We start from the raw sequence: 69,711 nt of genomic DNA on the forward strand, positions 1-69,711 counted from the left end.
CCATATCAGAATAACAAAGAGGCCTGGGTTCCTTGTTTTTATAGGAGCAGAGGTAGAAAAGGTCGGTGGAAGACCAACAGAATTCCGTTACCCTTCTTATGTCCAGCACATTATGGGGTGAGATATTGTCTTATTTATTCAATATAGCATTGATCCTGCATTATAACTCTAACAGAGGCTTTAGACAGTTAAAACACTGAAAATCAAGAGTGTAAAAGTTCATTGTTGACCTTGGAAACAGTAGTTTGTCAAAATAATCAGAAGTAAAGCTTCACTTGCTAGCTTTGTCTGAGCTTTTAACCACATCTCATCAGGGGAAAATATGGCGAGAGCTAGTACAAGTGAAGCTGGAGTTAAGATTATTTTTGTAAATCTAGAAACCTGTGATCAGATCAGATCTTTTTCTTCTTGGGATGAATAGTTTGTGTTTCTCCTCTTCTGTCTTTGCCACAGCGACATCTTCTCTTTGGGCTTCGGACCGTTCCGCTGGGTGTGCACATCTGGCGACCCCCAAGATCTCGCCGTAACCGACAACATTGCTGCTACTGTCCTGGAGGATATCAGTGCCAACGTGACTGATCGCATCAGACAGCAGTACAGTGACAACATCCGCTGGATCAGAGAGGCCGGAAAACACAAAATGGTCGGTAACTTTCTGACTAAATACAAATCACACTGTTGAAGAGATGGCTGTAAATGCTCTCTTTGTTCCTCTTTGTTTAGGTTGTGGGATCCCAAGCCAGAATCCTCTACTCCGACCAGAAAGGAAGAGTCTCCATTGCTTTGGCTATCAACAAGGCTATCGCTGATGGAAGAGTTTCAGTAAGAGAATACATTTTCTGCTTTCATATACATCTTTGTATGCAAGATTTCATGTTTTCAGAGGTGTTTCAACATCTGGCCATGGGCTTTCTAAACTGACAGCATCTTACGTTGTTTCTCTTACTCAGGCTCCTGTGGTTATTAGCAGAGACCATCATGATGTTAGTGGCACAGACAGCCCCTTCAGAGAGACCTCTAATGTGTATGATGGGTCTGCCTTCTGTGCAGGTATGTGCAGTTCACTGTGGCTGTGCACAACTAAGGACTTTTCCAATTAAATCAGTTTAATATGACAATTTGTCTGTTTTAGATTGACAGAAACAAACGCCTGCTTTCAACTACATTACCAAACAACTATAACATGGTTTTGACAAAAATAAAAGAAGACACGCTGACTGTAATTGATTTCAAGCAGATTTTAATTTTTATATCATACTGAGGTAATGATTGAAATCCTAGAAAAAAAAAAAAACATTAGCTGGCAACTCCACAGTCCGCACAGCATCTGTTTCTGATTACTACTGACATGAATAGCTGTGACTGAGGCTTGTGGCTTTGGCCGCATGCTCATAACCTGGGTTGTTTTTCTTTGATTCCAGCTTTCCTGCGTCACTTTTCATTCATATAAACCAGAAATACTGCAGGAATTACTTGAATTCGAGCCACAGTGACAGCTCACCATATCTCCTCTTTACAGACATGGCAGTCCAGAACTTTGTCGGTGATGCATTCAGGGGCGCCACATGGGTCTCCTTGCATAACGGTGGCGGTGTTGGCTGGTAAGGCTGGATGGTTATCCAGTAAATAGTGGATCTGTATGAATGTTAGTTATGATTCATCAAAGCTGTTTATTAAATGAATTCTCATTGTGTTTTCACTTTATCTTATGCCTCATCTATAGGGGTGAGGTAATGAATGGAGGATTTGGTTTGCTGTTGGACGGCTCAGAGGGAGCAGCAAAGCGGGCCACTCTGATGCTCAACTGGGACGTCTCCAATGGGGTGAGAGTACAAAGAAGAACTCACTATTATTTACAGTCTGCTCAGATTACAGATAATATCTGATTTACTCTGATCTGTGTGTCTGTGTGTGCTGCAGGTGGCTCGTCGCTGCTGGTCTGGAAACTCAAATGCCTATGAGACCATTCAGCGCACCATGGAGGAGCACAGGCAGCTGCGTGTCACCATGCCTTTTCCTGTAAAGGATGAGCACGTGCTGGACCGTGCCCTGCAGGGCTAGCCAACACTGCAGCATATGTTACAGTAACAGCCAGCTACAGACACGCAGCAAAGGAAAGCCGCAGCTGCAATCACTGAATGAGGCCTTATCCAACAGCTGAAATGGCTACTAGAAATCTCCTACAAAAACAACTCAAAATACTGAAATACTGCAAAATATTTTGTCAGTACTAGTTAATCAATCAGTGCCAGTGATGTTACATACTGTATGTTATCCATAATTACACAGAATTCACACAGATGCTCTACTATTGTGCTAGGCTGTTTTAATAATTTAATTTGCAAGAATATGTTCTTTGTTTTATTGTGCTGAAAATTAAACTACAAGCATGTTTAAATTGTAAAGCCTGTATGAGTCATTTGCACTATATGTCAATAATCTACAATAATAATTTGCCCAATTATGTTAATCAAAATGTCACTGACACTGACATATAAGTGTCTGACAACATTATGGAAAGGACCATACAGAGAAATAAAACTTTTTTCTTTTCTTTTTTTCTTTCACTTGATCCAGTCTGTTTGTTATTGTGTCAAATCAAGTCTGGATCTGATCTCGCAAGAGTTAAGTTGTTGTCAAAATCAGCCCTAACCCTAACCGTCCTCCTCCTCATGCCTAAACCTAATCAAGTGGGCGTGTCATGTAGTAAAGTGTGTGTGGTGTAGATACTGCTAGTCCAGATAGACCTACTTGCAACAAACAGACCCAGAACAAGCAAAAGATAAAAGTGTTGTATTTCTCTGTGTGGTCCTTTCCATAATGTTGTCAGACACTTGTAATAACAATCTGAGCCTGTCAGTGGCTAAAACAAATACTTTTAGTGGACATACATCGATGGGCTGCTATTGCCTTGTCAGATTACACTGCAACCCATTTCATGGCCAGCTGCAGTGCTCTCGCTCAATACTGAACCAATTTCAAAAATTGTCCCCATTAGTCACTTAGACACAAAATGATAGGAAAATAGGGTCCAGGTTGAAAAATACCAAAGTTTCCCTTTAATTAATCACATGAAGTCATATTGACTTGATCATTTGTTGGAATTCATGATACATTCTGCATTAATTCATGCATGAAATCATCATTACTCATGCACCAATTAAGCATTGGAGCATAAATTAAACATGATATTATAAAGTGAACAATATGATAACATGCCATTGAAATGAACAAAACTTGGTGTACTGGCTGTGTGTTGTCTCATCCTCGCTTAAAAGTGTGATAGTAGTTCTAAACAAATACTAATGTTTAAATATATGAAATACAAATGAGCTGTGATTGTAAGCATTTCATTCGTCCTCGGTGACACATTTGAGTGGTTTCTTGGCACCCTCTGTGTACCCTGCTGCCATGGCGTCCTCTGATGAACCCTTATAGCTGCATTTCCAAGCTTTTAGTAACATCTTGATCGCTTAGTTAATGGCTTTAATTGACACTCAGCATATATGGCACAATTAACCTCTTGTCTCTGTGGCTCAGCATTAATATGGGCAGTGCTTTTAGTAGGATAACATGTGGTGAGGATGCAACAGATGGACAAACAGAGATTCCGCAGAAACTCCAGCGTCATTAAAGGTTATATGGAAACGCAGAACAATATACGTTTTGGGGGCCAAGTTTCCATTTCTACGCCTCCGGATGTAGACCGTGTACTTAGGTTTCATTTCTAGACAGAGCTTTTTGGTCTCTCTTCCCTGCCGTGGGTATTTACGCGTAGTTTCTCCTTTAAGAAAATCGTGAATGAATTTGAGCCGCTCCGCGCTGACGTAAGAGAGTTGGAGATGTTGGTGTACCCTGCAGGAAGAGGCAGATAACCGTGATGAGGACCAGGAGGGGGTACCAGATTTTTCTAGCATTGTTTTCTCCCAGTCATTAATTGTGTTTTATTATCTCTACACCCACATCCAGTGTTTAGGTGGAAGTTTTCTGTGTAAATATAACAGTGCCATTTAAGACCTCCGCCCTTTTTTTTTCTGTACACCAAGGAGGTTTTTATAGATTTTATACCTCATTTTGCTTGTACAGTGTTCAAAGTGTGTCGAGATGGAAGTACAAAACTCCTCTAGGCGGACGTGGATGAACTAGAATGATACTGGATATTTTCTGGGGCAGAGACTGATGACATTTGCTCTGCCACTGTTGGCTTTTACAGAAAAAAATGCATCATAACCAAGAGGAACAGTCGGTAAATCAAATTACTGCGCAGCACGGGACAGCGCGCCACAGCGACTCCAGCAGCCTGGGAAGCAGCTTGGGCAGCGGCCTCACTGACATCCAGCCTCCTGCTTACTCTAAGCTGGAGTTCAAGAGACATGCAGTGACAGATGACTATAAAATCACCGCTCAGGTTCTTGGCTTGGGAATAAATGGCAAAGTGCTGGAGTGTTATTGCAAGAAGACAGGAGAGAAATGTGCCCTCAAGGTGTGTGTTTGCCTGATTCTTTATCCTGTAAGATCTAAACAGTCCTCTGGAGGCTGCTGTCACTGGAAAGAAAGAGAGCACCCATCAATTATTCATCTCTGCTGTGTCTGTGGTCCACACTGTTTAATGGCGTCTTATACTGTAAATCTGTGCAGGATTTACACTGTATATAAAGCCTGATGGCCAGTAATGGTTTCAAATTTGTATTACACTGATTATGTCATGCGACTCAGATGAAATAGGAATTTCCAGCCATGGATGGATGGAGCAGTAATCTCAGAGCAAATTCAGTTACTGTGCTGCCCAGACAGTGGATGCGTCTGAGAGACAGTGATATGCTGTCTGGGATGCTTTGACACATGTTTCCACTACGCTCTGGCGATTGTTGTGTGGACAAAGATCTGCTCTGTTAGTACTTTACATAATCATCTGTGCTTCTCATCCTCTAACAGAAAGTAAAAATCTGTCTTTTTTTTTCTCAACATTAGGCTTTCGGCTCACTGCATATTTGAAATATTTAACAGTGAATCTGAACAGGAACTTGGAAAATATGAGTTGTGAAGAATTCAGAGTTGGTATGTCAGGAAACAGTCTCTGTAGGATTTGCAGAAAAGCCTTAAGAAAATAAAAACAGGAAGCGCAGCCCCATGAGTGCCTCCACATGTTTTCCTTGGTGGTAAGCCACAACCGAAAGGTATAATGAAATGTGAAGTGTTTGCTCTGTATACTGTATTTTTAAGTAACCTCATGTTCTGCGAGAGGCAACAGACTGTGCATAGAGGCTTTAGAGGAAAGTCTTCTTCCTCCTTTAGTGCTCAAAACGCATTGTCATGTCCACAAGGATTTGGGCTGCATGTCTAAGAAAATAGGATTTCCGCCGACCCCTGTCTGCAATAACAGTCACTGTGTCTTTAAAGATAAACATGTTGTTTAAGTATTCACTCTCAATGTTCTCCGTTACTGCTTGGAAAATAAATAGGCTTTATTAGTGGCTACTAATAGAGCTGTAAACATGTGATTAATGTGTTTGTAACTGTGTTTATGATTGATTTCTTGACAAAGATGTCAAACAACCTAATATAAAACTGGAACATTACACTAATATATGTTTTCATTGTGCTGCACTCTGTCTATGGAGCAGGTTCTGTATGATACCCCTAAAGCCCGGCGTGAGGTGGAGCTGCACTGGCGAGTCTCCGGTGGTCCCTATGTTGTCCGGATACTCAGCCTGTATGAGAACATGCACCAGGGGAAGAAATGTCTCCTCATCATAATGGAGTGGTGAGCATTACCAGCACTGTTGTTCATTGTCTGCTTTGTTTTAGGTCTTTAAGGGGAAATCAGTGCTAAAATAGATTTGACATGCACATGATATGATATAGTACAGCTTTGCATTAATCAGTAGACAAACATCCTAAAGCTGTTTCATTTGAGTAACTGAACAGATATTACGACGCTACAGCCCTGTTCAGAACTTGTGTCTTATGTCTATAAAAGTCTGGATTGTGTCTAGATCCAGCTGAGATTGATTTCAGATCACACCTGGCACAAGAATGCATATCAAATACGTGTTTGGTGACTACTTTGGATCGTATTAATTTATCAACCTGCATTAAATTTTGGACTTAACCAAACTTCTTTCTAAATTTATAGGCACTGATAACAAATAAACCCTTTTAGGGCATTTCTCTGTACATCTCTATACATTACTTTCCATTGTTATTTTGTCCTTAATATAACTTGACTGAAACAAGACTGAGACTTTGTAAAGCAGCAGAGGGACAAGATGGTAATAAGTTACAGTCTGCTTGGGAGTGAGAACATAATGGACTTGAGGCATTTCCATTCATACTATATGACAAACGTTGACACAAGTTGTCCACTTGTGATTGGAACACACAGAAGATATTGCAAAGCTATGATTTCAGCATTTGACATAAGACACTTTTTGGGCAAATCCTCTGATTTACAGCTACATTCAAGTAGAGCTCATCTGATTATGTAATATACTGAGCAAAAACACATTTTGAGCCCATTTATTCTGTTGCTAATTCAATATTAAGTGTCACCCGGTAACACCATTATCTCAAACACCTTAGTCAAGTAATTGTCTGTGTTTATATAAACCTTCTGGTCTTAAATCAACAGGATAGCTTGATGTTGTTTTTTCATGTGGAATTTCCCTTTAATTTCCTTACTGCTTGAGTCATCAGAGTCTGCTGTTGCTCAGAAGACTGGACTCATCTGAACAGTAAATACTGCAATGAGGCACAATGACTTGCTTTGTTATAAAACCACGATTGCAGCGGAGAACAGTGCTCGTTTGCCAAGAGTCCCCTCGCTGTCCCAGTTCTGATCTCTTTGTTAATATTGTCTCAGTATGGAGGGAGGAGAGCTGTTCAGTCGCATTCAGGCCAGAGGGGACCAGGCCTTCACAGAGAGAGGTGGGTCAGAGTTCACATCTAACAGATGAAGATTCATGAATCTCTACATTGTGTCCTGTGCCGTTACACCTGTATCATGTCTGTCCATCAGAGGCGTCAGAGATCATGCATGACATCGGCACGGCCATAGAGTACCTCCACCACATGGACATCGCTCATAGGGATGTAAAGGTAAAGCTGCTGTCAAATATTATTCTTCCCAGAAAATGTAAGCAAAGATAAACACTTTTAGCTAAATAAATAGTATTGAAATTCTGATTTTTACATATTTTTCTGATACTCATACATACTGCAGCCTGAAAACCTGCTCTACACCACCAAGGAGAGTAACGCTATACTAAAACTGACTGACTTTGGCTTTGCGAAGGAGACGACACTGCACAATTCCCTCCAAACTCCCTGTTACACTCCTTACTATGTCGGTGAGTGTTTCCTGTCATGTAAGTCATGGTGTAATCAGGAGCTACTCTACATGAATGCCAGTATCTTAAATGTGCCATAGACATAGTTTATGGTTATGTTTGTTGTCATTCATGTTGTCCACATGTGTCTGCATCATGTCTTTCTATTTCTGTTTACTGTATCTATTTGTCCATTCAGCCCCAGAAGTGCTTGGGCCAGAGAAATATGACAAATCATGTGACATGTGGTCTCTGGGCGTCATCATGTACATTCTGTGAGTATCATAAGTGTCTATTTAACTTTATGAAATGCTTAGGGCTACTACACAATTCTGTGTATTGGTTAAAATAGTCTCTCGTCTTATCTTGTGTTTCTAGGCTTTGTGGATTTCCTCCGTTCTACTCAAACACAGGCCAGGCCATCTCTCCGGGCATGAAGCAGAGGATCAGATTGGGCCAATATGAGTTCCCCAACCCTGAGTGGGCTGACGTTTCTGAGGAAGGTCAGATTTCAGACATTACATTTATAAATAGCAGCAAAAAGACTTCAAAACTGTGAAAAAGTTGTGGATATTTGCATTAGACCTTAGCTTACCTCTTTGAAACCCTGTCTCCTAGAAATGACCTTCATATACAACTTAACTGCAACAGCAAATACATTTTGCTAGAAACATAATGCTGACTGAATTGTTTTTTCTCTCAACAAAATGAGAAAATATTATTAATTAACATATTTGGCAAGTTGCAAAAATGTTCAATGAATGAAAACGTGAATGAATGAAATGTTCAGAGACAATGTACCTAGTTGTTTTTTTCTCAACCAAAATATCTGATCTTGCAGCACAATATCCACTAGTAGACACCACAGCATCATTTAACGTGTTTATGGTTATATTTAGGCACAGGCAGCACTTGGTTAAAGTTAGGGAAAGATCATGGTCTTCGTTTAATACTGAAAAAAGTCTGCAGTGACTTGAAGCACAACATGTTTATTAAGATTTAAGCCACAACACGATTTCACTTTAACGATGGCATGTTGTACTGATTTAATCACATTCTTAAAACATGAAAAACAACCTGTACGAAGTCTCCATTGAATAGAAAAGAAACTGTATTATTAATTTTAGATGCTCATTAAACTACAGACATATTGTTTCATCTGTGTGTTTAATTGTATTTTATTTCTTCTGTAGCCAAACAGCTCATCATTCAGTTACTGAAGACAGACCCCAATGAGAGGATGACCATTGGACAGTTCATGAACTATCCCTGGATTAGTGTAAGTTAACACTTTGTAAGCCTTGTGGCTAAAGATCTGTATGTTTCCCCTGTATATTAACTTATATTTGTGCTTTTACACCACAGCAGTCAATGGTGGTCCCTCCAACTCCTCTCCACACCTCTCGTGTTCTGACAGAGGATAAGGAGCTTTGGGATGATGTGAAGGTGAGACTCAATATTACTTTCAGAATGAGGCCACGAGGTGGCAGTAAACTACAAGACTTACAGCAAAGAGTGTCTCTGTCTTCCAACAGGAGGAAATGACCAGTGCTCTGGCCACCATGCGTGTTGACTACGACCAGGTGAAGATTAAAGACCTGGACACGTCCAACAACCCTCTGCTCAACAAGAGGCGCAAGAGGCCCATACCTGGAGGAGCTGAAAGGGGAGGAGATGGAGATGAAGTAGTGTGTAATAGTAATAGATAAGTCACATTTTCTGGAAAACATGGGGAAATGATTATTGGACAGAAGTAGTGTAAAACTATGAAAGCCAGAGTTATTATTATTAGCAATATTTTCCCATCTACATGCCACTTGATGTATTTTACTTACTTTTTTTCTTTCTTCGTATCACTGCACTCAATAGTCTTAAGAATGTTGTGTATTTTGATTGTTACTGTTTTTTATGTTTTACAACTGTGTCGAGTCACTTTTGTATATGTAAATCTTATTTTACACTTGGAATTATAAAACCTCACCTGGCAATGAAAGAAAATTGTTCCTCCTGCTGTAAACAATGAAGGACGTTATAAAATGTATGTACTAGACAAGGTTACATTCAATTAATAATTCTTCTGTTGGGGACTTTGATGATGGTCAATAATGTAATGCACAAAGGGACATTAAAACCATGAGAGGTCAAAGTGTTAACATGCCTCTTGCACAAAGAAATCTATCAAAATAACCAGATATTTCCACACACTTGAAATGTTTTGCTTTGAAAGCCTCTTCTAAGCCATTAACACCATCTAATATAACTCAAAAAGTTTTATGCTGCAAGAGAAGTGATGTTTCAGCAATGTTTGTACATGCAAACTAACAGCTGGTACCTTTAACAACATACAGTTTGAATACATAATGTTAACAAATGTCTTTTTGCTATCTTGGGCCTTTTGACAGTGACTGTCCAGTTGGTATCTGAAAGCCACAGGCCATACAATAAATAGTGTACACCAAGTCAAATAAATTTGCATGACCCACTGCATGAAATGTTGCTGTTCAACCCAGTTGCAGTTAGGATCAGGACTGAATGTGTTCAGGCTGAGCAGGCTCTGTGGATACATCTAAAAAAGGTGAAGGGACAAGGTACAAACAGCAGCAGAGAGTAAAAAGTGAAAAAGGACGGTCTCTGCAATGGCGTCCAGTCTGATTCCTGGATGTCAGGTGATGAGTGATCTCCTGACAATTCGTGAGAAAGGTGTCATCTCGACTCTGCTCAAACCCCAGCATGAGGTCAGTTCAATTCATTACAGTCATTTTGAATTAAAATCTGTAAAAAGCAGTTCAAAAATAGCTATTTCTGTATAGTGTAACAGGTGGATGATAATCAGCTGTATGATCGGATGACAGTGTCCCTGCACTCAGTAACTTTCAATTTTTTGTTTCCTGATGTTGTTTCCATGTTATCAGCAGCATCCATCAGAGGAGGCCTGGTGGATGAATGGGCTCTCTGTGAGGCCTGTTTTGTTGTTTACAGTTACTATCTGATGTTTGTATTGCCAGGCAGTAACAAACCATGTTATAGTGCCAGAGCAGCTGCTGCAAGATGTAAAAATGTACAATAATAATCTTTTTTTTCCATGTGGTACTGTTTAAAGCACAAAAGAGAAGCAGAAAATATAAATGAGAGGTCAAACATAATCAATACAGTCTTCACATAACAAGTCCATAAAACTGAGAGGCAAGATGTTCATTTTGTATTGTAAAAGCCAATGAAGATTCAGCCAGTGATGATGTGATTTTGTTGGGTTTAAGGTCTGTGTTGTATTCCTTAAATGGTCAAAAAGAAAGTGTCCGTGTTTTGTTGGGAAACCTGGAGGTAACAGCTGTCTTTGGTAAAGGTTGGAAAAGATACAGAAAGACTGCACTGCATTGAGTTGCACTCATGTTTGAAAGGATAAAAACATCATCCCTAAAAACATAAAAAACTTAGTAATTGTGAAAATATTCCTAATTGAAAGAAGAAATTGCACAACATTTTACTTTTCAAAGCCTACACTTGCGTCAGTCTTCATGGTTAAATTAATGACAAATCAAACAATGACAGCTTCTTAGTTGGTTTTCTGCAGGTTGAATTAAATTCTGTCACATCCAACAGTGTCACTTTTAAAATAAGACTGCTTAACAATGCAGAATAGAGGAAAGATGAGACCTGAATGCTGCGTCTCTGTATGCTTTTTGCACTATGGATGGATTTACCTATGATGAGAGGGAGGAGCCATGACATCAATTGCTCAGATGGTTTGATCTACTGAAGCTCACACAAGATATAAGAGAGTTTAAATGGAGCACCCACCAGCATCATCAGCCACTAAAAAGAGGTCATTAGTCTCTCTCAGGAGCAGCTTCTCTGCAATGACGTGCTCTGAAACTAAACCAGAGTGCGTCAAAGGTTACAAAGGATATCACATTTTTCAAAGGAAAATCAGACCTCACAGGGTTGGAGATGACTAAATTTTCAGAAGAAAGGGATAAGCCTTACAGGAAAATACTTTCAGGTCAGGACAGAACTGATTGTAGACAACAGTTCATTACAGTAAAATTACACTTTCAGGATTCTTTGGTTGTGTTGTTGTTATGAATCACACAGTTTCTCAATCTTCTTCTTAAGAAAAACAGTTCTGGTAACTCCACATCATCTTTATACTTTGTTTAAACTTCCGAGTAGTCCATACTCACATAATATATTGTTATATTTACATTATATTATGTTGTATTGTTGTGATTTTTATAACTAATACTGTATTTCAGCTGATCAAAAGTACAGTAGCGCAGGTTCTAGTGGCTAAAGAGAACCAGGATGGGGGTCCAGGCTGGAGTTGTTTGGATTGCGGAGTGGTGTGTCTCATCGAAGATCAGTCTGTGCACTCTTACTTCCTGCATCTCTATTGTGTCAAGGTAAGAGGAACTACAGAACTCGTGAGAGATACTCCGCCCGCTCACACATGTATGTCACTTCCCTAAATGAAGCAACATTTAAGTTTTAGCTTCACTTTGTTATCATTTCATTGGTTTACATGTGTGCATGTAGGTGTGCGAGTACAGCTGCACGCAAGGGACAGCTTGTAGTGTTTCCTTTAAACTGCTATTTCCTTTAGTAACAATGGGGAATCTTATCTTGATGGGTGTGCCTGTACTTTACCTCATGTAACACTGTAATAGCTGTTCAGAACCAGGTTATTTATCATTCATATCATTTATCATTCCCTCATTTTTCCTTAATCACAGCGAGCCAAGTTACTGTGGGAGCAGGAGATTTACATCCCATTCGAGTACACCGCAACTAATGCGTTCTTCCACACTTTCCCTGCAGATGTAAGACAAGTAGACTGACAGTTTTTTTACATCTTTTAGTTCAATGGGAAAACTGTTTCAGTTTGAAAGTGTGCAACATGTTCATCAGACTACTAGTTTTGGGCTGGTTTAGTGTAGATTTGTTGTGTTTGCACAGAGCCACCAGGCAGGCTTCAACTTTGCAAATGAGGCAGAGGCAGAGGAATTTCATCTGGCGGTGAAGGCTGTCCAAAGAAAGCAAGGTTCGAATAACAACAAATAGATAATTCATGTGTATCAACATATTTTTTAAAAGAATTCTCATGAATCTTTCATTCACATTTACTTCCTCCATTTTGCAGAAAAGATGAAAGGGATGATTCAAATGACAAACATTGATAAAAAGGACAACTCAACATGTGACCTAGCAGCTCCAGGGTGAGAAAATGTTACCACTTTCTGGATGTAAAGTAAGCAAATGGGGGATTAAAGCAATGAGTTTACTGTTTGTCTCTTTGTAGAGTGAAACCAGCGGATGCACCATCTACAACAGTTACACCAACAGCTATTTCAGTGAGTCGAAACATACACATGAAAAGCTCATTCAGAAAGTCAAACACATGCTCAGTCACTATATAAAAAATTCACATCATGACACAAAGATATAGCATATTAAATCAGTCTCCTTACCTGCTTTATTGGTGAAATTTAAGGATCTGGACCCCACTATGAGAAAGCTGTTGATGCGAGCACAACTCACTAAAGAGGATCTGAAAGACAAAGACATCGCAGAGGCTGTTGACTGCATCATCAAAAAGTTTGGAGGACTGAAGGCAGTGCAGAGAGAGTTGAGGAGCAGAGGTACTTTATCTTGAAAGATGTTGTGCAGTTTACAAACTTTTCAGCATTTAATTCTTTGCAAAGTACATATCTGGCATATTTCACAGGCCCGGCCTCTCAGACATTACCAAAAGGTGCAAGGGTGTCCCTCTCCCTTGCTCTGAAAAAAGGGCCTATGCCACCGCCACCCATTAAGAGCAGCACCACCTTCCAGCAGACACCTCAGGGCACTGACACACAAGACCAGAGTCCTCTTGCTGCTTGGATTCCTCCTCCTAAATCTGCTCCTCCTCCAGTTCCAGAGAGGATCAGAAAGAGTGCAAGTTTCAAATATGTAAGAGGGCTTACAGTTCTGCAAACATCAAAATTGAACATATGAAGTGTGTGGACTGAGTGATGTTAACTTTTCTCGCTACAGGTGGGTTCTCCAACAGCTTCAGGTAGAAGTGAGCAGATCCTATCTGCACTGAGAGAAGTTTTCAAGCAAAAGCAGCTGCTCCAGCGAAGCTCAAGAGAAGAAGGAAATCAAATGGAGCCGGATACTAACAAAGAGGAACAACGATAAGAAGCATCAAACTGCTGGAAAACATGTTTTTAAATATGCAGCGTATGATACGCTCATTAAACATCTGTGATACATCTGAGTTGGGTTTTTTTGTTGTTGGAGATGGCTGGATTAACCTGTTATGGGGCCCTGGGGCAAAAATGTACAGTTTTGCCCCTGTTGACACCCCTGTTCACACATTTTGATGTTTCTACACTTTAATCTAAGTTTGCTGCTCCTATTGTTCTATGCTTGTTTTTATTGCTTTGTTTTAGTTTGTGTTTTTTATGTACTGCACAATGGCCCTGGGGGCATTATATTTCATTCCTGCTTTTTGCATAACCTGTGAGGAGAAGAATGACAATAAACTTGAACTTGAACACTTCACAGACTTTATGTATTCCTAGAAGAGTAATTTTATGAAGCAACTCGTCATGCATGTCAACAAAACACAATAAATAAGAGAAGAAAATAAAGAAAAAACATGCTGGTAGTAAAGCTAAAACAATAAAAGGCTATAAAATTATTACTTAAAAAAACATTAATAAGTAAATATAAATATCCAAAAATATCTAAAAACATGTTACAACAAATGGCCGATTAAAATTTGAGAAGACAGCAGAGGAGATGGATTGGTATGGATTACTTTTACAGGGAGGAGGGCAACATCTGCCAAGATGTTGTGAGGTTTGTTCAATATGCAGTTTAATTCCTCATTATTTGTTGGTCACAAAAATAATTCAAACCCCTCTGTTTCACTGCAATAATCACATCTTAGCATCATTATTCAGGCTGTTTTTGTTCTTCACTAACAGGCTGTGGAACCAGCAAATAAAAGAAAATGTCAAATGACTCTCAAGGAATTTAATAATTTAGGAATATTTGCATATTTGTGAGCACAATATGAAATAAATTGATAAATTTCCTATCACTACATTTTGACACATGATCTCCCTACAAGACAGGGACCCAAGATCAGGTAAAAACTCATGACCCACCTTAGCGGAAATTTCCAGTCTATTTTTTATTATTTTCTATTTCATCAAAGTGTAACTACTATAAGCAATACAGTCCACACATTTCATCATTCCCCCACACCAGGCCACAAACCAACAAACAAACAAAAAAACAGAAAAACAATAGCACTTTAATTATATACAATAAAACAAAATTATGTCTTTACATTAAACAAGTCCATTAAACAACGTTTTTATGCCTTTTTTTTTCTTTTTTGCATTTTCCAAATACAAGACAGAAGGTGACCAAAAATCATAGAGAGTATATGTCCACATTTTTTGTTTTCCAATGACAATTTTTCAGAGAGAAGAAAATTAGATATTTGTAGTAGTAGTTGTAGACTTTTTTTTTTTGCAAAAAAAAAAAAAAGGAAATAGTAATAAGTATTTTTATTTTCACTCTATCTAAGTTCTGATTTGGCATGGAATTTAATAAAAATTAACAAGAATTGAACTGAATTTCAGTATCAAGCATTCATTTTGTGAAGTAATATATTAATTTTCAATCAGTGCCTAGTTTCTCACACATTGCACATCCTGACTGGTGTGAGATAGTATTTATGAATGAATTTGAAATTAGCCAATTAGCTGATATATACATTTACGTTGTGCAATCAAAAATATACAAATTTGTGATTAATGAAATGACTAAAACCAACTGACAGGTGGGTAACCTGAATCATTTGGGGCACCCTGGGGTCAAGGATTAGTTGCACGCGCTGCCTGGTGCATATGTGACTGATAATGGTGCATACACAAAAAGGCTTAAAACATCTGTATTCAGGAGTACATGTATGGACGGAGGTACATGAGTCCAACAAAACAATAACAAGTAAATGTGCAAGTTCGCTCGTGCGTATGGACTAGATAATGAGCGCGCGTCTCTGCCGCTGTTCCCTCACTTCATTCATTGCTTCCTGCGCTGCTGCAGGCGCTCACACTGCTCACCACGCTGGGAAGAAGAGGCTTTAAACCTGGACCATGAGGGGCTCCTGCTGCCCGAGAAACACGCGGGACAGGGCAGGTAGGGTGCAAACTCCCGCTGACTTCTCACTTTTCTCTTTCTGCATTTTTCTTTAATGTGATTTTTTTGGACACTCAGTCGACATTGTGTGCATGCAGTGAGGGAGCCGAAGTGCCACAGAGCAGCTGGGCCAGCAGGCGGATGAAGTAAACAAGTCTGTGTCACGTAGGCATGCTCCAGAGCTGACAGGCGGGACACTCTGCGACACACCGCAGAGATATTTCTGACAAATAATGTATATTTCAGGTTTCACGTAGCAAAGGAGCAGCTCGCCACTTTGCTAAGGATGCTTGTGTAGCTAGCGTCTCCATATCTGCTGCTGCTTAGCCTGGCTGCTGTTAGCTAAGTTAGCCAGTCAGCTAGCTGGTGGACTGACTGAGTTATGAGAGTGACAGCCAGAGGATGTAAACAGAAACAAATGTTTAAAGACCCACAACAGCACATGAAGATCATGGATACTCAAGAATGTCTGAGAAATCTCTGGAGTTAGTTATGATTGTGTAAAGAGCCAATATGGGAAGGAATTCAATTAAAAAGCACAGCCTGATCATATTGTGGAGCAGATGGGAGAGGAAAACTAATAATCGACCCTGACCATGAAGCTCCACACTCATTTTACTGAAACTTTTTCCAGAGACCTCCTGGATGTCCCTCAGGGCTCACTATTGATTTAGCTCCTCTCATGGCTCACACAGTTTTGTAGTCTTGCTTGCTCTTGAATACCTTTTATCATCTGGGTCTCACATGGGGTTATAGTGATATATTCTCAGCCACAAAATATGTGTGTAAGATGCTTTTAGATAGGTTACACTCACAATAAACACTTAATGCAAAGTCATTTGTTTTTCTTGTGGCTTTTTCACAACCCGCATTGGTGGTTTGGTTTCCCAGACATGGGGCAGATGGAAGAAGAGATTGCAGTGTCTGAAATCCTGGTCTAACAGGTGCTCCGTTGTGTCAGAGCCTGATCATGACTCTGAACATTTCAGCCTGAACACCTGTCTGTGTGTTTTACTTCTGCAAGCTGTGAAGCGTAGCCCATTATATTGTTCTCGTTGAGGTTTGTCAATGAAGCTCAAAAGTGTCATGTGCATATAAATATAAACATAAATAATAATATATAAATAGCATCTGGACCTGTGCTAATACTATGTATGGCCTATATAATCTGTTGACTCAGTTATTATAAGAATAGGTTATTATGTAATTATATTAGTCATGTAGCCTGGAGGGCCTGTTTAACATTAGTTAGTGTACTGTCATGTTGACAGATGCCATGCAGACAGTCTCTGACAGATCTTCTATCCTAAGGGAGGGACTTACTGCTGTTCCTTGTACGAATATGGTCACAGCGGTTTAAATGTGTGCAGCCCAAGCTGTTGTGGCAGATGCATGAGGGATGAACAGGCTGTGCCGCTCTGTCTGTGCATACACACAAGAGAGAGGTGGGGCTAAGCAGACAAACAGGAAAAACGTGTTAGAAAGTGTTAGTCTGTGGAGCCTGGTTTGTTTATTTTAAGGGGGCTAGAGAGCCAAATATAAACATTTGTGTTGTATTTTAGCTATTCAGTAGGGTGTTAACGGTTGATGTGTATATTAAGCTGCCCCTGCTGTACACAGTAATGAAAATGTGATGCTACAAAGAGGCTGATTGTAAAAAGCGTTGAGCTAGCTTTGTCTCAAGAGTGTCCACATATTGTAGCCCATATGTGTTTATTACTGCAGAGGGAGAGGAATATGCTTGAGTGGATGCAGCAGACCCAACACAGTGGTTTTATACCCCACAGGATATTCATCTCCCGCCTGAGAGGCTGCCAGCTGCAGTAAATTTGCTTTCTCTCACCTTTTCTTTCCAGCTTTCTATTATACTGAATAGTACAATTTTTTTTTTCCGGTTTTATCTCTCGTCGAATTCCTACTCTGAATAATCACAATAAATCACTCCCTCTCATCCTTGCTCTCCCTCTCTCTCGCTGCTCCTCCTTTGCTCCCTCCCTCTCTGTGTCTGCGCTCTATCTGGGGGAAAGTTCACCCGCTCACTCAGAATCTCATTAAAGGCTCCAGGCAGAGCTGTAGTCTGTGTGTGTGTGCGTGCGTGCGCATGCGCTTGTTTTTGTTACCTTTTGGGGACTGTTTCTGGTATAAACACTGACCTTGTTGGGACCAATAGTCCCTATGGGGACGAAAGCCTGGTCCTAATGTGGCAAAACATCATTTCTGAGATCCTGGTTAGGGTTATGGTAAGGGTTTGGGTTAGGCTGTCCAAAATGAATGGAAGTCAAAGTAGTGTCCTAACAAGGATAGCTGTGCAAACCTGTGTGTGTGTATGCATGTCGGTCTGTCAAAGGCTACTTTTGGCGACAAAAAGTGATGTAGGACAACGTGCGTGTGTGTGTGTGTGTGTGTGTGTGTGTGTGTGTGTGTGTGATGCCTATGCAGTAACTGTGCACCTGCTCTGTCCGCTGATCTAGCTCATGTTTTGCATTTGGGGGCATTCAGGATGTTGGTGTGAATTTTGTGTCATTATGCTTGCAAATGTAGCAGCGTTTCTGTGCAATGGGGACATTTTCTTCCTGGACTTAGACATAGCAGCTGTTGTGTTAACCTCTGTTGCATATAGCACAATAGGAGCAAATCAACATGCTAAAACAGAGGATAGACCACTGACGGTTTTAAGTGTTTGATAGTACACTATATGGCCAAGAGTAAGTGGACACTGTCTTTTATTGCACATTTTCTTTTGTAATTTTTTGCACAGACTTTGAATTTCTGCTTAAATCCTGTCCACATACTTTTAGTCTGGGGCTGTTTTTTCATGGTTAGGGGCAAGCTCCTTAGTTCCAGTTAATGTAACTATGAATGCTACAGCATACAATGATATTTTTAAGACAATGGACAGGAGAAGGCCTTCCTTAAACTTTTTGGTGAGACAACGTCCATCTTGGGATGAATCTGATTTTCCAACATTAGCATCTAACCTCAGCGATGCTCTTGTGGCTGAATGGGAGTAAATCCCTGCAGTCAGCTTCCAAAATCTTGTGGAAAATCTTCTCAGAAGAGTGGAGCATGTTACATTTTAATGTACATATCAAATACTAATGACAGATTGTCCACATAGCAATGCAGCTTTTAGGTCAGTTAATATTGTAAACTTAGTACAGGAGCTTGACAAGATAGTATTAACACTGCATGTGTAACGGGGGACTATATTAGCCTCACAGTTTATAATGCCCCCGTTAAGTTTGTTTTATATGGCTGATAATAGTGACAGCCTACAGTCTCTGCGTTGTGTTGTGATGATGATGGTGGACTAACGGCTGACAGTTAGTAACGTCAGTTGACTCCAACGAAGACACCCAGACAGCTCCGATGTCGACTCAATGATGTCTGTTTATTGCTTACAAGCACTTTGGGATCTGGGGGATATAAGCCCGGTCTCAGTAAAACTATTTAATATAAATAAAATCATAATCAAAGGAAACTCACAATACTAATAAATGATTTCTGTGACGAAGCTTAATAACCGTTAAATAACAAATTACAGGGCCAATGGTCTAACCTTGACCAGGATCAAAAACTCACTATATTACAGATTACACAAACACACTATTGATACAGATGAATCAGTTCACATAGATAATCACTCTGAATGTCAATATAATTATAATTAGTAATAAAGTCTATCTCAGGTCAGCTATACATTATTATTTACAGGTTTCCATTTAACAGTCACACACTTTCACCTAAAAATATCAGTGTTTCTCTGACAATGTACGACGATGACCGAACGTCCGGTATGGGCTGTTAGCCGAGCTGCTGCTAACACTTGTTTGGTTTATTTCTCTTATAATTTTAGATCCAGACATTCAACCGGTTTCTCCCGGGAGCCGAATTATCCGCAGAGGTCTCCTCCTCTCCAAAAACAAATGTACACGCAGATTAAAATCGTTTAAAATACTAATTAAAGCTGTTTCACCTAAAAAATCAATATTTCTCCGACAATGTTTGGCGACCACTGGACGTCCGGTACGGGCTGTTAGCTGAGCTGCTGCTAACGTTTGCCCAGTTTATTTCTCTGATAACTTAAGATCCAGACGTCCAATGACTAAAATCCTTCTTCCAGCTAAAAGATATAGTTAAAAGCGACCTAAATTTATCATGAAAATGTGGTTTAAAACTAAATAAAAGTCAATTTATAACAGTTTCTGTGGAACAACCACAACGCTGATGTATTATCTTGTATGTTTGTAAGTTACTCTTTGGTAGACGCCATTGTAGCGGACAAACACAGTGCCGCCGTATGCATCTTGTGTGTGTTTACTCTTTGGTAGAGGAGGTATGACACCATTGACATGCGACCAAATGAAACGGTCCGTTACTTTAATTAAATTACAGATTTCTCTGGGTTTGAAAATTGTTGGAAACATTTGGGATAATGTAAGTACACAACTCAACAAAATATATAACATAGGTCTAGTTGTTTTTAGACATTTTAATGTGGAATAACAACATATTATACCTTTAATGTAACATGCAAGAGGCATATGTTATACATGTAAAATGCTGAATTAACCTGCTGGAAATCACACTTCAGGCTACTAAGGTGGATCATAATACATAACTTTAATAATTAGGTAAATGTTTTGATTTGGAAGTTGCCAAAAGCATCACAGTTGCATCGACAAACTGGACAGAGAGGAAGTGAACACAACCCGAAGCTAACCAGCAGGAATATGACAGGAGGTTGATAATTGCTGCTGTTTAACACTACATGACTCACCTAAATATTTAATTATGGCTGAAGGAATCTAGTTTGTCATGTTGGGTAGAAGCAGGATTATAAACTGTCTAATGTAGATGAGTATGTGGGACAAAAGGTCGCAACTAACGGTTATTTTCATTATCAATTAATCTGTCGATTATTTTCTTGATTAATGGATTAGTTGTTTGGTCTATAAGATGTCAGAAAATGGTGAAAAATGTTGATCACTGTCTCCCAAAGCCCAAGGTGATGTCATAGAAGACTAAAGAAACCAGGAAATATTCACGTTTGAGAACATTCAGAATACTAATTGACATATTTATTCACTACTTTATTTTCATACTCACATCTTAATCATTTCATTATCAGGTATTGTATTAAAGCAGGTTGAGATTATAGACATGTTATTATAATATTATTATTATTGTTGTTATATTAAAGACAGTCAGCCCCACTAGATTTCACACAAGCACCAGCATATCAGACCAAAACAAATGTGTGCATTGTTTAACCAATAAAGTTGGAAAAGAAAAAAAAAAAAAAGAAAGCAGTCCCTGGACAGATAGCTCACAAAACTCTGATCAAACTGTCAAACTAGGCAGATCTGATCAAATATGGATCAAGATTCTGTTACTGCATCGACTATTTCTTTCCTCAAATGCTTTCAGAAACATATTTGAGTGTACTGTTTGGCTGTAATTTCAGGAAGTTTGTGACACAGAGGGACTCACATGCACTAACATGCACGCGCAGCCAGCACTGCTATCAAAACAAAGAACAGAGAGGCTCAGATTACAAAACACACAGAGGGAGTGTGACTTTATTGTCTGCCCAGGACGCCATTACTCCACTATATCTTTACATAGCAAACTATTGTTTGTTGACATCTAGTAAGGCTGAACGTCGTTTATTGCAACTTTAATGCTTATTGCTGGATATTTTTGCATGTTTATATTTATATTTGTCATGTGGGCTTTCACTGCGACATCCTTTAACTGTGTGCCAATCAGCTGATAAATTAGTGGTTAAACAATAACGTTTATCAACTTGAAGTTCTGTATTGTACTTAAACTTGCTTTTGTTTGTGTTGAAGGTGTAGAAAATGTGTGTTAATGGGATTACTGGTGGAAGCTGTGAGGTGAGGTGTCTTGCTGATGGGATAAGTCCTGCTGACATGCTGACTGCTCTGGGACAGCCATGCCCTCTGACCTCTGATTCTGTTTACGGTCACAATAAGAGCTGCAACAATCAGTGCATTAATTGATTAGTCGATGGCAAATATTTTGATAATTGATTAGTCGTTTCAGTCACTTTTCAAGCAAACACCCAAACATTCTTTGGTTTCATCTCCTTAAATGTGAGAATCTGCTGCTTTTCTTTGTCATGTAGGATAGTAATACCACAGAGTTTAAGACTGCTGGTCAGAAAAGACATTTGGACATGTCGCCTTGGACACTGGTAAATTATAAAGGGCGTGTATTTCTATATTTTCTGACATTTTATAGACTGAACAATTAATCAATTAACAAAGAAAAGTAATCATCAGTTTAATCGGTAATGAAAGTACTTGTTAGTTGCAGCACTAGTCACAATGGATGCTGAATTGATAACAGTTATCAGACTGTATGGAGTCATTTTCCTCAGTAAGATTCATATTTTATTATAATGGTATTGTTTGTGGACTTTAAAAGTGAGTGCACAATGCCATCTGGTGTTATAACTTTGACACTACATTAATCTCAATACAATGCAGGCTTCCAGATTCAGTCATCACTTGAAAGACATTTGTGTTTGGTGAGCTTTATGTTGTGCTGTACTTCTCCTTTCTTGTCTCATGCAGGATTTTCAGTCTCCTTCATAATTTTTCATCTGTTGTTTATGTAATTGTTTAATATCTATTTTAGTCATCTGTCAAGCAATAATGCCAAACATTTACTGGTTGAAGCTTTTCAGATATGAGGTTCTGCTGCTTTTCTGTGTTTTTAATACACTGTAAATTGAATACCTTTGAGTTTTAGACTGTTGATCAGACAAAATAATCAATTTGAAAACACTGCCTTGAACTGTGAGAGCTTGCAGTGGTTATTTTCTGACACTTTTAAGGCAAATTATTTTTCATTATCAATTAATATGGGGGCTATTTTCTCAAGTTATTGTATTTTTATGTTTATAAAATGACAGGAAATTGTGAAATATGTCCATTATAATTTCTCAGCAATCAATGCGACATCTTTAAACTGTTTGTTTTGTCCTAACAGTCCTGAAGATAGTCAGTTTACAATGATTAAAAACAGATAAGCTGAAACCAGACTGTCTGAGGGGTTTGCTTGAATAATGAAAAAATCAAAATAGTAATACACATTTTATTAATTTATCTATCATATAGTCCAAACAATTAATCAATAATGAGAAAAATAACCAGCAGATTAACCAATGATTAAAAATATACATTTTTTTAACTTGTAAAATATATTTAACTTTTTTCTCATGTAACTTTTCTGTAATAATAATAATAATTAGTAATAATAATAATAATAGTTCACTATGATCATACATGTGATATATTACACAAATTTAAACCATAAAAACCTTTTTTTCAAGTGTAAAAGCTGATGGATGTCCTCTGTTGACCTCATATTTACACTCACGGGACGGGACTTTCTGCACTGTGTGTGTAAAGTGTGATATTAGAGTTGTTGATGACTTTTGCACAAGACGGATGTGTGGCCTTGACACCGTGCAGCCCGTGACTGGGTCGTGTACAGGTCATGGTTGTGTACAGTCAATGTTCCTGTAAAACGTGAAGCTCCGTTAGTTTTCACGCTGGTGTTTTTCTGAGCTCGTATCAGTCTGCACGCCCTCCTCATCCCCGGCCAGGCTCTCCCATTGGCTGCCGGGCCTCTCCGTCTGTTCTCTGATTGGCTCAGTTCATAGCTGCATTCACTGCCCATGTGTGGCGCATGTGAACAGCTGAACGCTTGTTTTTCTATTAACATATGCTTTCTACCAGCTTCTCTTGACTCACTAACGTACAGTAACTTACCGTCATTACGGTAATGTTTCAACAGCTTTTCCTGAAAATGAATTGTGAAAACATTTGAGATTTCATAAGACAAAAATACAACAAAATGTATAATAGAAAGATAATAAAAACAAACCCTCCTTCTATTACCTATATTCCAAACATATGAACACAAGTATCCTTTATTTGTGAATGGGGTGATATTTCCATCATATGTTTAAGTTCTGGGAAAAAGCTAGTAATTAGACCTTAATTTAAGATTATTTTTTCAGACATTATAAAGAGAAATTGAATAGGAAACAAGCCTGCGTTACGTGTCTGGGATAACGTAATAGTATCATGCATTTAGCAAATGTACTTCCTGTGAGACTGAGCAAGAAAGTATGACTCATCTGTTCTGCTCATATAGTATTATATACTGTGCAAAACAACACGTGTTTAATATTATCAAAATATTATCACTTATTATGAATGTAAAGATAATGTATATCTGAAGAAGTCTGTCACCATTTTTTAATCTATCGTTGTCTGGTGTGCCAATTGTTATTGTGATTGTTCCTTGGTTAAATGAACATTCTTTTCTTTGTTTGTACATTCTTAAAATAAAAGTCTTAAATTTCACAGTAAAAATGTTTTTAGCGAGTTAATGAAAATGATAAATTGATAAAATGACAGATTAGTAAAGTTACATTCTTGGTAACAGCACTGGTCTTTTTGTTTTGCTCCCTCATTCTGTGCTGCGCTCAGTCTCCAGTCGTTACGGTAATGAGAACCTGCTGTCTCTCAGTTGATATGAGACATCCCCCACCTCCCCCCCCCCCCGCAGCCTGCTGCATCACATTGCCTGGGCTTGAGCCCACCGCCACAGTTTCACGTTAGGAGGGTAACATCACGGACCGGACACCTAGGATGTTAGACAACGAGGAGTTTGTGGTGGAGACTTCCCCGCGGGAGCTTACCCAGAACCCGCTCAGGAAGATCTGGATGCCCTGCAAGAACGGGCACATAGCGCAGAGACGGGGTGAGATGCCGCTGGCCGGCAAGTGCCGCAGAGGATGCGACTGTGGGGATGTGGGGCATTTACTAATCTATCCTTTTTTCCTTTTCCTTTTTTCATCGTTTTTATTTTGCACTTTTTTTCCCGAACTTAAAACATTTTTCACTGTCTGACATTTTTACGCACTGCTGAGATATTGCGCACTGATAAAGTGCCGAATATTCGTGGTAATGTTGCATCATGTTCACCCTGTTTGGTTAATTTTTACCCTAAAATCACGTGCGTGCGGGTGAATTTGAAAAGCGCTCGGGGGAAATAATTGCAACCTCTCTTAATTAAATTTGGCCTCATGACACACACATGACCGGGATGCGCCAGTATTCCCAGTACCACCTCTAACAGCCAACATGTCTTAGCCCTGTTAGTCTGGATGTACGTGAAAGTCAGCAGTTGGTTTTTTTTTTTTTATTTCAGCCAGTTTCTTTCAGTCTGCTCACTCTCTGCAGGTCGGCTTGTTTTTGCTGAGTCAAGCTCGGCCTCCTTCAGAGCTGTTTTCCTTTTAAAACAAGCTGAAACTGGTTCAGTCCTGCATCTGGCACAAAACAATGTATCTTCTCCAACTTCATCTCAACCATTACTGTGCCTAGTATCCAGTACAATCGGTTAAGCAGCTTCTGCAGACACAATGCAGGATCAATCGTCCGTTGCATCTATATGAGTGTTAGTGAACATGAGTGTGTTGATACTCTCACTGCTGTCGTGCAGGGTTATCTGGAGAAGTGTGCATGGTTGTAACAGTGTGTTTTTCTTTTTGTACAGGAAAAAGAGTGCCGCTTGTTTCTTTAGTGAAGTCAATAGTTTTCAATATATAATAAGGAAATTATATTTATGTTGTGTTGGCTGCAAGATATAATAGTTTTTATCTGTGACAGTACATCCAGAAAGAGCTTTATGCTTGTAGAAAAATGTGATTTACTTGATCAGAAAGCTTTACTGACCTCATGTTCTGCTGTCTATAGCTACTCATCTCCATCTTTATTTTCAGTTTTCAGTTTCAGTTTGTTAATTTGCCATTTCTTCATCTGTCCTGGTTCTCCTTCTGTTTGAGTAAAAGGCTTGTCTCAAGTCCTGATAGGACACACAGTATATTTAAATTGCAAATAAGACATGTTTAAATCTTTAAAAGCATTTGGCTGTTTTTGTTCAGTCAGCACCAATGTCTCTGCTCTCTGGCAGGGATTTTCTGTGGTATTGTGTGTCACTGAACTGAAATCTCTCCAACAAGTGTTCTCACTGTCTGGTTTAATTATGGGCAACCTTCAAGACTAATTAAATTCTTGCTGAATAGAACAATGTTGACAAGCCGTGCTCTGCAAATGAACTGTGTGAGAAGTGAGTTAAATCCATTAAAAATGTGTGTTTCTTTCTCTCTCTCTGTCTCTCACAGTATGTATGACCAACTGCCCGACACTCATTGTGACTGTTGGACTTCCAGCTCGAGGGAAAACATACATTTCAAAGAAGCTGACTCGCTACTTAAACTGGATAGGTGTGCCAACCAAAGGTACCAGCTACACTCCCCTAGAATATAATCTCAGATATTTACTTTACAGTAGAAACTGGCTGTACTCCGCCTTTTAAAAATATGACATTTTCTTCCAAAACAGAGTTCAATGTTGGCCAGTACCGAAGGGAGTGTTTGAAGATATACAAGTCCTTCGAGTTTTTCCGTCCAGATAACGAAGAGGGCTTAAAAATCAGACGGTAAGTGATTTCCCCCAGCTGTCAGCCTACATCATGCAGCGTCGACAAACCATGAACAACCCGAGCCAACAGTAGTCTGCAGGTTTTCAGTCTAATGAAAGACCCCACCCGCTGATAAGTTCCCCTTCAAGTAGAGAGGAGGAGCTCATCTGAGCAAACACCCGCTGAGGTGTTAGGTCAGACTGTTGGCTCCATAGAGTGCCACGAAGACTAAATTCAATCTAGTAATTAAAATCAAATTTACAAATAATTTAAAAATGTCAAAAATGTTTAAAAATGTTTAGGTGAACATAGGCTGTAATGTTGTCCTACCACAGTATCAAATAGATCTATAGCTCTGATGACAACAGACAACGTTTCTGTAAAAGTAATTCTGTCGGCCATTACAGAAAAAATGTATTTTTAAAACATTTTTAATCTTAACTACTTATGTGGAAAAGAAAACATGAGTGAGAGAGATCAGAACTACTTTCTGGCTCAATTTATACATATTGTAAGTCCCATAGCTATGCACACACTGTTATTGATTGCAGTGGACGATCATAAAATACATTTCAGTGGCTTTTCTATTTCATTTTCATGTCCAGAAAAGAGGTTTAGATCATTTTAGCAAACTCCAGATCAGGTGAAATATGGGAATGGGGTAATAGGCCCTTCTTAAAATTGGGACAAAAATGGCAAATGTGCTTCAAATTGACTCATATAATAGGGTTTCTTTTTTTGTCAGTTGGTGTCATTGCGAATAGTTTATTATTTTAAAAGGATGATTCATTTTCTGTCATCAAAGAAAGCCTACCAGGCTTCCTCTTTTTGTCTTGAGGTTGTTGGGTGCAAGATGTCGTCATCTTTAAAAAAAGTATTATTACTCATAGTGCAGTAGTTTATGTAAACCATTAATTGTTGTCTCATTTTTCACTCTTGTGTACTTATGATGGGACAAATATCTACAACAGATGTGTCAAAACATAGGTTTGACTTTTTACAAACTGCTCAAATGAAGATGCAGCAGAAGTTGTAGCTAATTGGTAAACTGGCTGTGTGTCTGCTTTTCTTCCACAGTCAATGTGCAATGGCAGCACTCAACGATGTTCGGCAGTACCTGTGTGTTGAAGGAGGACAGGTGGCGGTGAGTTCTTTACATGGTCTCTTGAGTTCTCCATCGTAACATGAATGCATGCATATCGGGGCTTCATAAGGGGTTTCTTCATACTGTTTCAGGTCTTCGACGCCACAAATACAACAAGAGAAAGAAGAGGAACCATCGTCAAGTTCGCTGAGCAAAATGGCTTTAAGGTATGTTAACACAGGCAGGACTTTATTGAATCCAATCAGTCACATTGATTTGATGTCATTCTAAGTTTTATATACTGTTTTGTCAATATAGGTGTTTTTTGTGGAGTCTGTGTGTGAGGACCCGGATGTCATTGCACAGAACATTGTGGTAAGTTGGCTGTTCAGCATTACAAAGACTTCGATCAGAGTTAGACAGCTGTCTTCCTCTTTTTCCTGTTCACATTCGCTCATGTTTCCTGTTTGCAGCAAGTAAAGCTGGGCAGCCCTGACTACATACACTGCAACACAGAGGAGGCCATTGAGGACTTCATGAAGAGAATCAAGTGTTATGAATCCTCCTACCAGCCTCTGGATGAGGTTCTGGACAGGTTAGGATACACAGAATTACTTGGAGCAGTTTAAACCAGCAACGCAAGTTTGTACACAAGTTTATTATTCATCTGACTTTCTTGCTGCAGGGATCTGTCCTACATAAAGATCATGGATGTGGGCCGTCGTTACCTGGTGAACCGCGTCCTTGACCACATCCAAAGCCGAATCGTCTACTACCTGATGAACATCCACATCACTCCACGCTCCATCTACCTGTGTCGCCACGGTGAGAGCGACCTCAACATCAAGGGACGCATCGGAGGCGACTCTGGTTTGTCCACCAGGGGGAAAGAGGTGTGTGTTTGTGTCTGTGGTGAATCTGAACGATTAGAGAATTAGTCATCTGTAAGTTTAAATATAGCCTTCACTCTAGCTTTAAAACTCGCTACAGCTTCTGAAAGAGAGTAATGTCAGCCGAGGACACCGGCATCCTTGTGGAGTTTAAGAGGTTAAAGAGAAATCACTGTTCTCACTGCTTTTTTACCTCCTAGTTTGCCAAGAGTCTAAGGAAATTTATCCAGGACCAGAACATCAAAGATCTGAAGGTTTGGACCAGCCAGATGAAGAGAACAATCCAGACAGCGGAGTGCCTGGGAGTGCCATATGAACAGTGGAAATCGCTCAATGAAATAGATGCTGTATGTTGATTTCTGTGCATCAAATGCAAAATGCTGCAGCATTTTTAAGCATTTATGTATTGAAGCTAAACACATGACCCTCCTCTTTACAAAGGGTGTGTGTGAGGAAATGATGTATGAAGAGATCCAGGAGCATTACCCTCTGGAGTTTGCACTGAGAGACCAAGACAAGTACCGCTACCGCTACCCTAAAGGAGAGGTTAGAGACTTTTTGTTCTCTCAAAGACGTGAATGGGATTTGTTTGTGTCCCTTCAAACTGTGCGGCTGACGGGTCTGTTACTCTCTTTTCAGTCGTATGAAGACCTGGTGCAGCGATTGGAGCCTGTGATCATGGAGCTGGAGAGACAAGAGAATGTTCTGGTCATTTGTCACCAGGCCGTGATGCGTTGTCTTCTTGCATATTTCCTAGACAAGCCTGCAGGTATGAAGGTCTAACAGCAGCCAGTATGGACAAAAATGTAACTTTATTTAGGGTTGGTTTTTTTTGCCAATTTGTTACACGCATCATTGTTTTCAAAGTTTTGCTTTTCTTTGGCTGAATTGCAAGTTATTAAATGTTCTTTCTCTTCCTCCACAGATGAGTTGCCTTATCTTAAGTGTCCTTTGCACACTGCGTTGAAGTTGACCCCCCTGGCTTATGGTGAGTACTGTCATTTTTCTAGGCTTATATAAACATGTACGTATTAGCGTATGTCGACTGTTACATTTTGTTTTGGTCTTATTTGCAATGTAAATGTCTCACCTTGTAACAAATATTATAACCAAAACAAACTTGATTTACCTCCAGCGGGTCTAACTAGTGATGATTCTTGTTTGTTTGCTGTTATTCAGGATGTAAAGTGGAGTCTATCTATTTAGGCGTGGACGCTGTGAACACACACAGGGACAGACCAGAGGTAGGTATCCCAGTCAACACAAAGAAGTGGACAACTTGAATCCACTTCATGAGTGATTAACCTCACTGCTAAATCCATCCAACCTCATCTGAGACCTACGAGTCAGTCAGTAAATACTGAATGACAAAAAGCTGTGTGCGACTTTGTTTCATGATTTGCGGAGGGGGCACATTGTAGATCTCCCTCCTCAAGCAGGCCTTAGCAGTCAGCGCTGAACCCATCCTTTTCTTCTTATCGTACAGAGAATATAAAAATTCTCACACGGCAGAGGAAGCCATGTTCAGTCTCCACCGGCCATCCCTGACATCAACTGAGACATCTGTGACATCTCTTACCATAGACACTCCTACCTCCACCATGTCAGCAGCGATCCTCTCATTTCAGTTTTGTTTCTCAGTGGGAGCAGAAATGCTCTTTCTTTCATCTCAGGTCCTTCATGCAGTTTTTCTTTGTAGGAACTCCATAAACTGTGTGTGTGTGTGTGTGTGTGTGTGTGTGTGTGTGTGTGTGTGTGTGTTCTGGTATTATCATGTTGGAGTATAAAACTCATATTACATATTACGAGGACTTAATTGTTAGTTCAGGGCTATGGTTGGCGTTAGGCATGTAGGTTAGAATAAGTGTTCAGGAAATTAATGTCCTCGTAGGTGACAGAAGTATGTGTGTGTGTGCGTGTTTTGCGTATTTGAGCATTTGTATATTCTGCACTGATTCATGTATAACTGCACTAACACCTGTTGATGCATTTTTTTTTTTTTTGCACTCGCACTTCTATGATTGTATTGCCGTTGTATCAGCACATTATATCAATGTCTTCAATTAGCATAAAGACTTCAATGTGCTGCATTTTTTTAAAATAATGAATGTTACCATGATTGTGTTTTATATTACCATGAAGCCATTTATTTGTACAATATATAAACGTGTATAAGTAACGAAAACACATTTAACCTCAATATACATTTATCCCTGCATATGATACATCATTTTCATTCTAGTAGTATTTTTGTGTTGAGCTAAACTTGGTCTCTATACCAACACTTGTTTACAGTTTAAATGTGAAGGGTATTCTGCAGCGCTAATTTTTAATCACAAGAATTGAGATGCTCACTATTAAATCTATCAGTTATCTGCTGAATAACACACAGGCTTTAACTGTCTGTGAAGACTCTCAGTCATCCAGGTCATGGTATATGTGGGAGTGTTAAGGGCAAAGAAAGGTGAAACATCACCAAGAATGTAAAGCTCAGTTGCTGTTGACACTTCTAGATACAGACTTAAAGTATTATATCAAATGAACAATTTTTCATGTTTTTTGTGTTTGTCAAGATTTACTTGTAAAAGTGAAACAATAAAAATAAATCATTTTTCCCCTCCTGTTACTTTTCCTGATGAAAACATCAGTGATGTTTTTTATTGACAAAGCTTCATGCACTCATAATGACTGTGTCTATAAAGACAGTCAACTGAACACATTTACATGTCACACAGTAATCTATAGTAAAATACTTAAAGGCATTTTTTTTAAAATGTCTTTAGCAATCTGCCTTTAAAAGAGCAGTTTTATGACTAAAACTTGTTTATTAAACCCACAACCTCTATTCATATACTCCAGTTTTATTATTCTATACACACAAGTATCTGAGAGCAGGAATTCTGCTTTGATTAGACTAAATATAAATATCTCATTTTACCGTTAGTTACTGTTCATGAAAATATGAATATCAGGAGATTATTTATGAGAAATACATGTCAGATAAGTGATGTGGGAATATACTGGTTTAATACTGAGTCCTCTCCTCTCATCACTGTTTCAGAATGTGAATGTGCGGCGCACCACCGAAGACGCTCTGCAAACAGTCCCAGCTCACTTCTAATCCCCTGCACTTCCTGTTCCAGCTGAGACCTGGTCCCACTCTCTGTTTGGACCTCTGAATAGCATTATGGGTATGGTGCTGTTTCAACTGCTCACTGTGGCAGCTTCTTCACTGATGTGGAGAAACGAGTATCTTCCCAGACTCACACTGTAAAGCACTTTCACTAAATGTCATCCATTTTTATACATCTGTTATTTTTGATATGTGGATTTACTGTTACGATAAAACCATTCCATTAATGTTCAGCATCTTTCTCCCTAATTATATTTAATATCTACTGTATATTGTGCATTGTGTACACTGCCATATGCTTCCAGTGTTTCTGAAGGTGTTTTTATTGCATCATAACACAGGAGGAGAGTGCAACTACTTCTGATGTTCTTGATTAAAGTTGTAAATATGTGACTGTTTAAGAAACTCATCAGAAAACACAAATGAAGTTGTTTTTTTTAACAGGAGTTTTTTCTGTTTGTTGCATTATATACTGTATATTAAAAAAGATGACCGTTCAGTGTACTTACTCTGTGTAAACAAAGATTAAAATGAGTCTTTAACACTCCAGAGGTGAAGATCAGATTCTTACACCACAAAGGATGGAAATGACATAAATGCAATTGAACCTTTTCTTTAAAATGTAGTTTATGTTCTGAAACCCGAAACCTGGAGATGAGGCCCGTCCTCTGCGATTATTATGGTAGAACCAAAAAGGATTTTTGGTATAGAATTTGTGGTCTTTCGCTGTCATACCTGCTTCTATTTGGAGTAAAAAATAAGGTACTGTGCAAACTGTACAAGCATGTCTGTCTGATGTGAGTTTTGTGTGTAAACCAACTTGTATTATACAGTACATCATTTTTTGGGAGAAATCTGTACAATTTCTGTAATATTATACATTTGATATTGTATATAAATGTACTGAATATATAATTCAAAATGCCTTGTTCATCCTCAGCTGTACAAACCTCAATAAACCTTCAATGCTTGAGGGAAAGAGAGTTTGCTTTCTGTGATTCACAACTTAACAAAACCACAACGGATAAGAAAAACACCACTAAAATACAAAGGATAATGCTTTATTCATCTTCACTGCCAGCAAGTATATTTATTTTAATTATTTAAATCTACAATAAGGTCTACTCTGTGTACTTACGTAATAAAACAAAACATGTGCACCAATTGATTGGCCTCGTGGTTTAAGTTTGGTCGTAACAAAAGATAGCGATGAAATTTATGTGCATATAATATATATATATATATATAGATAGATATATTTAAAAAAACAATTTAAATTATCTGAAAAAAAAATCCATTTTACCCTGTGCTCATTAATATTGATTACAAATATCTTTTTTAAGGACCTGCCCTGACGTCTTTTAATGTTTTAAAGGCAGAAATTAATATCTGGTGTGAATATTCATAATGTACAAACATCAATATTTATGAGCACAGGGGCATTTGAAGAATAAAGGGTCAAACCCTGTTGGTCGGTACATCTTTACTGTACGTCTTATGTTTCTCAACTTCTTCGGCTGATGATAGTTTGACTCTCTGCCCTGTGATGTGAATGCTCCACTGTGACGGCCATGATTGCAAAAGGAATGTATTCCCCGGATATTACTTCTCAGAACTGCAAAAGTAAAACAAAAACAATGTCTGAGCTTCAATCAATCGAAAACACAAAGGCAAAATATATTACAAATGTGAATAATATTAAAAAATCTGTTTCAGCAATAAGTAGTAAAGCAGATGATTGTGGTCACTCTGGTATAAAAATAACATCACAGTAATTATGCAAATAAAGAGAATCTATAAAAACTGATGAACTCACATTTTTAAGGAACTCCTCAGCGACAATACGAGCCCTGGCGTTAACGGACAGCTTCATTTCACTTATCTCCTTGTCAATTTCCTCCATGAAATGAATGACAAAGTCCACCAGTTTATGCTTGTACATCTGCTCGGTGTGGAAGTTGGTGATGAGAAAACTGATGTCGTAGCCCTGCAAAATGAAGATGGAGTGTTAATCTTGTCATCATGTATTTGTTTCAGCTAAATATTGTAAACTCTTAATGGTAATAACTGATACTAATGTAAATCAGGGTTCTTATTGTTTCAAACAAATCACTTTACAGGACGTTTCCTGGATATTTTCTGTAACTTACAGTATGTGGATAACAGAAAAAGCAAGTTGAAATGTAAACCATCAACTGTGAGCATTCAGAGTGTTACAACTGCTGCCATCTTTACCTCATCCCTAACTAGAGTTGTAATTTAAATTATTTTGGTGTATTCTCATGTCTATGATATTTCAAAGCTTTTTCCAGGACAATTCATTGCTTATAAAGTCATTTTTGGCTTTCATAACTGAATAAATATGTGTGGAAACCCTGTAAATGTGATTGACCTAGTTTCAACTTCTGCTTACCTCCACTGGTTTCCTCCTCAGGATGAAGAAGTTCTCTGCTCTCATCATCATGAAACGCATGAATTTATGGCACAGAATCTTCTCGATCTCATCTGCCTGATTGTTTAAATTAAACAGTTGTCAAGATACAGTTATAAAAGTCATATCAATCATCCATTTACTATATTGAATCAAAGTCTAAACATGTAACTGACTGACCTGCTTGACAGCGATGCTGACTCTGACAGAGTTGATGGAGCCCTCGATCAGAACCTTCTCCTTGTCGTTGCGGCTGATGATCACAGGCTGGAGGAGCAACTCTTTACTACTCCTGAAATTGGACAGAAACACACACAATTAAATGTTGGGTCATAAAAATGTTACCCGAATCAGTCTTCTTTGTTTGCCATTCCTCTGTGATTATGGACGCCTCTGGCCAAATGCCAAAGATAATAAACTTGAAACTCACCGGACTTCCACCTCAGGCTTGTTGTGTCTCTCCACCACTTGTGAAGAGAAGTTCTCCAGACAAAGGGCGGCCTGCAGAGTGGCACGCACCGCATTGAGATAGGGACGCAAAGTTGCTGTCTGAGGGAGGAAAGTGAGGAAGAGTAGATGAGGATATTCCTAATGAAAAAGGTGCAACTGAGGCTGACTTGTGAGAAGTCCTGCAGATCAGCAAGTTTTGAATACACACTCTTGCCTAGTTTCACTTCTCCTGATAACAGTGTTTAATCAGGTCTTCAGCCGCATTGAGTCTCGACCTGGAGCAGGCAACTGGTTGTTTCTGGTGTGTCTTCATGACACAACCAGCAATAATGGCAAGAAACTGTGGTCTGAAATAATGTTTAGATTACTCGGGTCGGCATGTCCAAAACATGTCACACAGAAAACTTTGGGAATTTGGAAATGTACTAAAATGACCTTATATGTTGTAACGCTAAAAGCCAAGCAAGAAACATATCTCCAAATTATGAGAGAAGATAAAAATGGTTATCAATTATTGCTATTTGAGAGTACAGGTGGTGCCTGATTTCATTTGCTTTTATTTCCTCCATGGTTTGAGACTGGGAGACAATAATGTCACTGAGTAACATGGATGGAATTGGTATTATTAGTATATCAACACTGTGCAGGCATATAAAGTCTTGGGTTAGTTCTGGTGGAAAACACACTGATCAGGTCACATAATACCGAGTAACACCAGTTCTCATAATTACGAGAAAAGGACTCGTAAATTATGAGAAAGGAAGTCATAACCACTAGATAAGGAACCTTTTATCTTTTGTTTGTTTGGTGGATGCAATGCACTACCATAACTTTGACACTCCACTATTGCACCGGGTTGTATCACATTGGAGTCACAAAGTGAACAATGTGTGACTACACTACTTGTATTTTCTGTGTGCATTTTTATTCTTTTTTTAATTCAGCATTTTGAAAAATCTGATTTAAATTCACAACTGCTTAATCATTTCCCCAGAGCTAACACAACCTAAAGACCCAGTGTTTTCACTGACAAAACACCATGACCATGATGAAGTAGTGAGCAAAGAATAAATAATTTCCAACACAGAAATGCCCAACATATGTTTGGTGCAAATCATAAACAGTGTCTCTCCATACATTACATTATTTTTTAACTGTAAAATGTCACACTCAGTACATATCTTGGTTATAACTTTTCAATAACCAAATCAAAAATGCTTGGTTATGTGTTTATATAAACAAAAATACTACCAGACAGTATAACGTTTATGCTGTACTTTTTCTTAACCCTCAAACATAAATATTGGCTGCACCAATCCAGTATCAGTCCTGGTATACACCTGAGCTAATAAGAATACAGCCACTGGCTAATGAGAATGACAGGAAACACTGGTAGAACTGTAAAAAGCGTTGATCTATATGATTATTAATAGGTTATTATTATTGATTAAAATGATAGTTTAGCAGTGAGACGATTTTTAAGCAGAGGTGAACAAGCTGCTCCACTAACTTACATCATGCTCAGCACAGCTGGTAACAGCTGCAGCAGCCAGCAGTTAGCACACGTTACTTAGCAACAACATTAATAGCAGTAAAACGACCAACCTCACACGTCATAATAACAACATTATGTCACCATCTGTTCGTACTATTACAATTGAATTATCTCAATTGTTTTTTTCTTTAGCTAGAAAGCCGAGCAGCTAGCCTGTTAGCTAACTGCCCGTTACCTGCTTAGCTTGTTCAAATACGACCGGCGGAAAAGCCGAACTGCGCCCTCACATATGGATGCAGTGTTAGTCGAGCAGCGGTAACAACCTACTATATGCAAAGTCTAGTGTATGGAAGTGTTAAATTATGTCAGTTTATCAGCAAACTTGTATAATTTGTCTTACCATTTCTCTGTGTTAGGAGAGGCGGCTAAAGGCGGAAGTAGCTACTCTTGTCAGAGCTTTTTTCCGGGAACAGACACCGGAAGCCGCTCTGCAGCTGACAGGCAGTTGCTGTTCGCATGATGGAAGTAACACAATAACGTTAACGGTTAGCGATATTTTTCCTAGGATGGCGAAGTCGTGACCCGCCCTACTCTGCCTCCGATTGGCTTACCCTGATATTCTTACCCCAATCCTGACCAATCCCACTTCTCATACCTAAACCTGACCAACCCAACTAATGAATGCAACGAGCACAAGCCAATCAGAGGCAGAGTAGGGCGGGTCCTGATTTCTCCATCCTAGGAAAATAAAAAGTTTCCCATACAAGGTAATAAACTTGTTACACCAGTCCTGTATGCTCTTTTGCTCAAATATTAGTTCAAAGGTTATCTATTTTAAGTTTGAGTTTCTGTCTTGTCTTTGGTCAAAACTCTTATGAACAGCTGAAGAAGAAAGAAAGAAGAAGAAACAGCTTAATTGATGTTGTGATGGGAGCCAACTTTACATTAGACTAGATATATTTTAGTCTTTCTTTTTGTTTTATTCTTTATTCACTTATTTATTCTGAAGATTGTTATTCAGTCGTTCTATTTCTTGATTGCATTGAACTAATTTGTAATTACACTGTATTTTCTGTTTTTTATGTCTGTGAAGCACTTTGTAAATTTGTTTTTGAAAATTGCTATATAAATAAAGGTTATTATTATTACATTTATAATTCTGGGCTTGGTGGTGGTGTGCGTGTCCAAATGACTTTGCTGAACTGTAAACATTTTAAATCTCTGCCTAGTTGTGTGGAAAGGCCTTTTTAAAACTACATTTTGACCATAATGTAAGGAGATAAAACCCATAAGATATATAAATGAACAAAAACAGTACAGTTTTGTTGGTTCCCTGTCAGAACATCATGGGTGGGGTTATGGTGAGGGAATTTGCACTAATGACATTATTTCTAAAAAAATCTTGGCCACAGCACTTGGCTGTGTTATAATGTGTCCCAGTAAGTCATTCCAGTGAGCCAGCATGCACAATAGCAGGCCCCTGGAACTGCAGCCATTTATAATGTTATTGATTACACCTGGCTTTTTTGTCAGGAAATAAGTCTACAAATTCTCAGAACATGTCAACCAAAGACTTTTATCTTGGCTATTATCCATCGTTCCGAGTGGCCTTTCAAATATTATGTAGCAGTTAGGGATTCATGATCGTGACCTTTTGATGTCACAGACAGAAAAGCACAGGTGTAAATTAAAAAAAAAAAAAAATAGCGATGGCTGAATTTTGTTTTGCTGTTTTGGTTGCAGGGTCCTGGTGCTGTCATAGATGGTTTTCTGGGACACTTGAAAAGGACAAAGTCATCATTAATGTTATTAGTAACACCTGTGTTTTTCCTACACAATATTGACAAGCCAAAATGTCTGCTGTTAAAAAGGTCTTACAACAGGATGTTTGGCTGTTAAGATGACTGGATCTGTGACCTTCAAGCCTCTGCAAACCCACACGTTTTCATTTGTTCTGGTTGGTTCGACCTCTTTTGACGCTGAAGTTGGGAGAGAAGCACTGTTGCTGTGTCTGAAATTTAAATTTTACTATTCACAATAATAGAATGAAAAAGGTAGTGAGTTTAAACAGTCTGAGTTTGCTGAGGTCACCAAACTCCATATACCTTAAAGCAGTTGTGGGCAAATGGTGGCTCGTGAGCCAAATCTGGCCCCCCAACATGATCTGAATTTTTCCCATTTACAGATTATGTGGGATCATTTGCATGACTCCTCATAAATCTACAGTAGATAACAATGTAAACACAGGGGTAATATAAATATGACCTTTCAACATCAATAAATTTACAAGATTTATTACACAGGTACATAATATAATTTGGCTTATCAGACCAGAACAGATTTATGTCAACAGTACGTTGCTTCAACTATAAATAAGTCTGTGGATATCATAGATTTCTAGTCTCATAGTGTAACACAGTAGATATATTTATGTAGGAGTCTTTTTCTTGCCAAATAAGTATTAACATAAGCTGCTGTCACTCTGTTTACCCTCACTTACTAATGGGAATTATGACATCTGCCCTCAGATACAAGCCTAAAATTTTATAAATGTTATTCTTGAATTCAACAAAATAAATAAAATGTATTGAGAACATATTTGATGATTTTCACCACACCTGTGCAATGTCAGCCACCCAATAAGCAGTGTTGAGAAAAACTGGCGAATGGTTGAGCCTAATTGCTGACCCCTGCCTTAAAGAATCATTAAAGTGTAAACAGTCCATCACTAACTTACAGTCACTGAGCTGTCCATCAGTTCTGAGAGAGATCTAAATCAGCCAAAATAACTGAAAACACCTGTGTGGGGGCATTAATACCATCTTTCAGAGACTGCATTTCATCCAAGGCATGACATCACACAACTACAGTGTGTTTCAGGTCGCACTTAAAAGCATACAAATAAGGCAGTGTCTGGATGCTGGAATTAACCAAACAATGAAACATAACAGAAATTGAGACCAATAGTATTAAGACCACTGATATATTCAAGAGTTTTATTATTTGACGTCCCAATTTTCTTTGACATCATTGGCATTGCAGTGATTTTTCTATAAGGAGAAGGAGTAATACCAGGGCAGAAAGTTGGATCTTTTCTTTAAATGGAAAGAGAGAACATCCATTTCAGTTCAATCCATCAGCCTTTTTTTTTTTTTTTTTTTTTACCTTTACCATCTATACACCGTAATACACAATCCGTTAAAAATATTAAGTACTTAAGCCAACCTGAGCTACAAGCAGATAGAGAGAACAGCGATAACAAAGACATGACAGAAGACAGGTGTAAGCTGTGTTGGTGACACATATTGTAATTTCATAGCGTTGAAAAATGTCTGATGAAGGACATAAACACATACAGCAGTAATAGTAGCGGTACAAGTAATGTTACATAAAAAGGCAAATATTAATATGTCGAGGAATCAATGTTTTACACTGTGATTGCGTTATCAGCTTTTACTTAATGTCTACTTATTTCTTCTGAAGTGTGAGGCAGTTATAAACCCATTAACACACAACCTTGAAGGGAAAAAGTCAATACAATCAACCAAAGTGTTCAACAGATTCTCGGGGGGTGGGGGAAATTTGACAGGGAGAGCAAGTGAGGAGGTATAATTTAATGCTTACCAAAAAGGCGCATGGTAGCAGACGTTGCCCAAAATCAGTCATCCCTCTATGTTTAGAACATTTAAAGGCAAAAACATAAGAAAGTGCAAAAAAAACAAATATGTGTTTCAGATTGGCTCGAGAAATAACATCAGCCAATTAAAAAAAAATTATATATATATATATATATATATTTATATATATATATATATAGTTCACCTTGATTATTTCTTGACAGATAGGCAATAGAAAGCAAACAGAAAACAGAAGGAAAGAATAGGATACTTGGGATGCTGACCTTAGCCAACATCGTCTCACATTACAGAGCATCAACCAGTCCATCTAGAGTTCCCAATTGCACTCTTTGAACATGGCTCCATCTTGCCCCCTCACTGTGAGAGTCAGACAAATGGATGGGCAGGACAGGAGATCACTCACTATCAAGTCAGGGACTGTGAGGTCAGAAGGGGGTGTCATTCCCCTCTCGTGTGATCTTTGGGCACTGGATTTTGTCAGCGTATTTTATGAGAGTACGCTAGAGGATTAATTTGTGTGCTAAGTGAAAGGAGGGGGGATTGGGGGTGGGGGGAGGGTACATCCATGTGCAGCATACTGCGTGAGGGGGGGGGGGGTCGTGTTGATGGAATGAATGGAGGCGTGACGGAGGAAGACCGGTAGGGAAGTCCTTTCCCTGGGAGCGAGGTGTAGGTGATGTAACCGGTGACGGGGTGTTTCAGAAAGCCAAGAGAGAAGATGGTCCAAGTTGTCCCTTAGCAGCTGCAGCTTTCTGCTGATGGTTTAGCTCTGTCGTTCCTATCCAGTTTTATGGGCTCTGGGAATTCATTATACAACTCCACCTCTGTCTCCTGGCAGGCATCAAAAGAGAGCATAGTCAGTGTAGGGGAAAACTAAACAAACAGAGTAATAAAGACTAGCTTTTAAATTATTCAGCTGTCATCATTGTACAAACATTGGAGATGAGCTAATAACAAAGCACACATCTCCATTGTCATTTTTTGCTACTGTGACTCACCTGTTTGAGGGCGTTACGTGCAATTGTCTGGAATGCCTGTTCTACATTTATGGCTTCTTTGGCACTGGTCTCAAAGTACGGGATGTTGTTCTTACTCTGACACCAAGCCTGAGCCCTTTTGGTGGTTACCTGTGTGTGTGTGTGAAGAGGAAGAAAATCATCAACATGGAGGAATGGGTTCAAAGTGAAAATGTCCTTCTTATTCAAGCCAGAAATGTTTAACTAAAATAATTGTGCATATTTCTGAGGAACATGGATTAAGATTATCATAGGCCAAAAATATGCAGAAGGTCAACATAGTGCATAAAAATGGGTCACTATTAGGTGAGAAAGTATTCTTGGGCCCAGTCCCAATGTCCATACTTGAGGACTCTCAAGACTGTAATACACATTCCATATAAGTCCTCGTAGGTCAGTGTTGTCCCACTGTAACAATGCACAGAATTCATTCTATGGTTTAAAATTGGGATGATAGGAAAGTCCAAAATGATCAAAGAATATTACCCAACTAAACCTGCTGTAACTGATTTTTTTGGCCAGTTGGGGGCAGCATAAATAAGCTGTGAACACACAACATGATTATACAAGCTGACATGTTGAACTTGTTAGGGAACAGTTGCTTATTTACAGTTATGGAGCAAGATTATTCTTCATTTGGAGTCGTGCTTCTGGCCATCTGGTGAATGCAAGTCTAATGTTCATTCTTTTTCAGCTAAGTTTTGGTTCCTACCAACTCCTGAAGGAAATATCTGGTTGCTAAATACTCAACTATGTTCACAAGCTAATTGCTAACTGTCTGTTTGCCCTTAAGTGCTGAGCAGTTTGTAAACAGTGGGTTTTAAGCAGTGGCGTTTTTATGTGGAAAACATGGTGGGGCAACAACTACTTTGGACAGAGGCATGACCAGAAAATTAAATGATTTTACAATTTGACATAATAATATTTTGAGTCTTCTACAGCATAACTACAGGATTAGATAAAATATGGCAATGTGACTGTCAATACAAAAGCTGTTTGCAGGCTGAAGATTAGCAAGAGGAGGAGGAGGAGAGAGGCGTTTGCCAGGAAACGGATGTTTTAAGTAAATGCAGGAAGAAGAGCAGATGACTGGAGGAAGAGGGGAACAGGGATAGACACCCGCATGAGTAAAGGCAAATAAGTATCTCACTATTCACAGGATTAAACAGTTCAGCAGTAGTGAGTAATCACACTACAGATACCTACCGCACTTAAACAGCAGGATAAACTACAATTTTTTCACCCACCAATTCAAAGCTCAAATGAAGAGAAAAGAGGCACGGCGGTTCTTCCTCTGGGAAAACATTTCAATGACTCTGGTGTTAAAATCCTGTAGTTGTTGTTTGTATGCACTGTCAATTTGGGTAGTATTAGCTACATTTGTTTAGCCGAGCAAACCCAACTTTACTGCTCTGTCTAGATGATTTCTGCTATTTCCATGATCGGTAATCCTCTCAGAAAGATGCTTGAGACCTAAACCTAAACCTGCTCTTGACAAGGTGCCATTCCCTCCAAAAACACACACGAGAAGCAAAAACAGCACCTTCTTGGACAAGCTAGCAGTTAGCCATTTTTCCTGGAGAACCACTCCACACTAAATCTGAGATTTGTTTTGCCTGCGGTTTAGTTTATAACAATGTCCCACAGCTGGTGGGAACAGAGGCGTTTAATCTCAACACTTTTCTTCTAAAGACAGTTTCAAATTTGTGTGCTGGAAGATAATTCACTTCATACATGATGACAATTACAGCTTCTGCTAACCTATAACTACAAACGAATGACGACAATTTACTAAGCAAAGATAGTCAATCAAATAGCAGTGGGGCAACAGGCAATCAGCCCTATTTGGCATCAAGTTTATGCCACCTGCTTTTATTGCCAAAGACTTTTGGTATGTGTAATGTTATTTTCCTGTACTCAAAGCATTTGAGGTTGCGAGAGTGGGGCTATCCCCACAGAGCAGCTTCTGCAATCAAACATAGTTAAAAACACCCTTTTAAAAGCCACTGACCTCAAATTTTAGAACAACAACATATAACAGCAGCAACCAAGTATTTTATGCCATTCATTTATACAGAATAATAAGTGATTAATTTCTAAATTACTCAGTGCCACTGAAACCACTTTTTTTCTGAATCTAGCAGGTGGGGCTCTGCCCACATGACCTGTCGCCACTGGTTTTACAAGCTTTTTCACCGAAACAGCTGGCTGCTGTGACCGGAAGCGAGCGAGAGCAGAACAGAAAAGATGTGGCCCAACAGCTTAATAATGAGCTGAAACTCACTATAACGCTGCATAAGGGAGGCTGCTAATTCTTTGTAGGTTCATCACAACAGTGACACACCTCACATTACACGTTTGATACATTATCATTATAAAATTATCGATTATAGGCGCTTTAAAGTCACTCCGGTGTTTTGACCAAGTGCTCTGCGATTCCACCACTTTGTGTTGAAGATGCAGCTGATGTCAATTTAAGTCTTCAATCCTTGTGTAAACTGACCAACTGGCACAACGGCAGCAGCCATAGTGCTGCTGTACACTCAAGTGTTTCAACACCACTCGAATGCCAGCACCCATCAATGTAGTTACCAACACATCCCAAAAGTAAAAAACGCTGCTGAAACACATCTGGTGCAGAAAGACCCTTAGGGAGGACATTGGAACTGGGCCTTGGTGTCAAAGGGATCTGACATTTCAGTGATCTACAATTCAGGATGAGTAATGATGTAAAATGATAGTATTGGTAATGGAGGCATCAACCATTGATACCGACCTGTCTATTCTCCAAGTCAATCTTGTTGCCTAGCACGACAAAGGGGAAGTTCTCAGGATCTCGAGGGCTGGCCTGGATCAGAAACTCATCCCTCCAGCTGTCCAGTGTCTTGAAGGTATTGGGTGCAGTCACGTCAAACACCAGCACACAGCAGTCTGCTCCACGGTAGAACGCAACACCCAAGGACTGGAACCTCTCCTGGCCAGCTGTGTCCCAGATCTAACCGACCACAACGACACAAAAAGTTTAACAAATGGACAGGATTACAGAAAAGAGGAGAAGACGGCTACAAATATGAACAACTGTGGGTATGATGCAAAACACTGATAACCGGGTAGGGATCTAGAAAAATGAAATTACATTATGCTTTCCACGCTTTAACGTTTCATTCCTCCTCATAAGATATAACATTTCCAGTTGTAAATGTGATGCACCTGCATTGTAACAAGACGGTCGTCCACCATCACCTCCTTGGTCAGGAAGTCTGCTCCTATTGTAGCTTTGTACTGGTTACTAAACTTCTTGTTCACATACTGGTTCATTAGGGAGGTCTTTCCAACACTGAGGTAGAAGAGAACAGACAGCAGAATAACAGACATATTAGATGGTTTATTGAAGAGCAAAAACAAAAGGTGGTTGACAGGTTGACTGATATCTCATATGAAATATACAGTAATTAAATTACCTAGATTCATTTAGAGCTGGGAGATAAACAGATGTAATCAAGACCCCATTTACACTTTATGCCACTTACATACGTTACATACTTGTGCAAAGTTTTGTCTTGTTAGTTAATGGATAGTGATTAGCTACCAAGCTAAACTGATATTGTTGTAACTAAACTGCTCAAGAGCATAAATTATTTTTCTTTTTTGGCAATTAACAAACTGCATCAAGTAGGCTGACATAGCGTTGACTTTTATTTGCATCTACCTAGAGCAGCAAGGATTAATCAATTAGCTGATCAACAGAAAACTAAATTGGCAACTATTTGAATAATTGATTCACCGTTTTAGTCATTTTTTTAAGCAAAAATGCCCAATATTTTGTTTCAAGCTTCCAAATTGTATGGTTGTCTGTTTTTCTCTGTTTTATAGTTATATGTTGGTTGGACAAAGTAAGATATTTGAGGATGTCAACTTGAATGTAATGATCATTTTTTACTATTAACTGACATTTTATAGGCCAAATGACTAATTCATTAATTGAGAAAATTATTTGGCCGATTAATCGATGATGAAAATAATCATTAGTTGCAGTCCTATATCTTCCAAACCAAGACAGATGCAAACAGATGTGATCTGGCTGAATGAGACACACATGTGCCCCAAGTGTAAATAGGCCCAAATACTGTGAGAAATGACCAGATACTGTCTGTGATCTTGGATAATGTAGTTGTCATACAGTTGCTTAATGTTCCCTAACTGATGCATTTCTCCAACAAACAACCCAATGCAGTACTGAGCATGAAAATTAATAGCAAATTAATAGCAGTGATTAGGGTCTGATTAGGTTTGTGGATAAGATTTGGAGAACAGTAGGGCTGTATTTCTACAGAGCAGCTTTTTAACTCTGCCCGGAGACAGATTATGGCACAATAACAACTCCTCCCAACAAGGAAGTAACACCAAAAAAAAAGCAATGTCAGGACCTTCAACTGAAAAGAAAAATAATACCTTGACATGCAGGTTTTTTCCCACCAAACAATTTTAAAAGATTAACTGATTGCTGTTGCCTGAGTCAAGATCTTTGAATCTGCCCACTCCACCAAGTCGAGTTGACTGATGGAGTGTAACGAGATGACTATTCTGTCTTATATAAGATGATTTTCAAACCTGATTGCTGGGTTTGACATATAAGGGTGGAATATGCCATGTTTTGACTCACCCAGAATCCCCCAGGATGATGACTTTCAAGAGCACTTTCTTCCTGGATGTCATTTTTCCACAGCTGCAGAAAGACAAACAGCAAAAAGTTGAGCATACAGAGCGTACTTACTTACGCAAGCTACTTCATAACTCGTTCATTGCTTGTCACAACAGTTTTGTATTGTTCAGGGGCAATAAAATCAACAAATCGACAATCCCCATTGCAAAACACCACTCTACAAATGTGTGTGTAGAGTTTCATGGCCCTGGACCAATCAGGTTTGAATACCATTCATTCCAGTCATGTGCTTTCTAAGCTGTCGGGCGAATCACGAGGAACACATCATTCTTTCTCTTTCTCTCTCATAAACCACAGGAAGTTACCTCCCAGAGAACGGACTTCTTCTCCATACTAAAGTCCAAACCCAGTGACACATCTGACATTTTCCCTGATATCACACTGTTACCAGGCAGACTACCTACTACTGCGTGTGATGATCCAAGTCCAGGAATTTCTCATTTTAGTGTGCAAATCTTGCCTGAAATTGTGTTGCAAACAAAGCAAACATGTGTATATGTTCTCTCTGGTTTGGGTCAATCAGTTAGATACATATCATATTACTTTGTGCAAGAACTGTAGCTCAGCATTAAGCAATCTGTGTGATGTCTGGATGTTTAAATACAGCGGTGAGAAGTGGAGAGAACCGTTTCCTACAAGTCAAAATGAAGAAGGCAAGATCTAAGATATTGCTCAACACAATGAGTGAGCAAATTATGTACTGTCCCCCAAAATGAAACTGGGAGATGCTACAGTTACACAAAATTGATGAAGCTGAAAGGGCAATTTAAAAATGTTCAGAAAGAAACAATGAGAAACATCACATCATTACGTCTGTTGAAACAAAATTACAGGTGCCCAAGATATCATAAATGATTTTATGTCAATCAGCGTGTCTGATAATTGGTGTTCAATCTTTAATCCCTCCTACTATCATTCATCCCGCCTTCTATCCCACCATCCATGTCATTCATCTTTCCCAGATTTCCTAAAGGCAGACAAAAACATACTTCATGGAGGAAACTTACAAAGTGAAATTCAGGACAGTAAAACAAACAAAAAGTGGCTATGTGCCAGTCTTCAGGGCTTATCTATAAACCGTATCCACACACAAAGAGGCTAACCAGACTAAAATACACCATGATTTCATAAGAGGCTATTTTATCTTTTTTCACACATGCAGACTTCGCCGTATCTGTGCCAAAGTAAAAAGTCTGGCACAATGCTATTTACGAGAAGAAAATCTCAGAAAGTCTACAGTGAGTGTGCGTACTGTTTGTGAAGCAGCAGTATCGGTAGTCTGATGGTCGGTGTTTCCTCATTACAATGAAGATTACCTGAACTGCAACTGCAAATGGATATATGGGTATAACATAACAGAGTGTGTTATAAAGAAAAGAATGAATTGGTTACTGTTATATTATAATTTGTGAACAAAAATGTCCATAAATAAATGTTCCATAAATCAATCATGTCCCTAGTTTTAGGAAACATAACGCCCACCTTACTTTTTTATGCAGCACAACCTGTTAGACAACATTAAAAAAAAACTTGATCACTTCCCATCAGCTATCACATGAAGTCAACATACTGAACATCATGCACAGAGTACATTGTAGACATGCCAGTCTATTAGCACAAACAGGTTTTTAGCACAGCCCACTGATAGAATAAAACTACACAAACATGAATACTTCCAACTTTAAGTCAAGCTACAGACTGATTCATGTGTTCTTTAAATAAATCCGAAACTCCACATCTAAGCCTTTAAAACACAAATACTTCAGTTACCAACAGGAGCTGTTAAGTACACTTGTGTTCTTTCTGATTAGAACAAGCACAGCCCTTCAGTAACTATCATACTGTGAAGCACAGATTAGCTGACAGAAGCACAAACAACAGCACATCACCAAAGTCTAGGCATGCTCAGACCACAGTCACATGATTACTGAAGGAACTCTACTCAGATCTTCGACAAACAGCAGTGCGTACCGACTATGATCTCTGACAGGAGGCACAGTGCAGAATCAGGTGGCTGTCTCTCACCAAAACTGACAGCCAGTCAATTTATTATACACAATATTAAAACATCAACACTAAATGGCAGGTTTCATCAATACCAATATTGGCATTGTGTGTCAAACTGAATAAATCTTGACACAGATCGACTGTAAAGTGCTTTAGAAATATCTGCAGATTAGGAGAAATCTGTGAGGATTTGGCACTTGAGAAAAATACATTTTACTGTTTAATGTTTTACATGGAAAATATCTGATGGGTCTGAATGTTTGTGTTTCATTATTAATATGTTATAAAACTAATGCTGCTGCCAGTGTGTCATGGATGGCTTCGTCAATTTTCTCAGTTTATAATAGCTCATAAAATGACGTCCTCTAGATAATAATTGATCAGGTTTCACACTTTGGCCTATATCAATATAGAATTTGAGAATCTTCCTCATGGGAAACAAAATTAGTGGTGACATGATATTCACATCTACAGATGATGTGAAACAACATGGGCCCACTTATTCCAACACTTGATCTGTTGTTAAGTTTTATAATACGCATACAGGAACACAACGATTCTTAGAGTAATTATGGCAACAAATCAAAGCTTACAGTCCACAACAACTACTTTTATAGGATCCGGGTAATGTTTTTATTACTTCAATCTGTATTAAAATATTCAAAAAGTGAGATTGTTTAAATTGTTCACAGTTATAGAAGATTATGATTGCACAGAATACTGGTATTTTTTTGCTATGTTATTGTCTGTCTGGTTGTGATCAATGTGTCATTCATCGTTATGAACTGGATGAAAAACTGCCCCATCTGACCTATAAAAGTGACATAAAATATAAATTATTGTACTATCAAATATTTTAATGCAGAATAGGGAACAATGGTTTAATTCTTACTTCACCCTCTTCAAAAAACTACTATAAATCTATTTATGAAGTGTGTTAGTATAGTACAATTTTAAGCTCTTTTACTTTGGATGTTTTTATCCATTCAATTATCAATGTACCACCATTTACACAATTAGATAATTAATAAGTATCTGGTCAGAAGGTCAGAAGCATGATGAAAATACTAATAATTAAATCTTTATAGTGGCAACTGCACATCACTCAGCTACCTAACAATAGGAGCTGACTGTTCATGGATTGAATATGTGTGAAATATGTGCTAAAAAGTCATGTGTTGGAGTCCCGACACATTTTCCTTTCTGTCCATAAGTCACCAGCACGAGCAGCTGGAATTCACAGATCACCTCTGACATGGAGTACGCATGCACACTGACAGACACAAACAAACTCTAGACTAAATATAGATTTGGATGGCAGAGTTTCTGTTGTTGTTTATGTTTCTCAATGCTCAACCCATCTCGACACGTCACAGAGTTAGACCATCTTCATGTTTCCAGCTATGTCATTTGCATCTTGTTGTTGAGTGCCCATGTGATTAACAGGTGGACAGCGTCAGTGCATTGTAACAATCAAACATGTCAATGCAATGGAAAACATGTAAAAAAATAATATTGAATCAAAGCACAATACTACGGCAATCGACGATGTTATAAAGCATGACACGCAGTGAAAGATTTCTATTAAAAATGCTGTCAAAGAACTATTTTTCTCTCTACAATTACACAGTGCAACACTTTGTAACAGCTGGATGTTGGATTCCATGACGTCTCAAATCAAAAAACAAATGTTTTGAACCAAAAGTTTGCTTTCCACATGACCCTACGACAAACCTGCACTGAATGATCAAGCCTCTCGTACAGCAGAAAAAACTGGAAGGTCCACGCTGCAATGTAAAATGAAACACAGCTGTGTGTGCTATAAAATGTACTGTGAAATGTTTTCCAGCATGTTAACTGCAACCAGCTCTTGCCAACTCATGGGATATTAGTAAATCCCAATTTAGAGTTGATCCAAACTCAGGCCAGTCAGGCCAGTATTTTTAAGTCAAACTAGAGTATCAAGTAACCAGACATGAGCTGTTTGCTCTGTAAGGACAGTTGCCAACAACTGCAAGTCAACTCAATAACACCATAATCACAGACATTATACTCTTTGTAAGAAGTGTGATTAAAAAAACAAAGACACAAAAGAAAAGGAAAAGTAGTATGACTTGAAAAAGAAAGAAAAATATGACTCTAATCTTTAGATGGCAATATATTTCAGTTCGCACTTCAACCAGATAAGCTTGTTGGCACAAGTAATAGGCGTTATAGCCTCATCGGATCATTACATGAATTACGACCCGAGGTCGACCCGACAAACTGAACGACGTGTACCTGCGTGACCTGTCTGAGTCACAGCCGAAACCGAAAAGCTATTAAACAGAAAAAACTCGGGACAGGAGAGTCTGCTTGCAGCACAACGCCCGACCGACACGACACAACACAACACAGACTGTGTACTAAGTGTGTAAGTCGATACTTGCCAGTATCAAGACGTGTTAACCAAAATCCAGCAATGGGTAGTTTTGACACTGAAGCTCCAAGTGTGTGCCCCCACCCCCTCATTATCTGTATGCACGTATGGGAAATTTAATTTGCATTGAAGCAATTCATAGTAAAAGAAAAATTGAAAAAGGAGACGAGGGCATATTTCTGAGCTGCTTTGTTCGACGGACCGGATTCGTCTTCCCGGTTCTCCTTCGCTGTTGGATTCGGCCCAGAAGAGCTACAGGACGGCCTTGTTTTTGCCAACCAGCTTCTTTACAGACATTGCACCACAATTAGCTGTTATCGCATTTGCATTAATAGGACCCCGGATGAATTTATAGCAGACCAAATATGCAATATATGACCAGACTGTTGTCGTCTGAAGAACTTACTTTCAGCTCGTAACACACCGGAGAGAAGACTTCTTGACGGGATCAGACCTGGCTGCGAAGCTAACTAGCTGTTATTGTTCAGAGCAGCTTTCGTCGGAGGCTAACTAGGCGTTACGTTAGCCGTTATCTGACTAGCTAGCGTTAATTTGGCAATGCCTGGTTACAAACTCTTAGAAAAATGTGTTGCCCTTTACATTAACCCTAACAAAAAAACGACGAGGCAGATAATCTACAACTGGTGACTAAATTTGGCACTTTGCGTGAAGGATTGCCTGCCAGCGAGCTAACTATCTGCTACCCTCCTCAGCTTCTCTCTTCCCCTTTCACTTCCTCCTCCAAAACAACGCCTGCGTCTTACGTCAGACGCAACTCTCTAATAATCACCGCCCACTTTTGACATTCTTCACTAATATTTATCATAAACTAAATGGTCAAATTCCGCATTATTTCTGCAAAATGTTAATTGGATTTCTGCTCTTGCATGGATAAAGCAACTTCAGCTATTGAAAACAGTAGTAAGTTCAGTTCTCAGGTTTTTGTCATCAATGTCAACAGTTAAAGATCCCCTTCAGTATGGGATTAAATTTGTGTCATAATAATTTAACAAAATCTCCAAAGAATCAAAAAGACAAAAACAAAATTGAAACCAAAAAGTACCTCAGAAGCAAAACTTGCAATAAAACTATACAACGGTGCTACATTTGATTAAAATACTCTCTCTTTTCTGTCATTGTGAAAGTAAGTTTTGCGTTTTTCAGTTTCAGTTCTGACACAAAGCTCTCGTGTGTGCTGTTGGTATAGTTGCGTAATTGACTGTATGCAAATATACAGTCAATGGTTGTAACATACGAGGTGTTACGTTGCCTTTGAGGTCAATTTTGTTCAAATTTACTTTTATTCACTTTCAATTACGTTTTTTTGTTTGTTTGTTTGATTCTTGGGAGATTTTGCTAAATTATTATGACACAAATTTAATCCAATACTCCAGACCTGTTTTAAGATGTGTAAAATACCCTACTTATAAGAATTCATGTTTGATATGGTTTTTCCACAAAAAAGTGACATTATCTTGTTAAAATCCTTAAAATTATAACTACTCCTTGTCCCTCATTAAAAATTCCAGAAACTATAAATATGCAAATATTTTTTTCATTTCAAAAGTTTTCCTGCTGGACACAAGATGCCTCCTACACTGTAAAGTCCATTCTCAGTGTTTGTGCACTGGAAGCTTCAAGTTTCCACATCACACTTGAGTATGTTGTATATTGGACCACGATTGACTTCAAACTATTTGTCACTATTTGTCATCACAAATTATGCCTTTGGCATTGGCATGAAAATCCAATGTTGAATCATGCCATCAGATTTTCAATGAGCACAGAGAAACTTTGCACTTTCAGCAGATGAATGTGAAAACAGCCTTCTAGTATCAACCTCTGCACATACATCATTCTGCACCATGAAGCTCAAACATTCAACTGTACGAACAAGAAGAAAAACATATTTTTGAGTGGAGGGGGACTAAAGTTTAATATTAGAGATATATACATATTTATAGATACATATCATCCTCTTAAGATGAGTAAATTCAGTTTTGTTGTGTTGCTGCTCATATGCATGTTAAAGCAGTATTCCAATGATTTAGTATTGCATTTCCGTAATTTTTGGGGGACTCTCTGGATCCTAGTTTCCATAATGCAACTCAACGGTGTCTTTCAGATCCTGCCTGCCTCCTAAATGCCCACTTCTTTCACACCACACACCCAAAGTTTGTAATGCAGGCTTTCTGTTCAAAATTTTAGGCCTCAATCTCAAGCTGATATAACCCTGACAACATCATCAGGGTCGTTTTCTCAGACTTTGGAAAGCCCTCTCCAGCGCCACAGAAGACACTGTACAACTGTTTTCACAGAGCAGAACTCCCTTTGACAAGTAAACTTAATTTCATGTGCAAAATCAAAAAGTCAAATGAGCTTCATTCAACAAGACATAAGTTAGGGTAATTAATGTAACATAGTTTTACAAAACATCTAGTATGCGCCTGGAGTGAGGAACTTATATCCTCAGATATTATAGTTCATCAGAGATATAGATAAACCCAGTGGATCATGCATTCTGGGATCTTTACTATACCTCCCTGCTCTGAGGGGTCCATCGTTTAAGCTCACTCCCCTCGACCAATGATGATCCACCACTAGAGGACAGTGTCAACTCATTTTGCCTGGATGAACCAAGTGAACTGGTGGTCCCAGACATTAGCCCACATTTATGTTATGGACCTCTGCAGAGCGACATATAGCACTCTGTGGTGTTGACGTGCTGAGCAAGTGTAAAGGTCAAAGATAGGTGAGCGATCTGCTTGTATGATACTTGAAAGACTGTCTTTGTCCCAAAAACACAGTGTTGCTGAAACATGCTAAGATGGGAATGCAGGTCAACTTTTACAGCCTGTCTGCAGGCAACTGGACCGTGAGAGAAAATATATTTCTGTGTGTGTGTGTGTGTGTGTGTGTGTGTGTGTGTGTGTGTGTGTGTGTGTTTGTGTGTGTGTGTGTGTGTATGAGAAAAAGAGAGAGAAAGGGGTCGGGGAAGGGGGAAGTGTGTGTGGTTGGTGGGAGCTGGATGGGCAGGTACTTCTTGTTCATGGGATATCATGAAATATAGACAGGCCTCCTAACCAAAGAGAACTTTTACAATAAAACAAAACATTTTAGGATACCATCAAAATAGTACAGAAACACACATACATAAAAAGAAAATTTGAGTTATGATAAGAAAATTGCTCATGCTTTAATAAGTTTGTGTTTCCTTAGATTAAGTTAAATGAAACTGATCTGAACTCGCTCACAATAATCACAAACATTGGTTTTATTTATTGGCAAATGTGTACTTTACTATGAACATGGTGTTGATGATGCTGTATATAGTAATATTATGAGATATGTTGTTTCATTGTATTTTGAGGGTGCCTTTTTAACATCTGGCCATGAACAACAGATGAAAATTATCTGACAATAAGCTATTACATGACAAATAAAACAAATAAAAATGTTGTAAGAGAGATTCAGAACTGTAGCAGCTGTAGAGATCTTACTTTATACCATATTCTCAGTGTTACATTGATCATTTCTTTAACATACACCCTAAATAATAATGTAAAAACAGAAAAGTGTGTGAATTTACTGTCAAATTAGGATCCCAAATCTCGACTCATTGTTGAGTCTTTCAAATCTTCATCTACACTCACAAACTCATTTTTTAGAGAACACAGAGCTGTCATTCACATTATGAGGTTATTTTCCCGTGACTGAGCCTAAATAGAGATCTCATCTTGATTTCTCATCTTTGTTCTGCATCTATACTATGAAGTGTGTGTTTGTGCACCTTGTTAGTGGGAGTGTGCCTCTGCAGAGTCCTGATGACTGGGATGACTCTGGTGTTTATAGAGGAATTCCTGCCTTCTCACACCTATTGAATGTCGAGTCTTTATGGCCTCTTTGGAACTCAGTTTGTAAATACAAATAGTGCAACACAAAAGGGTTGTAAGCAGGAAAACGGTCCACAAGAGTAAAGGAGCCACATACTTGAAGCATCTGCTGAATTTCCATGTCTACAAACATTGCTGCGTATGCACGTTGATGGATAAGGGTGAGATGTGAATGAGCATGGGGGGTTTGAGAGGAATAAAAATGTTACTCTAACATGAAAATAAAGCAGGTATAATCACAGAGGAAGGACATGCCCTCCTCCAAAGCAGTAAAAAAAAAGGTCCGTTAATCTGTGATTCATATGTTCATAAACTGCATAATGTCACAATGCATAGCATATGTGTTTTATAATCATATTCTGAGTGCATGTGTGTGTGTAAACATGCATGTCTGTGTGTGGCTGTGTGGGAATCTATGAGAAAGAGAATGAGATGAGTTAAGGAGATGCACAGATTGTGTGTGTGTGTGTGTGTGTGTGTGTGTGTGTGTGTGTGTGTGTGTGTGTGTGTGTGTGTGTGTGGTGTGTGTATCAGGGGGTGGGTGCATTAGTCCGTGTCAGACAGCAAAGAGTGCCGCAGTTATCTAGGAATCTGAGCCAAAGCAACCTCACAAACAGAGACAGAGCAGGAGAAAGAGGAGGACCGGGAGTGAGATGAACTGAGGGGGGGGAAAAAGAAGAGGATGAAAGAAGCACACAGAGCAGAAAACAAGACAGACAAGAACAGCAACAGAAAGGTCTAAACAAAAAGGAAGGGTCAGCAAACACTTACCACCTGAAGAGGCACTTACTGAAATGTGAAAGAAAGCAAAGTGGAAGTTTGCAGAGAATCATCAACAACAAAAGGACAGACAACTTACAGCGCAGAGGGAGGAGGCTGGACCACTGCTCAAGAGTAAAAGACAAGGCTGCTTTTGACTTAAAAATTACATCTCTCCATTTTCCCATGATTCCACTTGGTTTTCTTGGTATGCTTCCTCTACTGTCACTGTATGTGGGAGCGCTGCTCTCCTCAGAGGCGTCTCCAGCCTGCACACACCCTCCCTGCAGGGACAGTCTGGTGGCTGCACCCATCCCGCCCGGGACTGGAGTGGGAGTGGGCACCGGGGCCTGTGAGGGTCAAACTGGGACAACAGCCTGCAGAGTGAGGGTTTTACTCCCAGCCATCTCAGATGCTCCTCGGAAGGTGGAGCAGAGGCACAATGTCCCCCAGGATCAGCCTAAGGTGAGTGACAGTGACAGGTCTTTTGCTGTACTTTTCCTAAGAGGATTTCTTGTTTCCGTCTTACAAATCTCATTCTGAGGAAGGCCAGATAGTGCAATTTTTAATGATATTTCTCTGCCAAGCAACAGTCAGATGGTTCAGAAACACTAAATGACAAATTGAAGAGGACCTGACCCCCCTGTCGGTTCGTTCACGTGTGCCACGGAGACTGAGCAGCGTACTATCAGGGGCAGGCCAGCCTGTCCTTTCCCATGGGACAATTGTCACACTAAACTTGGCACCACCTAACAGCCACAGAGCAATGACAGTCAGCAATCAAAGGAGAAAGGATAAAATTAGATCTGCTTTAAAAATGTCCTCATCATATGGTTGTGCTGAGCTCATACAGCAACAGGTGTGTGAGGGGCACGATTACAATGTCTGATGTAAGTGTAAAAGACAGATTGACACAAGACATGTCACTGAGCTTTGTGAGAGTTTTGTGTATGGATGCAAAGCTTCATTTTCTATAACTTAAAAACACTACCATTTCACTTAACCAAGCTTATAGATATGAAATATTCTTGAAGAATAAAGAGGATTCAGAAGTGTTTAATCATGAGTTGATTGCTGATATATTGGAGATTTGTGTAACTATCAAAGAGTACCTGTGGGCAATGTCTTTGCAGGTTGGAGGTGTCAAAGAGCGTCTAGTTCAGCTGCAGCGCTGCATGCACTCTCTCCAGGAAACAGGAGGCCCCTGGAGTCACGGGGGCCAGGAGAGCAACTCTCTAGGGGCAATCCTGGCTCTAATGGCAGCTGTGCTGACAGAGTGTGACCTCCACTGTCACAGCCAGGCCCTTGGGGTGATGGCCAAACGACTGGGTGAGTAGTACACATTTATATCCCCCACCTCTGTAACACACAGACAAATGCACACACACACATGCACAAATGCCAGCGCAGTCACTCCCCCACACATAGTAAACAGAACCTCAATGAGGCCTGCTAAGTGTCGGTCATAGGTGAGTGCATAGGAATTTAACTGCGCAGAGAAGGATGAGAAAAACTCTGTGTACATGCACACACAGACACACATACTGCATGGCTCACGATGTGAAGAAGCTTTAAAGAGTTATCATACAATTTGGGACCTCTCTGTGCAGTACACAAAGACAAAGCCTCTATTTTCAGCCCCTGACAACAGTGATGTGTATTACTGATAACATAATCTTTCTCTGGGCTGACAGAGAGTGTAGCCGTGGGAAGAGAGGGGGAGAAAGACCTGCTGCTTTTCCTGAGGAGCATCACACAATATCCTCCTACAGGTGAGGGCATTAGAGGATGGGTTCACTTTTTTCAGGTCTTTCTTAAAACAATATGCACATGCCCAAGCAGGCATTGAAAGATTATTGGTCCCTGTAATAATTTTTTTTTCTTTTTTTCCTACAACAATGTCTTTATTGATTTTAAGAACAACTTAATACACACACACACACACACACACACACACACATATATATACACACATACATACATACACACACACTCACACACACACACACACACACATACCAGTATATCTATACACATATGCACAAGAATACAGGACACAGGAACAAAATCTCAAGTACAAAACCAGAGATTTAACCACAACATCCTCCACCCACACACACAATCCAACCCCACTCCATCTTTTAAAAAAGATTGGTTGAGGATTGTATAAGGGTGACACACCGCAGTTTAAGTGCATTTTATATTAATGTACAAATGTTGAAAATAAAAACCCTTGACAGATTTGGACGTTGCAGACAGGTTACTTATATATCCCCAGGTGCTTCCATCATATGGGCAAAGACTGTCTTCTCTAGATAACATATGAAGGGACCCCAAATGTTGTGAAAGAGTGACTGATTATTTTCTAAGGGCAGAGTCATAGATAATTCAGAAATCCATTTACCTGTACTCGGCCTACTTAACTTTTTCCATAATAGAGCAATAAAAAAGTTAGTCTTTTTATTGCAAAATTCCCTAATTTAGTTTCGGTTGCTGAGCTACAGTGGAGAGAATATTGTACTAAAAACACAGTAATTTTGGAAGATCCCTACTTAATTTGACCAAGTCAGACTGCTGAAACCTCATATTATCTTTGGCTGAACTTTCATGCATTGAATGGGGAGTCGACGGGTAGATTTTGTCTCCATGGCTTATTGTACTTCTAAATTGCATTAGAATTAAATCTCTTTATGACCAGTATGGACAGGATGAACAATTACAGATCCATAACTCAATGTACAAATGGGCATGTGAGTATATTTAAGACAAACTTGAAAAATGTGAACCTATCCTTAAAGCATAATTAAATTCAAATGATACAATGATATTTGGATGAATTACTTGAATAAAAATGTACTGTGGTTCTCAGTTGCCCCCTTGGAAAGGTTACATCCTCAGGACTGCGCAGAGATTTACAAGCTCGGGATCAAAGAGAATGGCATCTACACCATCCAGCCTGACCTGCACAGACCAGCGTTGGAGGTATTTCGGATACACCGCACTCATAAAACACACAGATAGACCCCCACCCCACTCTTCTTCTTTTAGAGATGTGTATGCTATCTGTGGATCAGTAAAATCTAGGCTTTACAATATCAAAGTCTTTGTCTTGGTTCAGGCTAAATGTGACATGGAGACGGCGGGTGGTGGGTGGACAGTGATCCAGAATCGTCAGGACGGCTCATTGGACTTCAACAGGACATGGCAGGAATACCGGGAGGGCTTTGGCAGTCCACAGGGAGAACACTGGTTGGGGAACGCGGTGCTGAGCGCCCTCACCTCAACTGGCCAACACCAACTCCGCATCGAGCTGGAGGACTGGCACCAACAGAGGCGCCACGCCACCTACAGCAACTTCAAAGTAGCCTCAGAGGCGCAGAGGTGAAGCACACTGCACAGAAGAAAACATAGCTTCTGCATTACATGGTTAGAGGTAGCTGTAGTTCAGACAAAAGATTGGAGAGGACGAGTTGTGTCAGGAAGGTCACTATAGCAAAAGCTGCATTCAGTTCACCCTCAATCACAGTCTGCATTTTTGATAAGATATTGAACTCTAAAAGCCATGAAACTCAGTTTTCTCAACCAGCTTCCTGCTATTAGCAATGTGGTTCTAAATGAACACTTGGTGGAGTTTTGGTTATTTCACTTGAGATATTTCTGTTCGTGTTTTTGTCTGAATGGGCGTCAGGTAGAAAAAGGTGATGTCACAAACTTTCATGCACCAATCAGGATTTAGCGACATTTGAATCAAGACATATAAGCAGTTGTTGGGCTGTTTGCTTGTGTTGGAGGACTGCTGTCAATCAAATCGGATCAAACCCATCTACAGAGATTAGCTAAATTTGTGGTAGTTAAATACTTAATAAATAATAACTGAGGTTATTTTTTTTAACTTCAACTTTGATCGTTGTTTATTTAGTCATGTTTTTTTAATGTTATAAAGAAATACTTGAGACTTGAGACCTTGAAACCAGGTTTTCAAGGTCTTTAAAGTTTTTTGCAGCTTTCAGAATAGGTTTTATCTGACAATGTTGAATTCCAAGATCTGGTGTTCCCCTTTTTGTCTTCCCTGACCTCTACCTTGTGTGGTTCTGTTATTGTGCGAACTGGCTAACAAGGTCAGTTCATGTATGGTTGTCTGTGTGTCTGTGTATGCAAGATAATATCGCATGATCTCTCTTTGCAACTAAAGACGGGTGACTAATTAAAGAAAAATCCTAAAATAAATGAGTGGTGAATCATAGCAAATGCAGATGCGTCCATACATGACACATGGGGTCACAGAATGATCTCATGGTCACCAGATATCAACTCAATTGAATACTCATGGAAGACTTTGGACCAGACAGCGCTCTCCACTACCATCATGTTTGGTGCTTTAACCAAATGAGGGAAGGCTGTTTGTCCCTCCATTAGAAACTTGAAATTGATGGCAAGGATCCTCTAGAAACTTTTCTAGAGGCTCATGGTAGCCTAACATCTAATTGAGGAACTTATGATGGTTTTTCCTTTGATCTGTCACCCATTTACTCCTCCATGGTCTCCTCTGTTTATGGAAATATCCTTTGTGAGTTTGCCAGGTTGATTAAATGAGTATAAAACACTATTCACTCAGCCTTTACCATATAGTCCACACATAAAGCTTCACAGATGTTCTCTCTCTGTGTCTTCCAGGTATCGTCTGACTGCTCGGGAGTACTCTGGTGATGCAGGCAATGCCTTGAGCTACAGCAAACGTTACAACCATGATGGCAGGTCCTTCAGCACTACTGACCGAGACAATGACCGTTATGCAGCTGGAAACTGCGGTCAGTACTATGGTGCAGGCTGGTGGTTTGATGCCTGCCTAGCAGCTAACCTGAATGCACGGTATTACCATGGGCGCTACAGCGGTGTGACTAACGGTATCTACTGGGGGACATGGTACATTCTGACTGACGGACGAACTGGAGAACGTTACTCCTTCAAGACAGTGGAGATGAAGACAAGACCCCGGAACTTTGTCGGGCCGTCCTAAAGATAAAGATGACAGGTCTCACTGGAAAATGTGCCGCACAGTAGACTACTGTAATAATCATGTCAGTCACAGATGAAAAACCTGTTTGCATTGACAATCACTTGCTAGATGTTTTAGTCACTATCTGGACATCAATCTATTCACAGCAGCTTTCATGTCACTTATCATGCAGATGGCAGCTAATAGACTAAAGAAAAAAATGCACAAAAAATGAATATGAATGAATGAAATATTCACTAGCAGGCTGTTTAAAGCTTAACTCCATAGTACATTTTTTCTTTTGTTCATTGCCTCTTTCTTTCAAAAAAATACATTTATACTGTTACTCAATTGACACTGAAACAAAGAAATACAACAATACTCCAAATACTGCTTGTCGAAGTTTTTGTTGATAAAAAAAAATCTAGCTTGTTGTAATACTTTAATTAAATATTAGGATAGACTAGTGATCCTCCAAACATGCATGGAGTGTGTATTGCTGTATTATTGTGTGTATCCGTTCCTGTCTAAACTCCTTGACCCATTAAAACATGTGCTGTCTGCAAAAGCTCACATGTATTTTAGGTCAGATAACATCTTGAGAGAATATACAGTATGTTTAGCTTACTGAAGTTAAGAGGTCATGGCGACCCTGCAGAGGGGACTCTAACAGTAGTAACACTTTCATTCAAGCAGCAGAAAGCTGATAAGGATTTTAAAAACCCTTTTCTGACTACTTACGGGCCCCTGTGTTATACCTCCAACTATGTTAATATAGAGCCAGACCCAAATCTCAGCATTTGACACTCAACAGAGAGAAGCCCTGTTTTAGAGAAGCCACTTTTCTCACCTCACCTTAGTCATACTTTCTCAGGTCCAAGCCTGACACACTGATGCCAGCCGTTGGGAGCTTTATCCTGTCGTCATACCCCAAACCACCTACTGCCCACTACTATCGAGTCAAACACACACACTCACCTGCTTTTTGGACTTGGCGTCAGGCGGGCGGCTCCCTCTCTGGCTGTGCTTCACAAAGGCTTTTCTGGGAGTTTAGAGTTGATTGTGTGAGTGCTCAGTTTGCCCGTGCACGTGTGATGATCAGTGAGTGTGTGTGTGTGTGTGTTTGAATGGCTGCACCTATTTTAGCAGCGTTCACAATGGGCTGTCAGTCTCTCCAACAAGCAGGGTGTCTATTATTAACCGGTGAGGGGGCTGAAGGCCTGAGGGGACTCAACGGACTCTGATCTAAACACACAGACACACTACAGGCAGACTCTCGACCAACCATGGTATTTCACATACACCACTTATACACACACTGGGACACGCCTGTATTCATGTACACGCACACACACAAGAGACTCAGTGGTCCTCCTAGCAGATCGGCAGGTTCATGATGTGCTTGAATTCATAAAGAAGCTTCCATTGAAGACAGTTTGATCATGCCGCCTTAATTATTGTTGTGCACCAACAAGCTCCTTTTCCCTTTTTCCCTTTTTCACTGTCTTACACATATGCACGCACGCATGCACACACACACATACACACACACACACACACACACACACACAGCAGTTAGTAAGTAATCAAGATTAATCACCCATATAAGCTATTATACATATCAGTTTTCTCATTTGATTTTGTCAGTGTGTCTGCTCTTTGTGTGTGTGTGTGTGTGTATGTATGTATGTGTGTGTGTGTGTGTGTTGTGTTATATTACTGTGGAAAACAAACTCCATGTTCTGCCCCCTGGTGGCTCAAGATCTTACTGGCGACACAGAGAAAAAGCTTATTTCAGCTGAAGGTAAAAGGTAAAAGAAGGTCAAATCTTGACTGGATCAATCTAAAAGTGATTAACACATTGTCCTGTTGAGTCTAATTAAATGTTCTGTTTGAGAAATACTCTCAAAATGTGCTGAATGATGATGAACTTCTCAAATACTGCAGAATCACTAAAAAAGATTTTCACTTCATGTTATCCCTGATATGAAAATAAATCACTTGTAACTCATTTCTGTCATTTTTTACTCATCCCCACCATCCTCTCTCTCTTTCATTCACTCCCTCTTTCTCTTATCATCTCCCTAAAAGTTTGTAATCCTGTCCTCACTTTTTTATTCTGCCCTCGCAGTGCTGCAGTCACATTAAATATCAATCAGTCCTCCTTCTTTTCTGCATCCATCAGTCTTGTTGACAAGGGAGGAACAGAGGCCCAGGGTTGTGTCACCACAGTATCCTGGCACAGTGTCTGGAGTGGGGTGATAGTGGCGGTGCTGCAGGGTGTGAGAGGTACCGGCATGCTCTGCTGCCCCACAGCCGGAAGCCCAAGCTGGGCAGCGGTTAGCCAGCACATCCCTCTGAGAAGCTCTGCGCTCCTCTAAGGGAAGTTCCCCTGTGACTCGTGTCATTCATTACTGGGTGCCACAAGGAAACATCAGATTGAAAACAGACGCCAACCTCATCTTTATATAACACTGTTGACCCTTGTATTGTATGCTGGCAGCAACCTCTGTACCCCCAGGGGCAGACATTTACAAGATGTCTCTTCTGGGAGGATCACTTGAAGCACAAGCCAGTTTGAAGAGACATGGTGGTCTGAAAAACTCAACAGATTATACGATCAAAAACGAAATTCCCACATGGCTACTCTTAAGAAACATCATTTTAGTTTCTTGGTCAAATCATCTATTTATCCATGCGATATCCATCCATCAATCCATATCCATCACTTACCTTTTTGGTCAACTTTACTGATCATCTACTGATCAAGATTCACTTAGTGTAAATGCTGACGATGTCATGTGGATAAGTCTGTGTGTAAGAGTCCGACTTCACTAAACTTAACATGATCTCTTCAGCAAACATGAAGTTTCAGTACTTCCTCAGATTTAGTTCAGTCACGGACTAGATCTGTGAAGACCAAGAACACACCAGAGAATGAGTAAATATTCCAACAAGATATTTCTTATAGAGCGCTACTTTTTCCAGCTTTACAGGTCAGCTGTTAGAGGCCCAACATTTCTCATCATGACTGCTTAGACTGTAGAAGTAAGCCAGTCTGTGTCTGTTCAACAGCAGGTGGCAATGTTGCTTAACAAAGAGTAAATCTGGAAAGTGATTTGCCTTCCTGAGACTTTCACATGAGAAACTCTGTTGCGAACACAAAGACAGAAAAACTCTGTGTATAGTAACGACAGAACTATAGATATTGTGCTCTGCATGAAAATAAACAATCAAAGACAATAACTGGGTCAAACACAATATGTTTGTGCGAAAGCTGATGGGTGAGAGCGTAAATGATGTCATATTTGAATGAATTATAGAAATATGTCCCAGTAAAATGTGATTTCTTTCAGTGGTTCTGATGTCTGAGACTGATAAGTGTATTTCTCTTGAAGCCGTATCAAAGAACTAGCGTAAAATCTAAGAGAACATTGGCTTATTTAATTTTTAACTATTGAACCTCAAAGTAAAAATCAGATTGTAGTGCCTACTTTCAACACTGGGGGCACCATACTTGATGTTGGAGGTCAAAGGACAGAACCGGTCTGCAGTGAGAGCAGTTTGAGAAATTTAAAGACTTAGTTTATAACTTCACAACCCTGTTTTAATGTGGGATATTAAGAATATCAATCCAGCAGTGTGTGTGTAGTAAAAAAAAGGATTTTGCGATGTGACGGCACGACAGAGGTGGGAGGAGGTGATGAACTGAGTTGCATGTAGTGGAAGGAACTTTTCATTCTTTAATCTGCTCTCAGGGTGATAAGCGTGTGCATGTGGGCTGAGGAAGGGGAGGAAGCAGGAGCAGGGTGAGGTTTGAAAGGTGTGTGTGTGTGTGTGTGTACAATAGGCCGTTAGAGATTCCCCTCCCTGACCACAGGGCCACTGACAGACAGTAGACAGTATGTGCTTGCTTGTGATACTGGTCCTGCAGAAAAACAGAGCAAGGCAGCGTTCCGTTTGAAACCGGAATTCACCAGAACAAGTGTATCCTGATGTGGTGAGGAGCTGGGGTGAGGAGGGGGGAGAGGAGGGAGAACACAGAGGGCGCCATGTGGCAGGCCTCACTCCATCTCTTGTCATGTCTATATCTGCACAAGAAAGTGTAGGATGTAATGTTTTGTAGGGAGGGGTTGGAGGCACTAGAGGCTGTGTGTATCATTCTGTATCACTTAAAACATCTTAAGAAACTAAAATATTTATGATTAACAACATGCATGTGCAGCATCTTTTTCTTGTTTGTTTGATTCTGATGTCTAATTTTTTCCCTGCGGTTGTAGATATTAGCTGTCACACACCCATGTGACACTGCAAAGATAATGCTGGATTACTTGAATGATCAGTGCTTTGATGTTGGACTCATGGGAATTCAGTAAAAATAAAATAATCAGATCATAACAGTGTACTGTAAGCCCTCACCCATGACTGTGAATGACAGTCCAGATAGTCTTGGAAGTGCAGATAACATTAAAGGCCAGTCTCCAGTGTCTGTACTCTAGCTGGATTGCCCCACATCTTTTCCTTTAGTTACATAAAAATGCTGTAAAATGTTGTCAAAGCTTTGAAGTTTTTACACCATCATGTGATACATCTCATCAGAGAGCAGAACACTTTCTGGTGCAACACCTTTTCACCTTTTTGGCATTTCTTTGCAAATTCAAATGATTTTCTGCACATTTTTACACATTGATGTCATTTATACTTTATGTGACCACATACTTCTGATACTTTTTTTTTATTAAAAGCAAAATTTGATCAACTTGTTCCTGCTAGTGAGTTCTGGTGAAGGATTTATTAGCACAAAGGTTCTTTAAAGCAGCTATAATCAATATTTTTATATTAACAAAAGCTCACATGACTTCTAGTATGTGAAAGGTGTTCCTCGTAGTGAACCACAGAGAATTATCATCTCAACCCTCAGCTCTATGAAGCTTTACAGCATCTTTTCAGCTCATTGTTTTGGTTTTGCTGTTTTGGTTCATTCTCACTGCTCTCTCATCAGCATCATTTTCAGCAGCAGTGAGCAGCTATTTTCAGCAAAAAGCTCACAAACCTACTGTATTGTACACCACCTGTCCAGCACCAAACAGCAGACAGTGAACATAACGAGTTTTCTTTAACACAGTGCAGCATTTAGCAGCTAAAGAACCAGATATTTTTCTCATAAAACGGAGGAGACCAAAAACAAAGCTGAAAGGAGAGCGAATACTGGACTTAACTTTGCCAGTTGGCCAGAAACATGACTCCAAATGAAAGATAATGTTGCTCCGTATCTACAGGATGTGCAAACTGTTTGCTAACATGTTCATTATATATCAATCTTGTTCCCCAGCTTGTTTCAACTGGCCCTAAATGGTCAAAAAAATTAAGTTAAATCTTTTACTCACTGTGAAGGAAGCAGATCAAAGCTGTTCAACTTCATGACATCATTTAATTATGTAAAGGTTTATTTCTGTGTCAGTTAAAAGGGTTTTAAAAGTGAATTTGCACCTATTCAAAAATATATTTGATATCAATTTAAATGTTAATCAAACAAACAAAAAATTTAAACCTTTGTGCCCACAGTGATGTCACGTGATGATGCTCAAAAAGCAGTTTTCCTCCTCAGTTTACTTTTGGTTGCTGTTTCCATTATATTCCACCAAAATGTCACACTAATATGATAATAAAAAGAGGGAGAAAATCGCAGGAGGAAAGGTGAGGAGATTTAGAATGCTGATCAGGCAGACTCCGTTTCTCAAATCAAAGGATTATCTAATCTGATAATACCTACTGACACAAACACACATGAAAGGAAACCAGCAGGAGGTCAGAAGCAGCTCATCATAATCCACGTAAAATACCACCAAAACGTCTGACAATTAATAAACCACCAAATGTGCACGCTGTTTTTGTCAAAAATGATAAAACATCAATGAGAGTGTGTGCGTGTGTGTGCGTGCTACAGTATGAAGGATGTGGTAAAGCAGCCTAATGGTCAGCTGTGTTTCTCTCTTGCACCTGCAAGATTTGTGGCAGAGTGACAAAACAGACACACACACACATCTTGTAACTGCAGTCTCATGACTACAATGTCCTTCCTTTGAACAAATACAACAGCAGCAAAGGGCACAGTGAATTCCTTCAAATGCTATGAGATTATGCTGTGTGTGTGTGTGTGTATATGTGTGTGCGCGGGTGTGTGTAAGCTTATGTTAGGCACCTTTTTATACTGAGGAACAGAGCAGGAGAGAGAGAGAAAACAGAGAGCAGGAGAATAGATGGATCAGATATTGTTTATTCACTATGTGTGTGTGTGTGTGTGTGTGTGTGTGTGTGTGTGTGTGACAGGAAGGGTTAGCTCTGAGAATCAGCTTAGGCAAAGTAGTAGACATTTCGTCACAGGAGGAGGAAAGTCGGGGGATTTATAGACTCGCAATCACCACGGATCAGAGACAGATTGAACACAAAAACATGAAACAATACTTGCATGAATGCACACGCACACACCTAGACACACACTGTTATGCATGCGTGCACAGAAACGCAACCTTTAGATAATCTAAAGGTTGGACATCACTTATTTCCTTTAGTTGCTGCTGGAGTTCAAGGTAATCGCTGTTTCCTGAGTGAAACATGGAATAAAACTGTCTGACAGAAAACATGTAGAAAAGCAGGAGACTGTTGGTCTCTCTGAGCTCATTTTCATTTCATTTTTCTCATCTACATCCTGTTAAAGGATCATATCCTGTATATCAAAAACACTTATAAACACTTATACTTTACAACACTATTTTGCAAATCATGCTACTGTATTTTTGTAATGTGGATATATTTTGTCTACTTATCTGGTTTCCTCTCATTCATGATATGAATGAGTAGACTCTAGAAATGTGCTTGCATTGAATAATCCATCACAGCGAAATCACTACGATCACTGCATTACTTTTTGTCAGAGCTACATTATTGTTGTGAGGTCACTTTTCAAATCAATCTGCACTTAAAGGACATGTTCACAATTTTTCAAGTCTGTTCTAAAACAATAGTCAGGTGTCCAATTGAACATTTACACATGTTTTTCTTGCTGTAATCACTTCTCCTGTTCATACTGACCATTAAGAGATCCCTTCATAATGCTCTCAGGGACAAAATCCACAGCCTTCCCTCTGTGTAAAAATGTATTTAAAAGTTTATTTGAAGCTAATATGAAGCTTCAGCCATCCAAATTAGTCTAATCAATTCAATCTTTCAAAGTTACAGTTATTTTAGTGCCAAATTCGATACGATCCTTCCACTGCAGCTGAACAGGAAAACTCTCTGTCACAACAGAAAGAGGGAATTTTTTTTCCACGAAGACACTGTGGAAGATATCAACTTTATTTGACTAACTCAGACTGCTGCAGCCTCATATATTCTTCAGATAAACTTTTAAATACATTTTTGTACCAAATGGGGACTGTGGCTACAGGGAAAGCTGACAACTGGGCCTCAAATTCTGACTGTGGGTGACTATGCTGTAAAAGATGTAAGAAGTAGGTGCAGTAAAAACACCAAAATACTCTAACATGACTGAAAGAAACCTGCATATCATGGCTGCACATTCAACTGTGAAACCATCATAGTGCAAATAAGGTGCAATGATGTTGTGAAACAACAGTCTGAAGTGTTCAAACGAGACTTTCATGATTGCCTTGTTGCTGAAACGTGCTGTATAAATTAACTTGCCTTGCCTTATGGATTTGGTCTCCCATCACTTACATTGAAGGGATCTTTTAATGGTCAGTATTCACAGGGGGGGTTGATTATAGCAAGCTTAACTTCTTTCACTGTTTAAATATAGACACCTGACTGTTTTAAGGCAGACTTGAAAAATAGTAAATTTATCCTTTAAAATACATCACAACACGACAACAATGTGCACATAACATTGACAAAAGCTAATGCAGATTGATTGATGTTGCTTTCATACCATAAAGAAATAAACAGATAGCAATGACTGCCTTAAACTGTAGAAAATATACAAATCACATCTACAAATCTAAAACTATACAGTCTACAATGATTTGCACAAATGTTAAGCAAGTATGACTTGTAGTTGAGCATCTAAAAATTGCAACAACACTGCTATGATCCGTTAAAAAAGAAAATTACAACTCGTCCTTCTGTCCACTTCAACCCTACAGACACTCAGGCATCATTATAAACTCACTTTGTGCAGACAAGCTTGGTTCAAAACTAGAGAAGTTAAATTGAAATTTGAGCTGTAATCTCAAGGTTTCCAATGACAACAAATGTATTATAAAATAGTTCACAAGATATCTAAAAGTTTTTTCTATCTAAAATTTTGTTGTAATGATAAAACCATAAAAATATCCAAAATTATGCGTGTAATACAACCTTTATGAAGCCTTGGAAATGGACGTAAACTGTGTAAAATGCTCTTTTATTTAGATTATAGCCATTTCATTTCACACTTAAGGAAAGTACGGAGAACATAGAAATCAAGTGATAATATGCAGCTGATGTTTTTCTGACCTGTAACTGCACAGTCTGGAGCGCTGCAGTGCCAATAATGACCTGACACACACACACACACACACACACACACACACACACACACACACACACACACTCCCACACACTCCCACAGGAACTGGATTCACTCATAGACAAAATAAAGGCACAACGTCTGAAATCGATGAACACTCACAGGTTGAGGAGGGGGGGGAGTGTTTTGAATTCTACAACTCCCTGGACAGCTCCGGTGAAACTGAGTTTGACTGACAGGTTGTTAGTGACAAGGTGTTGTAAACTTTCAGTTCCTGCTTCTCTTTGGGCAGGAAGTGAAGTGGTTAACCTTTGACCTCTAATGACTTCGTAAAGATCCTCCTCAAGACTGCACACGGGATGAAAAGAGGTCAAGTAGAGACGTTCAAAAGATGCTGGCGTGTCTCCAGATCATTTCTAGCCTGAACAAACACTCAGTGAGATGTGTGTAAACCAACTGTAACAGTAATATATTATACAAGTACAGTTAAAAGAAAATTAAAGATGCACAAGGATTCTTTAAAGGCGAGGCTGAGAGCTTCAGTACTCCTTGGACAAGTGTCTGAACTCTACTCTACTGGAGAGATGGACGCCATTGTCCCTGGAAGCATTTATTCAGGACATTTCTTTAACTTGTCACTTCTGGAGTAAAAAGCAGGGAGGAGACGGAGACACATTTTCTCTCTAATGAAGAATAAGCTGTAACCTTTAGCCTCAAAGTCTCACATCAGTGCTGGGAGGAAGAGTCGTTAATGTAAAATAAATCAAAGATGTGTTATTTGCAGTTCTGCTGAGAAATGAACAGGTAGACAAAACAGACAAAACACTTGGAAGGCAAATCCTTCCAAGTGTTTTTTTTTAGTTTTTTTTTTTTTTTTTTAGAGGTTTTAGATGAAAGACTCCAAAGAGGCAGCTGCATCTTCCTCTGTCAGTGCGTGAGGATGAAGAGACCAACTCCTCTCCTCTAGGTGTCACTGTCCGCCTGATTATTCCAACCTGCAGCAGACTGACCAATGATCACAAAGTCTCACCATCAGGGGTCCTTCTGAATGGGCTGAAAGTTCATAGCAAAGCTTAAATTAAATCAAATATATTTTTATTCAATTAAATTCCATTAAAATATTTTAATTGAATCAAAATGTGTATTTAAAAAATAACTGAGTTATATTAAATTGGAATTAAATTAAAATTGGAATTAAATTAGGCTATATTACACTAAAACATTTTTATTCAATTAAATAAAGTTATATCAAATTACATGAAATTCAATCAGATCAATTTAATTAAATTAGAAATCAAATTTAAAAAATATTATCACATATTATGCAAATTGAAGAAATTACGTTTAAATTTAATTAAGTTCAATTAAATTGAATTAAAAAAATAATTTAAATGATAAATGTAATAACATTATATACATAAAATGAATTTAAATTTAAATTAATGTAGGAGTCCTCTGGTCTACATCCAATGTCTTTCAGACCCACTTTTAGCCCTAAAATGTTTTATGAGTCATTGTTTAAGTTATGACTAACATGTTACTTATTATGGGGAGTTTCTCCTCCGCTTCTACACTAACAGCCACTTAGGACTTACTTTTAGGCTTAGTGTATTTCATGAGTACAGTTCCTGGATTATAGGCTGATACCCTAAAAATTCTCAGATCTTTGGATGCAGCATGATTAATATATTGCATGTCATTGATTAAATATTATATGATCAAATATTTGTTGTTTTTTTTTGTCTCTTGAGTCAAGAGAAAACAATGTTTGGATCACAGTAAATAAAAGAGGTGAATGAACTGTGAATTTAGATGACTAAAACACAAGAGTAACACAAAAAATAATTATATTATATGAATCTGTGATGGTTTAGGAGATAAAACATAAACGGGATCATCACACACACAGAATTAGTCTTTATGAGGATATTAAAGGAAAATTCAGGGAGGTTTGTTTGTTTGTTGGGGGGTTTGCATCTATCAAAGTGTGTCAGCAAAGGTCATCACACAGGTCCAACTAGATAATATGAAAAACATTGGAAATGCTCTGTCACTGTAAGGGGAGGAGGAGGAGAAGGAGGAGGTAGGAGGAGGAGGAGGAGGAGGAGGAGGAGGAAGAGGAGGAGGAGCACTCCTGGCTGGCTTGACTTTATGTTTGACCTTTTCGGGAAGGAGAACTAATCCTTGAATATAATA

The 69,711-nt window shown here is 39.1% G+C and overlaps 7 protein-coding genes across 13 annotated transcripts in view; 5 read left to right on the top strand and 2 right to left on the bottom strand.

Annotated features, from left to right (window-relative positions):
• The window catches only part of uroc1 (urocanate hydratase 1), a 7,116-nt gene extending 4,711 nt beyond the window's left edge, over positions 1-2,405 (top strand). Inside the window, exons 13-19 of the mRNA XM_067587435.1 lie at positions 45-117; positions 454-643; positions 724-822; positions 951-1,050; positions 1,520-1,601; positions 1,724-1,823; positions 1,921-2,405. Of these exons, the coding sequence (XP_067443536.1) occupies positions 45-117; positions 454-643; positions 724-822; positions 951-1,050; positions 1,520-1,601; positions 1,724-1,823; positions 1,921-2,061 (785 nt within the window). The 3' untranslated portion in view covers positions 2,062-2,405. The remainder of the gene's footprint in view (positions 1-44; positions 118-453; positions 644-723; positions 823-950; positions 1,051-1,519; positions 1,602-1,723; positions 1,824-1,920) is intronic.
• Positions 2,406-3,698: 1,293 nt separating this feature from the next.
• LOC137181613 (MAP kinase-activated protein kinase 2-like) lies at positions 3,699-9,481 on the top strand. 2 transcript variants are annotated; one of them, XM_067587437.1, is made up of 11 exons: positions 3,699-3,897; positions 4,214-4,483; positions 5,625-5,764; positions 6,863-6,927; positions 7,019-7,098; positions 7,223-7,349; positions 7,528-7,603; positions 7,707-7,831; positions 8,522-8,607; positions 8,694-8,774; positions 8,864-9,481. In XM_067587437.1, exons 2-11 carry the CDS (start codon positions 4,220-4,222, stop codon positions 9,035-9,037), a joined length of 1,218 nt encoding a protein of 405 aa, XP_067443538.1. In that variant the 5' UTR covers positions 3,699-3,897; positions 4,214-4,219; the 3' UTR covers positions 9,038-9,481. The 2 variants fall into 2 exon arrangements, with proteins under 2 accessions (XP_067443538.1, XP_067443537.1); XM_067587436.1 differs by having other exon boundaries at positions 3,701-4,483.
• A 127-nt stretch (positions 9,482-9,608) lies between these two features.
• si:dkey-197j19.6 (actin nucleation-promoting factor WASL) lies at positions 9,609-13,601 on the top strand. Of its 2 annotated transcripts, XM_067587438.1 has the most exons (9): positions 9,609-10,063; positions 11,582-11,728; positions 12,059-12,145; positions 12,282-12,366; positions 12,466-12,541; positions 12,625-12,676; positions 12,817-12,964; positions 13,051-13,277; positions 13,362-13,601. In XM_067587438.1, exons 1-9 carry the CDS (start codon positions 9,965-9,967, stop codon positions 13,506-13,508), a joined length of 1,068 nt encoding a protein of 355 aa, XP_067443539.1. In that variant the 5' UTR covers positions 9,609-9,964; the 3' UTR covers positions 13,509-13,601. The 2 variants fall into 2 exon arrangements, with proteins under 2 accessions (XP_067443539.1, XP_067443541.1); XM_067587440.1 differs by lacking the exon at positions 12,059-12,145.
• A 1,791-nt stretch (positions 13,602-15,392) lies between these two features.
• pfkfb4b (6-phosphofructo-2-kinase/fructose-2,6-biphosphatase 4b) lies at positions 15,393-32,140 on the top strand. Of its 3 annotated transcripts, none has more exons than XM_067587444.1 (14): positions 15,393-15,527; positions 25,756-25,872; positions 25,976-26,072; positions 27,132-27,198; positions 27,291-27,365; positions 27,457-27,513; positions 27,612-27,733; positions 27,824-28,031; positions 28,229-28,375; positions 28,470-28,574; positions 28,668-28,797; positions 28,954-29,016; positions 29,208-29,272; positions 31,090-32,140. In XM_067587444.1, the coding sequence occupies exons 1-14, from the start codon at positions 15,485-15,487 to the stop codon at positions 31,147-31,149; spliced, it is 1,356 nt and encodes a 451-aa protein (XP_067443545.1). In that variant the 5' UTR covers positions 15,393-15,484; the 3' UTR covers positions 31,150-32,140. The 3 variants fall into 3 exon arrangements, with proteins under 3 accessions (XP_067443545.1, XP_067443543.1, XP_067443544.1); XM_067587442.1 differs by lacking the exon at positions 15,393-15,527 and adding an exon at positions 24,124-24,332; XM_067587443.1 differs by lacking the exons at positions 15,393-15,527; positions 31,090-32,140 and adding exons at positions 24,124-24,332; positions 29,515-30,654.
• A 66-nt stretch (positions 32,141-32,206) lies between these two features.
• Positions 32,207-36,084, bottom strand: arpc4 (actin related protein 2/3 complex, subunit 4). The gene is made up of 6 exons (XM_067587445.1): positions 35,938-36,084; positions 34,023-34,141; positions 33,773-33,884; positions 33,575-33,670; positions 32,978-33,148; positions 32,207-32,776 (listed from the first exon to the last, which is right to left on the bottom strand). The coding sequence occupies exons 1-6, from the start codon at positions 35,938-35,940 to the stop codon at positions 32,771-32,773; spliced, it is 507 nt and encodes a 168-aa protein (XP_067443546.1). The 5' UTR covers positions 35,941-36,084; the 3' UTR covers positions 32,207-32,770.
• Positions 36,085-38,519: 2,435 nt separating this feature from the next.
• On the bottom strand, positions 38,520-50,087 carry LOC137181618 (ras-related protein rab7-like). Of its 3 annotated transcripts, none has more exons than XM_067587446.1 (6): positions 49,747-50,087; positions 44,855-44,917; positions 43,402-43,528; positions 42,968-43,186; positions 40,174-40,302; positions 38,520-40,006 (listed from the first exon to the last, which is right to left on the bottom strand). In XM_067587446.1, exons 2-6 carry the CDS (start codon positions 44,905-44,907, stop codon positions 39,911-39,913), a joined length of 624 nt encoding a protein of 207 aa, XP_067443547.1. In that variant the 5' UTR covers positions 44,908-44,917; positions 49,747-50,087; the 3' UTR covers positions 38,520-39,910. The 3 variants fall into 3 exon arrangements, with proteins under 3 accessions (XP_067443547.1, XP_067443549.1, XP_067443548.1); XM_067587448.1 differs by lacking the exon at positions 49,747-50,087 and adding an exon at positions 49,351-49,374; XM_067587447.1 differs by lacking the exon at positions 49,747-50,087 and adding an exon at positions 48,656-48,762.
• Positions 50,088-53,119: 3,032 nt separating this feature from the next.
• Positions 53,120-60,992, top strand: si:ch211-157b11.8 (fibroleukin). Its single transcript, XM_067587449.1, has 6 exons — positions 53,120-54,457; positions 55,126-55,321; positions 55,687-55,764; positions 56,862-56,974; positions 57,111-57,373; positions 58,667-60,992. Exons 1-6 carry the CDS (start codon positions 54,179-54,181, stop codon positions 59,007-59,009), a joined length of 1,272 nt encoding a protein of 423 aa, XP_067443550.1. The 5' UTR covers positions 53,120-54,178; the 3' UTR covers positions 59,010-60,992.
• Positions 60,993-69,711: the final 8,719 nt, after the last annotated feature.

This window comes from Thunnus thynnus, chromosome 4 (genome assembly GCF_963924715.1).
Source record: "Thunnus thynnus chromosome 4, fThuThy2.1, whole genome shotgun sequence".
Taxonomy (NCBI): Eukaryota; Metazoa; Chordata; class Actinopteri; order Scombriformes; family Scombridae; genus Thunnus; species Thunnus thynnus.

What these genes read in the sequence shown, in the direction of transcription:
- LOC137181613 (XM_067587437.1), top strand. Translation starts at nt 4,220, where the DNA reads ATGCATCATAACCAAGAGGAACAGTCGGTAAATCAAATTACTGCGCAG. An exon ending in CCAGGCCTTCACAGAGAGAG is followed by an intron (nt 6,928 to 7,018) that starts GTGGGTCAGAGT and finishes TCTGTCCATCAG; the next exon opens with AGGCGTCAGAGATCATGCAT. An exon ending in GGCGTCATCATGTACATTCT is followed by an intron (nt 7,604 to 7,706) that starts GTGAGTATCATA and finishes TTGTGTTTCTAG; the next exon opens with GCTTTGTGGATTTCCTCCGT.
- LOC137181618 (XM_067587446.1), bottom strand. Translation starts at nt 44,907, where the DNA reads ATGACATCCAGGAAGAAAGTGCTCTTGAAAGTCATCATCCTGGGGGAT. An exon ending in ATCATCCTGGGGGATTCTGG is followed by an intron (nt 43,529 to 44,854) that starts GTGAGTCAAAAC and finishes CTTCTACCTCAG; the next exon opens with TGTTGGAAAGACCTCCCTAA. An exon ending in ACCGTCTTGTTACAATGCAG is followed by an intron (nt 43,187 to 43,401) that starts GTGCATCACATT and finishes GTGGTCGGTTAG; the next exon opens with ATCTGGGACACAGCTGGCCA.
- arpc4 (XM_067587445.1), bottom strand. An exon ending in TCAGCATCGCTGTCAAGCAG is followed by an intron (nt 33,671 to 33,772) that starts GTCAGTCAGTTA and finishes TTAAACAATCAG; the next exon opens with GCAGATGAGATCGAGAAGAT. An exon ending in TGAGGAGGAAACCAGTGGAG is followed by an intron (nt 33,149 to 33,574) that starts GTAAGCAGAAGT and finishes TTCATTTTGCAG; the next exon opens with GGCTACGACATCAGTTTTCT.
- si:dkey-197j19.6 (XM_067587438.1), top strand. Translation starts at nt 9,965, where the DNA reads ATGGCGTCCAGTCTGATTCCTGGATGTCAGGTGATGAGTGATCTCCTG. An exon ending in TCCACACTTTCCCTGCAGAT is followed by an intron (nt 12,146 to 12,281) that starts GTAAGACAAGTA and finishes GTGTTTGCACAG; the next exon opens with AGCCACCAGGCAGGCTTCAA. An exon ending in GAGAGAGTTGAGGAGCAGAG is followed by an intron (nt 12,965 to 13,050) that starts GTACTTTATCTT and finishes CATATTTCACAG; the next exon opens with GCCCGGCCTCTCAGACATTA.
- pfkfb4b (XM_067587442.1), top strand. Translation starts at nt 24,221, where the DNA reads ATGTTAGACAACGAGGAGTTTGTGGTGGAGACTTCCCCGCGGGAGCTT. An exon ending in GAGGGCTTAAAAATCAGACG is followed by an intron (nt 26,073 to 27,131) that starts GTAAGTGATTTC and finishes TTTCTTCCACAG; the next exon opens with TCAATGTGCAATGGCAGCAC. An exon ending in CTGAGCAAAATGGCTTTAAG is followed by an intron (nt 27,366 to 27,456) that starts GTATGTTAACAC and finishes TTGTCAATATAG; the next exon opens with GTGTTTTTTGTGGAGTCTGT.
- si:ch211-157b11.8 (XM_067587449.1), top strand. Translation starts at nt 54,179, where the DNA reads ATGATTCCACTTGGTTTTCTTGGTATGCTTCCTCTACTGTCACTGTAT. An exon ending in GGTGATGGCCAAACGACTGG is followed by an intron (nt 55,322 to 55,686) that starts GTGAGTAGTACA and finishes CTGGGCTGACAG; the next exon opens with AGAGTGTAGCCGTGGGAAGA. An exon ending in TGCACAGACCAGCGTTGGAG is followed by an intron (nt 56,975 to 57,110) that starts GTATTTCGGATA and finishes GTCTTGGTTCAG; the next exon opens with GCTAAATGTGACATGGAGAC.